This window comes from Podarcis cretensis, assembly GCF_951804945.1.
Source record: "Podarcis cretensis genome assembly, chromosome: 14".
Classification (NCBI taxonomy): domain Eukaryota; kingdom Metazoa; phylum Chordata; class Lepidosauria; order Squamata; family Lacertidae; genus Podarcis; species Podarcis cretensis.
In genome coordinates, this window is record NC_137183.1 from 16,801,802 (window position 1) to 16,873,890 (window position 72,089).

General features: G+C 46.4%; 1 protein-coding gene across 1 annotated transcript; it reads right to left on the reverse strand.

Moving 5' to 3' along the window:
- Positions 1–1,347: 1,347 nt before the first annotated feature.
- HDGFL3 (HDGF like 3) lies at positions 1,348–59,197 on the reverse strand. The gene is made up of 6 exons (XM_079954414.1): positions 58,351–59,197; positions 14,345–14,421; positions 9,643–9,781; positions 7,835–7,993; positions 6,349–6,495; positions 1,348–3,178 (listed from the first exon to the last, which is right to left on the reverse strand). Exons 1-6 carry the CDS (start codon positions 58,432–58,434, stop codon positions 3,173–3,175), a joined length of 612 nt encoding a protein of 203 aa, XP_079810540.1. The 5' UTR covers positions 58,435–59,197; the 3' UTR covers positions 1,348–3,172.
- Positions 59,198–72,089: the final 12,892 nt, after the last annotated feature.

Below are 72,089 nucleotides of genomic sequence, written 5' to 3' on the forward strand. Positions count from 1 at the left end.
GCTGCTGTGGGGTCTCTGCTCTCCTCTAGAAGGGCTTTGCTAATGCTCTTTCCCCTCCACCATTATCTGAGGGATTGCAAAAAGTTGTTCTTTTATTTCTGAAGTTGCAAAGTATGACATTTCCTGATGTCAGGTTCCTACGCGGCCATAGTGTGCAGGTTTTCCACACGTGGTAGAACGTGAATCCTCTGGCACCAGGCATCTAACTTTAAAATGAACTCTGTGCGAGTACCTGTACCTGGACTAGCCCCCATTCCCTGGACAACGGATGGCACTGTGGTCTAAACCACTGAGCCTCTTGGTCTTGCCGATCAGAAGGTTGGCGGTTCAAATCCCCACGATGGGGTGAACTCCCGTTGCTCTGTCCCGGCTCCTGCCAACCTAGCAGTTCGAAAGCACACTAGTGCAAGTAGATAAATAGGTACCGCTTTGGCGGGAAGGTAAACGGCCTTTCCGTGCGCTCTGGCTTCCATCACGGTGTTCCGTTGTGCCAGAAGCGGTTTAGTCCTGCTGGCCACATGACCTGGAAAGCTTTCTGTGGACAAATGCTGGCTCCCTCTGCCTGAAAGCGAGATGAGCGCCGCAACCCCATAGTCACCTTTGACTGGACTTAACTGTCCAGGGGTACTTCACATTTACTTTTTACTAGCCCCCATTCCCTGGACCGCTCATTTACCACACTTAGCATATTGAGGCATGCAAGTGATTATGACAGGGGTCAGCAAACTTTTTCAGCAGGGGGCTGGTCCACTGTCCCTCAGACCTTGTGGTGGGGGCGGACTATATTTTTTTGGGGGAAATGAACAAATTCCTCTGCCCCATGAATAATCCAGAGATGCATTTTTAAATAAAAGCACACATTCTACTCATGTAAAAACACGCTGATTCCCGGAGCGTCTGCGGGCCGGATTTAGAAGGTGATTGGGCCGGATCCGGTCCCTAGTTTGCCTACCCATGGATTACTGGGTGCATCCAATACAGCGCAAAGTCGAGGTCACGTGGTGGTTTATCTGTTCTGTTGCAGAAATGTTCTGTGCTACTGGGGTCTGCTTATGCAAAGGAATATAGGAGGAGGTTGCTGGCAACTTCGCTGCACAACAAAGGGCGCAATCTGTTGCACAACTTTGGATTCCTCAGGTGTGCAATGTCAAAACTCTCCCTTTGCGCTAGCGGACAGAGAACGTTGGACTACCGCCATTATGTGAGAGGTGAGACTTCTTTTATATGTATAGCATGTGATTCTCTGAGCTTTTGATGCACACGGAGTCTCTTAGGTAAGAAAAGCAAAGGGACAGAAACAAGAAAGCTTTCCCTGTATTGGTGCTCTTATTAGAACGAACTCAACGATAACAGAATGCTTTGCTTTAATACTCGAGTTACATGAATACCTCACATTATTACACGTATGAAGCCAAATACGATGCTAACTTAGCTGCTTACAACCTCAAACCTTACTCCTGATACACATTCCAATAAATTTATTCTGTAAAAACAATAGTTTTTTGTGGTTTTTTCTTGTGTCCCCCCCCTCCCCATGATTTATTATTTTTTTTGTACAGTAAACTTTTCAACTACAAACCTTGAGTACGCGAAAGATGTTCAAAGGACAAGCATAACAAGGATTGATAAAAACTGGACTAAACCCATATGTTTTCACAATAAAAGCTGGCATTGAAAAATAAATAAAATTCTCTATTCTCACAATAGCAACAATAATGTACACAGAATAATGGATTTTGGAATGCTTACTTACTAGTCTAGATCTAGTTTTGAAAGTAGGGAAAAAAAACAGAAAAATGATGGCAGGATCTTTTCTTTCTTTCTTTTCCTTTTTAAGCCTTTCAGGTTGGGTTCTGCTTTTCAATTTGATGTTTTGGTTTATTTTCCCATAGGGTAATTATTATTTTTGTTAAAAAACACACACTATCAGGCGCTTAAAAATGGAAGGCATCCGAAAAAGTTCAAATTTGCTTTGGGGTTTTGAAAAAAAGCTCCTTGTATTCATCTAAAGAAACACAAAAGACTTTCACTAACTCCACATATAAGAACTAAGTCAGAGAAATTTACATTACATCATGACCTTGAGAAGTATTAAGAGTATAGCTAGCTAGGTATGTCTAATAAGGAAAGGTATTTTCATACAATATGGACTTTTTGAGCAGGAACGCAACTCAAGTACATTTTGCCAGGTTTTAAAACAGAGATGGCCCAAACAGTTTACTCTCCAAACTGTGGCTATATAGCATGTGATTTTGGGCGTGGGTATTTTTCTGCACGTAAATTTGATTTGTTTCATGAATGAATGGGCATGGATCCTTAATCAAGATGGCGCCATCTTGACTCGAGGGCTTTACGGAGATCAGGCATACCGTTACATACAAATATGTACATTTACATGTCGCATACAAAAAATCCAAAAAAGAGAGATGGGGAAATATCTCCTATTTCATAGAACTTGAAAATAGTTTTTCTTCTTCTTTTAAATTTCCTTACAAACGAAATTGTGAGCAAATATTTTGCCCTATATTGACTGCAATTTGGCGGGGAGGGGAGCACGTGAAACTGCCTAAGGAACGAAATCTAGCTTCTGCGCCATCTGCTGGCCACCCCTGTTTTCAAACCAATTGTAAAAAAAAAAAAGTAATAATACACCAAGAATGGATAAAGAGAATTTTTTTTTTAAAAAAAGTCATGGTTTGTAAGGAGAATAAAGATTCTTGCGGTTCTTTACCAGAGGGCACTTTATTTCCAAACATTTTAAATGTTACTGCTTTTTTTAAAAAAGAAAAGGAAATTTCAGAAAACGGTTTAAAGTTTGGAGTTTTGGCCCTTTGTTTTTTTTGGGGGGGGAGGAGGTGTCAATGATGGGCGCGTTGGCAATGTTCTCGCATGTCACATTTGCTGGAAAAGAGCGTATATTTTTTATTGTTTCGCGTGCGATTAAATAAAATGACGTTCAGAAAAGGGAACCCCTGGGGGGCGGGGAGATAACAATGAAGTTGAAAGTCGTTTCTGAGAACAGGGTGGGTAGGAATGTGATCTAAATGTGCATACGAACAGATATGCTGCTGATGAACAGATGTGCTGACTTCTATCAAATCCAAGAATTTTAGACAACCAAACATGTAACCTTCTTGTGTCTTCCCTTAATATGCAGCAGTCAATATGTTGGTTAAGTCTGGGGGAGAAACAGGAAGAATATATGAATGCCTTTACAAATACGCATGCAAACAATTCAATCAGCATTATGTTATCAATTGGATATAACATTTCCAAAGCGAGGCCTTTGGCATGATCCTCCAGGTGTTGAGTTTCATCCCTGACTACCGGCCAGAACATCTGGGAGGCCATAGAAAAAGATGTGCATTTCCATCTGCAGTTTATGTCTAACTAAACCCTCTTCCGGATCCTGAAGGAGCGTCTCCATCCCCATCGTTCACTGAGGTCCAGCTCCGAGGGCCTTCTAGCGGTTCCCTCACTGCAGGAAATGAGGTTACAGGGAACCAGGCAGAGGGCCTTCTCGGTGGTGGCACCTGCCCATCAGATGTCAAGGAAATAAACAACTATCTGACTTTTAGAAAACATCTGAAGGCAGCCCTGTTTAGGGAAGTTTTTAATGTTTGTTGTTTTATCATCATGTTTTTAATATTCTGTTGGGAGTCGCCCAGTGGTGGGGTATAAATAATATATAATATAATATAATATAATATAATATAATATAATATAATATAATATAATATAATATAATATAATAATATATTATTATTATCCTTGAAAGTTTATAAGGGCAGGGTGAAGGACTCTTAAACTAGCCCTTTCTTCAATATACTAAATTTCTACAGTTGGGGGTATTTGAAATATATTCATGGCCATTCAGGCCATTCCATGCACCCTCATTACATATCTTTAGGCGACAGGCAGAAATATTTCTCTTTTCCCTGGCTTTGGGCTAATTAAACCATCTATGGCCTTTTAAACTGGGGTGGGGTGGGGCAGGTACTGCTTTTGTTCATTACTACGGTGTAGTGGTTCTAAGGGGGTTGCTCGTGCGTAAGTTGCCGCCACTCCTGGCTAGCTTGCCTGGCTGAACCCTTTCCCCTGGACAGCCTTGCACTCGTGGCTGTCTCAGTCGCTGGCAGAGTCCGTCAGTGGGCGTTTCTTGAACTTCTTCCAGCAAAGAAGTTCTTTGACGCCCAGTCTTCTGCGCAGGGAGGGTGTGGGCAGCGGAGGACCCGTGCTCTCCCCGCTGGTCTCCGGCAAGGAGTCCTGGAGCCTTCTCTCCGATTCCCCCATCTGCCCCCCTTCACCCCTGGTGTTACGCTGATTTCCTTCCCCCGCAGATGGGCTGCCTCTCTCCCTACTGGGACCCTCTCCGGCATCCCTCTGGAGCCCTCTCTCCTCCTTTGGCTCCGATGACAGTTCCCTGACATACGGTATGCATTTTTGTGTTCTTATACTGCAAACCACCCTGTGATCCTCGGATGAAAGGCAGTACAGTATGGAAATTTAATAGATAATCATCACCATCATCCAATTTTTCCTTCTTCCACTGCACAATTCATTGTACTAGCAGAATGACCAGGGGGATATTTCCGACTCCCAAGTCATCGGGCCAAGCTAGACGAGATGCCATTTACACAATTAGCAACAGTGTGAATAGCTTTTAAAACATAAATTACAGGTGCCCCTGTGTCATTGGGTGGGGGGGAGGGAGATATGGGCCCTTGCCTTCCACTGTGGGCCGAATTTGGACCATTCCCCTTTTGCCCATTATTTTCACTGGGGATAAACATTCCAATTCACTCAAAAGGGAGCCTTTTACTCCACTGACAACAGCAGGTGCAGCTCTTTTCCCCGTGCCAGGGATCAATCAGGACTGCAGTGGCAGCAGGGTTTGAAAGGTTGAAGCTCCTAACCCCTCACGCGAGGGTCTACCTTCCATTCCCTCTGGGGATAGAAGTTCCCATGCACTCAAATGGCAGCTTTTACAGTCAAACCTCGGCTTCCAAATGCCTCCGTTTTGAAAAGTTTCAGCTTCCAAACGCCGAAAACCTGGAAGTAAATGTTCCGGTTTTCGAAGGTTTTTTGGAAGCCGAATGTTCGACGCTGCTCAGAAGCCAGTCACGTCTCAGTTGTCAAACATTTCGGAAGCCAAATGGGCTTCCGGAATGGATTACATTTGACAACTGAGGTTTGACTGTATTCCAGTGGCAATAGCAGCTGCAGTAGAAGGGCAGGGAAGGTGAAAGCTCCCGACCCCACATGCTACAATCCAGATTAAGGGCATTCACACCTGCAATTTACTTTAAAAAGACACCCATGCAATTGATAATTACGAATCATGATGCATCTTCTCTGTGCCATGGGGGTGACACATGGGTAGTTCTGGAATGACCATGCTACTACCACTGCTAGCTGGTTTATTTATTCTTTTAATACAGAACCATCCCTTTGCATCTAGTCCCACCAGATTATGGCCACACAATACATTTAAAGCACTTTTATACCACTTTAAAGAGCCGTGGCTTCCCCCAAAGAATCCTGGGAAATGTAGCTTGCTAATCATACTGAGAATTGCTGTAAGACCCCAGTTCCCCTCACAGAGCTACACTTTCACGAGTTCCCTGGAAAGAGGAAGTGATTGTTAAACAGGGTTGTCATATTTCAAAAAGTGAAAATCCAGACACAAAAGTTGTTGAGCTATTTTTTAGTTTTGCCCAAAGGAAATTCGCCAAAAACTATACTTACGACATGGGTTGCTGTACATTTGTATTTCCCCGGACATTTCACGGCCTAGGACGCTCGTACCTACGGGACCGCCTCTCCCCGTATGCCGCACGGAGAGCCTCAAGGCACATAAATAGCAACACCCTAGTGGTCCCGGGCCCTAAGGAAGTTAGATTAGCTTCAACCAGAGCCAGGGCCTTTTCAACACTGGCTCCGGCTTGGTGGAACGCTCTGTCTCATGAGACCAGGGCCCTGCAGGATCTGATTTCTTTCCGCAGGGCCTGTATGACAGAGTTGTTCCGCCTTTGGCTTGGAGCCAATTTGATTCTCTCTCCCTCTTTCTTTTTTTTTTTTTCCTTTCTCCTCCTGCGATGAGGTTTCAATATTTTAATGTTGTATTTTAATTTTGTTTTTAAGTTGTATTCATTCAATTTGTTTTTATTGTTCAATTTGTTTTTATTGTTAAGCCACTTTGGGAATTACAGCTCTGCGAGGGCGAATCACAATTCTCAGCACCCTTAACAAACCACACTTCCCAGCATTCTTTGGGAGAAGTCGTGGCTGCGGAAAGCAACCTTAGAATGCTTCAGATGTCATGGCCTGCATTAAAGTAACACTTACCCCTTCACTAGTTTTCTGCGAGTCTGAAGAGGTGTTTCTTGTGTCGTTGCCTGCTTCCCCAGCATCGGAGCTGCTCTTATTTTCTTCCTCTTTGCAGTCCTTGTCATCTTCATCTGCAGGAGATTTCCGTGACTGCTTGGAAGATTTCTAAGTATATCCATCAAGGGGGGAAGAAAAGAAGACAGCCTGTATTTAAGCATCGTTTACTTGGATGTTCTATATTCTATACAGCAGATTCTGACGGGGCAGTTTCTGGGTTCAATTTCATTTCCATTTTTGTCCCCTGTAATATTATTAATTACATTTATATCCCAACTCTGCTCCAAGGTGCTGAAGGTGACAGATATTATTCTCCCCATTTCCCCACCACTCTCACTATGGCCCTTTGTGGTAACTTAGGCTGAGAGGTAGCAACAGGCCCAAGGTCATCCATTGAGACTGATGGAGAGCTTAAATGCTCTTTTTTTGTTGAGTAAGAAGAAGATCAAACCTATCCATTCTTAAGGAAATCAGCTCTGAGTGCTCACTGGAAGGACAGATCCTGAAGCTGAGGCTCCAATACTTTGGCCACCTCATGAGAAGAGAAGACTCCCTGGAAAAGACCCTGATGTGGGGAAAGATGGAGGGCACAAGGAGAAGGGGACAACAGAGGACGAGATGGTTGAACAGTGTTCTTGAAGCTACCAACATGAGTTTGACCAAATTGTGGGAGGCAGTGGAAGACAGGAGGGCCTGGCGTGCTCTGGTCCATGGGGTCACGAAGAGTCGGACACGACTAAGTGACTAAACAACAACAAGAAGCCCGAACAGACCCATCTTGAGAAGAGCTTTAAAGTTCTTCACTTTGTCTGCAAGGCCTACTTGGCACACCAGCTCTGGGAGTGTTAAGGATGCCCTCTCTCCTCAGATCACCCACTAGCCATAGAGCAGCTCCAAGGGGTGGGTATAGGCACATTTTGCATATGTAAGTTGAACCCTTGGAACCGAACCCACATAAGATGAGGGGTTATTGTAGTAAGCCCCTGGAAGTCCTCCTGCTAAGATGGGAATTGAAGTGGGTTCCCATGAGGTAAGACAGAGTGATAACAGCAAGAATGTTTATTGTACTAACAGAGCTGGACAACAGGGGCAAAGCAACTGCTTATATACATTTATGAAGGCCTGGGACACTCCCAACGTGATTGGCTGTCTAAACTTCCAAGCTGTGAATCATGACTCAGAGTTTAAGGGCCAATGGCAGAGGCTCAAATCCTGAAATGTTCAGTGATTGGATGTCATGTATTGAATTAGAACACAGGGGCTCAGAATCCTTAGTCCAGACTCAAGCTCAGGCAAACACAGACCACTGAATACATAACAGGAATGTGACATTGCATCATCTTCATCATCATCATTATTAAAAGAAGTGTCATTATTCCATACTGCTGAAGGGAAAAAAAAGCACTGTATATGGGAAACAGCAATAAGAGGAAACCTTATGGATTACCTTCGAAGTGTAGGATTTTTTCCGTTTTGAACCCGCTTTTTCGTTCTTTCTTTTGCCTTTCCCGTCCTCTTCTACCCGGTCACCTTCCTCCTCGCTGCTGGCGTCTGCCGTATTCCCTCCTTCCCCCTCAGTTTCTGATGAACTTTGTTGCTGAATTGCCTTTGGAATGAGACAAATCGTTGCAGCTTGTTTTGTAACATCCCATATGAGGGAGAAACTGATCTAGAGATACTGGGCACTTTCTACCATTCTACCCAGATGTGAAACAGCCCTACTGTACAGATTGCCTACTTCTAAACAGAGCGGCACGTACTCAGTGCTAACACATGCGGGTCCTGCTATCCGAACGCTCGTTCTATGAAAATTCACTCATCTGAACGTGATGAATTAGTACCCAAATTTTGCTATACACACCACAGATTCAGATAACCAAACAGCTGGACCTGCGTGTAGTACAAATAAGCAGCCTTATTATTTGTTTGTGTTTTGCTGGTCCACAGCAGCCATTTTGCCAGAAACTCTGGTGGGAGAGATCAGATGAATAAGGGAGCATTTCTTCCTTCCTTCCTTGTCTTTTGCCAAGTTGTAGTGGATTTCCCTGGGTTTTTTTCTTCTTCATTTGGGAGTCAAAATTCCATGGTTGGGAACGCATTAGAAATGTTTCCAAAGGAATCAATGGAAATTGGCAACTCACTATGCAAACGCTCTCCTAACAAATGATTTCCTGAGAACGTATGTGTTCAGATAGCAAAACCTCCATGTAATGTACTTAAAACAGATAAAAAGGTGGTGCTATTTTGGGGAAAGGGAAGGTTAAAGTGATAGAGTTGGTTCCTAGAGAGAAGAGAGAGATTACAGAGGAGACAGTGGCTAGACCACAATCTAGGAAATGGCTGACCCATCTATGTAGGCCATAATCTGACCCTAATAGCAATGGGATGTTTATCTGCACCAGGGGAATTTTTAAAAAGTACCATTGGAAAGGGGAAAGGGGGAAAAGGAAAAGGAAATATTTTCTGAGTTACGAACAGGGAAAATGTGAAGAACTGGCTATTTTACTAATGGCATTGTACAGGTGTCATGTAACAAGTCACTAAACCAAGCAGTGTGGAAGCTGCCACTGATATTATTTTGTTGCTGCTCCAAAATTTAACCTCTTTTTACTAGACCTGACAGGCGGAGGGATGGAAGACAATGAGAAGGACCCAGAAGGGTCCTCAACCATTTGCAATTTGATTTACACACTTCTATGGCATCTGAGATTTCAGCAGGAATTGCCCCCACACTTCCTGGCATAGCTTCGCAACCACAGGGGCCAGACACTTGTTCTTCCTTTTAAAGAAATTCAGAAATGAAAGCTCCGCTTCTCCAGAACTTGAGATCTCTGCTCACTATCACATCCTGTGGTTTGCTCCCTCTCTCATGGGTTTGAGGCATTTTTAATATTTATTGTATTTCTAACTTGTCTTTCCTCAGACTGGGCCCAGAGAGAGGGAGAAAGGAAAGTACAGCCTTTACAAACAAACAAACAAACAAACAAACAAACAAACAAACAAACAAACAATTGGAGCCAACACTGCTAGTTCTAAACCCCAAACAGAAAACATGATGATTCTCAATAAGACCTGGTCTTATTATCATGATGGATTTGGCATATTATAACTCAACACCCAGAGGCATTGTTGCTGTAAGATGCTTCCTGCTAACTCTAGACACCTCTGAGGCCCAAAATTGTCTGTACTTTGGTAAGTGTGCCCTGGGAGAGGCTTAGCTGAGAAAAGCTAAAAGAGAAAAGAAACCATTCCTACCTGGTATCCAGTAAACTTGACACCGGGGTTGTTTTCGATTTCCCACAGGCCTTCGTTAAATCCTTTTCGTTTGTTCGATTTCCCAAACTTGTCTTTATATTCTTTGTATGGGAAGAGATCTTTAGGCCCCAGAAATGCGCTGTGGTTTAATGAAAATGACAGTCAAATGGTAGTTTCATTTGCTATATTAAGTACAGTAATATGACAGTCATTGTTCGGAGAAATTGGTCCCATGAAAAATGGAACTAGTTAGTCCTGATTGTGGCTTTGTTCAGACATCACAATACCAAACCATGGCTTGTGGTCAGACAAAACATAGTTTGGAGCTGCATGCCTGCTTTCCGTTTTCTGTCTGCTCAGCAATGTAGTCTTCAGATGCTGCAGCCTCTGGAGGAGGAACAGCAACTGTTGCTATGGTTTGCCAATTCAGGCATCACAACAAACCATAGTTAGCACAGACTAACTATGTATGGAAGTGAGAGCTGGACCATAAAGAAGGCTGATCGCCAAAGAATTGATGCTTTTGAATTATGGTGCTGGAGGAGACTCTTGAGAGTCCCATGGACTGCAAGAAGATCAAACCTCTCCATTCTGAAGGAAATCAGCCCTGAGTGCTCACTGGAAGGACAGATCCTGAAGCTGAGGCTCCAAGAATTTGGCCACCTCATGAGAAGAGAAGACTCCCTGGAAAAGATCCTGAGGCTGGGAAAGATGGAGGGCACAAAGAGAAGGGGACGACAGAGGACAAGATGGTGGGACAGTGTTCTCGAAGCTACCAGCATGAGTTTGACCAAACTGCGGGAGGCAGTGGAAGACAGAAGTGCCTGGCGTGCTCTGGTCCATGGGGTAACGAAGAGTCGGACACGACTAAACGACTAAACAACAACAACATGGTTTGCGAGCCTCATGTTAAAGTGCTGATTCTGGTTTTGTAACCAAGGAGAAAATATGGGTTTGTCAATTCATACAACATACCATGCAGTTTCCTTAACCATGGCTTGACCTGATGTCTCAATAGAGCCTAACCACAGCCTCATTAATATCAATAGCATTTAAGCATGGCTAATCTAAATAAGGGCACTTTACAATGTTGGTTCATTCTTCCTACTTTTTATTTTGCTTTATAATCTTGCTTCCTGGTTTCAGTCCCAGTGGTTACATTTGGACTGAATGCTGGCCATCAGCCAAGATTAAGTAAATTATCTAGCCACTTATTTCAGACTTCAGTTTTATCCCTCTCAACATCTGAAGATCTCAGAGCTGATTATAGTATTTATGCATTGTGTATGTATTGGTAAGCCAAGAAGAAACCTTGGCTTCAGATCGTGGTCTGGAGAGAAACAACCCTGTTATGCTCAGGCATAACACTATGGCTGTGTACAACATTCTTATTTACTCTGGCTCCAGTGTGTTCCCACTGGTGGTACTTCAAACATGGTGCTAGCCACAATCCTTATATCCTGTAGTTTCTTGAGAAATCTTGCTGTTTGATGCACTGTCCCTCAAACCATCTTTCATCCAATTTGAAAACGTAAGCCACATTCACTTCGCAGGTTAGCTGAGGTGTGTACATTTGAGACAGCATGTGAATGGAAGCTTTTCCTCCAATGACCTCCCCACCCCCTTGCCGGGGTCCTGATCCAGCTTGTACTCCCCATCCATGCTACTTACTTAAAAAAGGACCCATTCATGTCACTGCTAAGAATGTCAATTGTGCCTTGTCCAGTTTGGCCCTGTAGCTGAGGGGACGGCTTGCGCCAACTTCCCATGTGGTCAACCTCTCATGTAGTCCAGCACAGAAGGACCCCAAATAACAGGGGTACTGTGAGACAGAACATTAATAATAATAATAATAATAATAATAATAATAATAATAATAATAATAATTTATTGTTTCTACCCTGCCCATCTGGCTGGGTTTCCCCATGAGCTTAGCGCAATATTAATTCAAGGCTAGTTCTTGCTGCTATAGGTGTTCTGCTGATGTTCAAGATAATTCCCGTGGTGCTTATGCATCAGTGGTTCACAAATCATGTACAGTGATGTGGGCTGAGTTGAGGTCTTAGGCTATTGCAACAGTTTGAATGTTCACTTGTTTCGCTGTCCACTCATCACTGTATTGCAACAAGACTGCTCATGTGTCTAAGGTTACTTGTCCCTCAAAGTAGATGTGTCATAAACATACGTTTAGAGCTGATTGGAAAATGTTTATTGAATATATAGGGGGAAATTGTGTACAGTTGAAAACGTAGTAGTAGTATTAGTAGTAGTAGTAGTAGTAGTAGTAGTAATAATAATACTTATACCCCGCCCATCTGACTGGGTCTCCCCAGCCACTCTGGGCGGCTTCCAGCAGGATATTAAAAACACAATAAAAGATCAAACATTAAGAACTTTCCTAAACAGTTGGCAACATTAAGATATATTCAACAGTGTAAATAAGTTTTGATGGATACAATAATGGAACACTGAATGGTTGAGTTTATGTAAAATATGCAGGGATTTATGATATGCAAAATGAACCATGGAAAGAGAAGAAGGGAAATCATTTATATTTTAAGGATGTTTAAATGAGTATTCTAAATGGTAAAACAGAAAATTTAATTTTTTACACACACACACACACACACACACTGCTTCCTAACTCTATGATTAGGACACTCTGCAGTGCTATTGCAGTTAAATGTTAGGTGAACCTGCCCTCCTGTGGTGAAACTGCAAATTGCCACTTCCAGCTGCCTGCAATTTGCTGCCTGTCCATATTGGGGTAGCATTGATAAAATCTTTTAGCCACATAAACGTTGCCAATTTCCTTGGCATTCTGAAAGACCTTTGAGCTCGTCCTGTGGTTGTTTAGTGGGGAGCAAAATACGTACAATCCGTTGCAGAAATTTCCCTCCCTGGTACGCAGGATGGTGGCCCCACAAACAAATGAGATCAGGACGTGTATTTTTAGCTTGTTTCTAAAATACGATTCGGGATAACAAATGTAAGGGAATAACCTACAGTCACAAATTGGTAGCAAATCTCAACGCCTGCAGGGGCAAAACACAGCACTCATAATAACGCTAACATTATATATATAGCACTAATAATCATCAATACAAACCGAGATTAACAATAGCATCATAATACTATTGCGGATAGTCCTCTTTGCAGGCCACAGCAGACATCTTTAGAGCATTACGGCCATCTTTTTGAGCTGCAAAGGTGGCAACCTGTTTTTGTAATGATTTTATTGTGGTCTGCCAACAGATAGCAAATGATATCAGTCAGGGTCTGGCCAGCTCTTGCTCCCAAAGGTTTTTCCTCACAAAGCAAGCTCTGAGATCTCTATACAAGCAAGGAGGCAAAGGTAAAGGTAAAGGTACCCCTGCCCGTACGGGCCAGTCTTGACAGACTCTGGGGTTGTGCGCCCATCTCACTTAAGAGGCCAGGGGCCAGCGCTGTCCGGAGACACTTCCAGGTCACGTGGCCAGCGTGACATCGCTGCTCTGGCGAGCCAGAGCCGCACACGGAAACGCCGTTTACCTTCCCGCTGGTAAGCGGTCCCTATTTATCTACTTGCACCCGGAGGTGCTTTCGAACTGCTAGGTTGGCAGGCGCTGGGACCGAGCAGCGGGAGCGCATCCCGCCGCAGGGATTCAAACCGCCGACCTTTCGATCGGCAAGTCCTAGGCGCTGAGGCTTTAACCCACAGCGCCAAAGCATTCCACAAATGTGGAGTCACCACAGAAAAGGCCTGTTCTTGTGTTGCCACTCTCCAGACCTTTTGTGGAGGAGGCACACAAGGTGATGAAGGTGATGATCACAGGGTGCCTATGGGCAGAGGCAGTCCATAACAACAACAACAACAACAACAACAACAACAACAACAACAACAACAACAACTTTTATTTATATCCCGCCCTCCCCGGCTGAAGTCGGGCTCAGGGCGGCTAACATCAGATATATAACATTAGTATAAAATCAAACAAAATTAAATTACCTCGTAAAAACAGGTCAAAATCAAATTAAAGTCTAATTAGATGGCTTTCCGCAGGGTTAGGTTTGGAAACAGTAAGTGCTCATACCTTGCAGTATTGCGGTCCTTAGATATATCTGTTCCATTTCTATCGTGCCCTCCCTCCCAAGAAACATAAGGTGGCAAACAGCCAAGCAGTAAAAAAAATACAATTAAAATATCGTTTATATAAAGTGATGAATTGCCACTTAATTGTTCATTGCATATGTATTTTAAAAATAAAAAATAAAATTACAGTACATTAAGTGGATTAGTCTAGCCAGGCTTCCTCAACCTCGGCCCTCCAGATGTTTTTGGCCTACAACTCCCATGATCCCTAGCTAGCAGGACCAGTGGTCAGGGATGATGGGAATTGTAGTCTCAAAACATCTGAAGGGCCGACGTTGAGAAAGCCTGGTCTAGGCCACAGTGAGGGGAAAGTCTTAGGCAGAGTTTACCCTAAAAATGCACATTCTTTCCCTTAAAGAATTCTGGACACTGTGGTTTATCTCACACAGTTACAGTTCCCAGAATTCTTTGAGGGACAGAGCATGCTGTGAATGTGCTTTGCAGCCTTAATGAATGCAGAAAACTTCAGTCTCCTACCAATTTCAAAGCAAGCTCATTCCTTGAAGAGAAGCACTGGGCTCAAATGGTTTAAAAGCATATTTTTAAAAGGGTGTACATTTGTTCACTTACGTTTCATGAGTCCCGAAAAAGAAGATGGGGTACTTATTTGCGGGAGGCTTCACGGCTCCCTCAGGGAGTTCGTCAATCTGTTGGGAAGAAACAGATGTGGGCTCATTACCAAATGTCCAATGAGTCTGACAGTAAGGGAGGACTGGCTGCAAATTTCAAAGAACACAGCATAATGGACAATGCAGCTGGCCAACTCAGGGATTCCTAAACATGCATATGGCTGGTACATGAGCCAGTTCAGACTCTCCAGGTCTCCCTATTTTCCAGGGACAGTCCCAGATTTCCAGAAGCTATCCTGGTTTCTGATGTGATCCCTGAATGTCCCGCTTTTCCTGAAGAAGTCCCTATTTTCATCAGAATATGGAGTTATGTCAGGGGTGAGCAAACTTTTTCAGCAAGGGGCCAGTCCACTCTCCCTCAGACCTTGTGGGGGGCCAGACTATATTATGGGGGGGGGGGGGAATGAACGAATTCCTATGCCCCACAAATAACCCAGAGATGCATTTTAAATAAAAGCACACATTCTACTCAAGTAAAAACACATGGCAGGCCCCACAAATAACCTAGAGATGCATTCTAAATAAAAGGACACATTCTACTCATGTAAAAACACGCTGATTCCCGGACCATCCACGGGCTGGATTGAGAAGGCGATTGGGCCAGATCCGGCCCCTGTGCCTTAGTTTGCCTACCCATGAGTTATGTGATCCCATGAGCCAAGGAGATAAGTACCATATTTTTCCGTGTATAACACACCCCCGTGTATAAGACGACCCCTATTTTTGGAGACCCCCCAAATTAAGGAAATGGGGGGAGATTGCCCAGAGTTGTTGAGCTTTTTTAGGGGGGGATTGCCGCCAATCGCTCACCCGCAAGACCGCCACTGCCAATCGCACGCCTCTCAGAAGAAAGAAATCGTCAAAAGCAGCCGCCAATCACACGTCCGATTGACGGAGCAGCAGCCAATCGTCAGCAGGCCTTGCTGCGGCCACCAATTAACTGCCCAATCACCGCTGACAATCTCCCGCTCGCAGCTGCCACCAATCGGCCGTCCCCCCCTCTGCACTAACTGTGTATAAGACGACCCCAAATTTTTAGCATTGCTTTTTTATATAAAAAAACTGTCTAATACACGGAAAAATTCAGTAACTAGGCAACCTTTAAAAGGCATCTGAAGAGCAAAAGGGGAGAGTCCTGTGGAGCTCATGCCCTGCTTGTGGACTTCCTATAGGCATCTGGGTGGCCACTGTGAGAACCGGAAATTGTACTAGATGTGCCATTGGTCTGATCCAGAAGGTTCTTCTCATGTTCTTAAAATGGGGTAGCTGTGTACAAACACACCTCGATGTGAATGGCACTTGGTAGAACCCCTGCTTTCATTTCAGGGGAAAATGTGAACATCTGCAAATATTTGCTCGCATGAGAAACTGACTGGAAACGTACTAGGACAGGGGTGGCCAGCTTCCAAAAGACTGCGATCTACTCGGGGAATTAAAAATTGACAGGGATCTACCCCTGTAGAGGGAGGCATAAGTTGCTTACCGTGTTTTTCGCTCTATAAAGGTAAAGGTAAAGGTAAAGGTACCCCTGCCCGTACGGGCCAGTCTTGACAGACTCTGGGGTTGTGCGCCCATCTCACTTAAGAGGCCAGGGGCCAGCGCTGTCCGGAGACATTTCCGGGTCACGTGGCCAGTGTGACATCGCTGCTCTGGCCAGAGCCAGAGCCAGAGCCGCACACGGAAACGCCGTTTACCTTCCCGCTGGTAAGCGGTCCCTATTTATCTACTTGCACCCGGAGGTGCTTTCGAACTGCTAGGTTGGCAGGCGCTGGGACCAAGCAGCGGGAGCGCACCCCACCGCAGGGATTCGAACCGCCGACCTTTCGATCGGCAAGTCCTAGGCGCTGAGGCTTTAACCCACATCGCCACCTGCGTCCCGTTTTCGCTCTATAGGACGCACTTTTCCCCCTCCAAACATGAAGGCGAAATGTTTGTGCGTCCAATGGAGCAAATGCAGGCTCCTTGGCTTCAGCGAAAGCAACGTGAAGCCTCCAAAGCGCAGAGGGAGCGCTCCCTCCGCGCTCCGGAGGCTACGCGTTGCTTTCGCTGAAGGCTGGAGAGTGAGAGGGGTCGGTCTTTACTTGTTTTCTTCCTCTAAAAACTAAGCGCGTCCTTTGCTTGGGTGCGTCCTATAGAGTGAAAAATATGGTAGCTGCTGGGGGAGGGCGCAACATTTGTACATTCTTTTGGGGTCAAAGAGAAACAGCAACTCACCAAAGGGTCGCTGGGGGGAAAATAGCCTCGGTTTGTAAACTCTGGCTTCCGTTCTCCAACAATGGAGGCCGGGGTGGGGCGAGGGGCCGGGGCCGGGGCCGGAATGGGGCCAGCGGTCCAACACAATTGACCAAAACCTCGCAGGGATCGACCGGTAGATCACGACCGACCTGTTGGACATCCCTGTACTAGGACAAAACCCTGTCCAGCATAAATTGAGTATGAATGGTCAGTTTTATTTAAGATAAGACAGCATTACCAGAGTCAGAAAATTGATCAAGTGGCCATCTATAAATATCTAGGGGTGTATCTTTTTGCTTCAAGGCTCAAATGCTGTCACTGCATGTGGAATGAGCTCTCCCCTGGGATCACACGTTCTTCCATCCTCTCCTGCACAAAGTTCGGAGACTTTCACTTCTGCTATTACAGATAGGTAGCCGTGTTGGTCTGCCATAGTCAAAACAAAAAATTCCTTCCAGTAGCACCTTAAAGACCAACTAAGTTAGTTCTAGGTATGAGCTTTCGTGTGCATGCACACTTCTTCAGATACACTGAAACAGAAGTCACCAGACCCTTCTATATAGTGAGAAGGTGGGGAGGGGTATTACTCACTATATAGAAGGGTCTGGTGACTTCTGTTTCAGTGTATCTGAAGAAGTGTGCATGCACACGAAAGCTCATACCTAGAACTAACTTAGTTGGTCTTTAAGGTGCTACTGGAAGGAATTTTTTGTTTTGACTTCTGCTATTAGTTACCTACGGCTTCCTATGTTGTGGAAATTGGGAATAAGCAAAATCTATCAAGGTTGATATTGTTCCAAGATTCCTTCATTCTGCAAGGAGGTGGACGATATGCCTTGAAAGGCCCCCCAGAACTCCAAAATTCTATGAGAGGGGGGAAAAGGGATGAGCAGGAAGGTGGAGACCACAATTTGGGGCATGGCAAGCAAAGGTCACCCACAAATTCTACATCCCTGTCCTTAAAATCCCCTTCTTTACGATTTTTTTTCTTTTGCACGTTAGTTTTAGCCAATTGAGAGGGACGCAGGTGGCGCTAAAGGTTAAAGCCTCAGCGCCTAGGACTTGCCGATCGAAAGGTCGGTGGTTCGAATCCCTGCGGCGGGGTGCGCTCCCGCTGCTCGGTCCCAGCGCCTGCCAACCTAGCAGTTCGAAAGCACCTCCGGGTGCAAGTAGATAAATAGGGACCGCTTACCGGCGGGAAGGTAAACGGCGTTTCCGTGTGCGGCTCTGGCTCGCCAGAGCAGCAATGTCATGCTGGCCACGTGACCCGGAAGTGTCTCCGGACAGCGCTGGCCCCTGGCCTCTTAAGTGAGATGGGCGCACAACCCCAGAGTCTGTCAAGACTGGCCCGTACGGGCAGGGGTACCTTTACCTTTACCTTTAGCCAATTGATGGCCTTCAAGGGGGAAAAAAAGGCACTCATCTCTTCCAAGTTAAAAACAACAATTCCCTGTCTGGTCACCTTAGTGGAAATGAGGTGGGCAATTATGTACAAGCCAAAAAATATGTGCTTAAAAATATTGCTCACATTTGTATTTGTCCCTTTCTCCAGGGAACTCAAGACACAGCAACCCTGTGAGGTGGGCTTGATCAGGCACGGGGTGGGGGGGGAGCCTAAATGCCAAGAGCTGGATCCCCTCTATGGCTGTGCCCCCCAATATAAGAATTGGGGTGTGGGGAGCTGAGCCATCAGAGACACAGCCGCAGGACCAGTGAGACACGATCATTAATTTTGTGAGGGAATGTCTGAAAAGGCTCTACATGCCGCCTTTCAGTGGCGTAGCGTGGGGGGTGCAGGGGGGCCGGCTGCACCGGGCGCAACATCTGGGGGTTAGGGTTAGGGATAGGGTTGGGGGCGCAAATCCAGGGTTAGGGGGCGCAAATTACTTGCCTTGCCCCGGGTGCTGACAACCCACGCTACGCCACTGAAGCCTTTGAATGCTTACGGTCTGTTTTCTCCCTGAGAGAGCCATACGGCTGAAAATTGGGGGGAGGGACAAACCCCCCAAAACACCCACACACAAGAATGTGCTGTAACACATGCACAGTCCCCATCGGCCACGACAACTCCCTGCCTTTTTGCTAGCTGGATCACCTCAGCGCCAGAGGAAAGCTGCTGCTATTTTCCCACTCAGAGAACAGTGAGGAGGACAGCAGCCATGATTGCAGAAACCTCCCTCCTTCCACCCCTCCGACTAGCCCTGTTCACTCCCCAAATCTTTTGTTATGGCGAACTCCTTCCCCGAGCCGGATTGGCTGCTTCTCGCAGTGTTGGCGGAGACCCTATAGCGAGGGGGGGGGTGTGTAGAAAGAAAGAAACCCCCTCAATGCTTGGAGCTATGGAACAAAAGGCAGATGAGAGCAGCAGCCTCTGTTAGTCAAATCGACAGGAGAGGCGGCCCCCATTCCACCGAGGGAAATAATGCAGATTCTGAAGTGCCGGCTATAATAATCACCACCCACAACCAGAGTGCAGGTTTGGTCTGAAGCAGCAAAATCGACTCCTTTCGCTCCCCCTGCCCACTGTGCATGAATACAAGATCCATGCTAGCAGCAGAGCGTGTGGCCATTTCCATCAGTTCTGCCTAACCAGATACAGAAAGCTTTTCAGAAACAGAACACAGCTGGAGAAGAAAGGAACCCGAGTGGGGATTTTTAGGGAGGGGGGCAGGGAGATGCTCCATCCCCCTTGAATCCTCAGTAGGGTCAGAATTCAGCTTCTTTCTGCTGCTGTTTGAAAGCCCAAAGTACAGTGGTACCTTGGTACTCAAACGGCTTGGCTCCCAAGCAAATTGGCTCCCGAACGCCGCAAACCTGGAAGTGAGTGCTCTGGTTTGTGAACGTTTTTCGGAAGCCGAACGTCTGACGTGGCTTCCGATTGAGTGCAGGAAGCTCCTGCAGCCAATCGGAAGCCGAGCCTTGGTTTTCGAACTGTTTCGGGAGTCAAACAGACTCCCAGAACGGATTAAGTTGAAGAACCAAGGTACCACTGTATACAAATACAAACAATGTCTTCCCCCACATTAATATATACAGGGAGTGGCATCCTACTTTGGCTATACTTAGAGTAGACCTCGTGAAATTATTCCTAAGTTAGCCATGTCCAGGGCTCCTCCCACCAGCCGGAACTTGATGGAACTCAATTCCAGCACCTCTCAGGTGGGCGAAATTGCCATTATAAGAGAACAAGGGTTCATGGTGGGTTCCGGGAACCTCTTTTTCTAGAAAAATAGCACTGTTGTAATTGTAAATAATTTAATTTGCATACCGCCCTTCATCCAAAGATCCAAGGCTGTTCTACCTGAAGTGGTCCACCTCACTTTGCCTGGCTGGCTTCTGTTTCCTCTTTTTAAAGGTAAAGGGACCCCTGACCATTAGGTCCAGTCGTGACCGACTCTGGGGTTGCGGCGCTCATCTCGCTTTATTGGCCGAGGGAGCAGGCGTACAGCTTCTGGGTCATGTGGCCAGCATGGCTAAGCCGCTTCTGGTGAACCAGAGCAGCGCACGGAAACACCGTTTACCTTCCCGCCGGAGCGGTACCTATTTATCTACTTGCACTGTGACGTGCTTTCGAACTGCTAGGTTGGCAGGAGCAGGGACCAAGCAACGGGAGCTCACCCCATTGCAGGGATTCAAACCGCCGACCTTCTGACCGGCAAGTCCTAGGCTCTGTGGTTTAACCCACAGCGCCACCCGTGACTCTTTTCCTCTTTTTAGGAGGGGCAAAACCCAACCAAGATGAGAGATTAGATCCCCCCTCCTTCACTTCTCCTTAGCTGCACAGAAAACACCATAGCAGCAAGGCAAAACTACTACACTGGAAGGGCTACAGCTCAGGAGCAAATGGCCAAGATTCAATCCCTGGGGTCTCCAGGCAGGGCTCAGAAAGATGCTAGAGAGCAGCTGCCAGCCAGTGTGGACACTACTGAGATAGATGAATCAAGGGTTGGACTTGGTATAAGGTGGTTTCCTATGAGCAACTCTGGGAATGCGGGAACAGCAGCCAGGAAACTTTAAGAGGGCAAAAGCTGATCAAAGGTCCATCAAAACCAGATAAACTAAAAAGATAGGCGAAAACGTATTATTCACAAATCAACAACATTCATGACCCAAGGTGTTCCAGATCTCGGAAATAATCTTGAACAAAAAATACTTTGAGAACTATGTTAACATGGGCTGATATCCAACTGATGCTTCCCCATGTACCTAATGATAATGGGATACATATCTCAATTTCATATTTTGTGCATAACAATAAAAACTTGACAGTGAGGCTCCCCTCTTGCTTCTGGCATTAAATCATTCATTCATTCAATCAATCAATCAATCAATCAATCAATCAATTCTTTATTGAAGTCCAAAGACCCACAAGTAAATTATAGTACATAAAAATACAGAAAACATACATACTACTTGGACATTGGATTAAACTAAGTTAGTTTCAGACCTTTAGCTAATACAAAGTGTTCTCTGATCCTGGCTGCCTCAGAAAGAAACCTGCCAGCTGCCAAAGATATGCTGGGAATCCTATCCTCCAACCTAACATAAAACTGTGTAGGTCTTCCTGGAAGGTTTGCAATTAAATGACTATTTTTTGTTGTTGTCGGATCTGCTTGTATAATCTGCAGGCCACCAATTCTGACATTAAATGACCACACTACCTAAAATGTCCAAGAGTCAGATTATGAAGACATTAGAACAATATACTCAAATTGCCTTCATGCAGTAGACATGCCCTCCCCCACCTTCATGAGTAGACTTAATGGATGGAGGCGACCGCGTTTATAGTCTTTTCGGAATGAACCAAGGTCACTAGATGTAGACCACTGGTGCTTTGCCCTGATTGGCTGGTTTAAATCCCAAGAATCCATCTTGGATGCAAATCCTAGTGGAAGTTACGTGAAGCCTGGTGAGATGGGATGAGTGGCAGTCAGACCCACCTGAGATAAGTGGCCACCACAGGGCTTTCTAGAAGCCTTTGGACAGAAATGCAGGCATGCCCGACCTCATAGGTAAGTTTCAAATTATTATTATTATTATTATTATTATTATTATTATTATTAAAGGGATGACAATAGCAAGAGGTGAGTCTTATACAATCTGGTGCAGTTAATGGGTCAGCAGAAGTGAATCAAAGGTCCCAGGAACCCATCCGGAATGTAGTGTAAGGCCCCATCTGCATTTTATATTTAAAGGAGCATCATGCCACTTTAAACAGCGATGGTTTCTGTTATGTACTAAAATTCTCACCCTGGACCAGCAGGGGGATACTGTAGATAGTTTTCACTCAGGTCCACATATGCAAATAAGGAATTGAAAGTGACGTTCAGTGATTGGATAGTTACAGAAAGTTGTTACTGTTGCCTTATAGTTGAGCTCTATATAAGCAGGCTGGCTGAACCCTTCAGTTCTGTTCTGGCCTGTGAATAAACAAGAGCTGTCTGAAGAATCGCTGTGTCGTCTGATATGTTCACCCACAACTTAACAGTCCCCCCCCCAAAGACTCCTGGGAAGTATAGTTTAAGGGTGCGGAGAGTTATTACATCCCTATTGTCCCCAGAGAGCTACAATTCCCAGAGTTCCCAGGACGAGGGATTGATTATCAAACCTCCCCAGGAATTGTAGCTCTGGGAAGGTGGGTCTCCTAACATCTCTCAGTACTCTTAACAAACTACAGACTCCAACCCCCCATGAGCTGTTGCCACCAGAGCCAACGGCCAGGGATGATGGGAGTTGTACTTCGACAACTTCTGGAGGAACACTGGTTCCCCCAACTCCTGAGTGGCAGAAAAATAAAATCAAAGAAAAGAAGGAGGAAGGGAATTGCATCAGAGAGTCTATGCAGGCTGCCAAAAGGTTACATAAGATTATCCTAAGGGTTTCCTTAGCACAGGGCTGACCATGGAGCGTGAGACTCTTAATCTCAGGATCGGTTCAAGACCCATATTGGGCAAAATATTCCTGCACTGCAGGGGGTTGGACTAGATGACTCTTGTGGTCTCTTCCAACTTTACATTTCTTTGATTCCATCAATTTGCCCCTCTCCTCAATATCTCTATGAAGGGGCAGCCTGGAATTCTTAGCACCCAAACAAAGCTACTTTAAACCAGAGTTCCTTTGCGCAATCATAAACTGCCAGACCATCTTCATACAAAGGGAGGGAATGCTAAATGTTAGGCTGACCACACCTCTTGAATTTTCCCTGCACTGGAAAAGGATTCTTCTTTTTAGAGCAAAATGTACTCATTCCTTCAGCCATTTCCCATTTCTTCTGTCTTAATTGTTGTGTTTCCTTTGCTGGCCAAATGGTACTTTTATTTTTTTGCAACGTGGCACAGCAAACTGCACCTGATATCCCACATTAGGCCTAAACCCATATGAATGGCACTGTTATTTTCTGCATCTGAAACAGGTGTGTTCCTGTCCGTTAAGAACGCTGATGTGAACATTTTCTCTTTCGCTCCTTCACTTTAGAAGGACAGGGAAGATATAACACTTTTTAAGAAGATGGGATTATTCTGCCTTCAAAGATGAATATATATATATATATGAGCATCTCTCTATAAGAAAGAGGAATCAGCAAGAAAAGAAAAGAAAACAAGGCCGATTTGAACAGGCGAAAAAGTGGTGCATTTGAAAATCAACAGAAAAATAGCCAAAGGCGGCAAGTAATAGCAAAGAAAAGCCTCCCTCTTCCTGCCACTGTATCTCTTAGGGCTAAAACCTTTATTTACCCATTTGCCATCACCTAAGACATAGCTGCTGCAACTAGTTCAGGCTTCCTCAACCTCAGCCCTCCAGATGTTTTTGGCCTACAACTCCCATGATCCCTAGCTAGCAGGACCAGTGGTCAGGGATGATGGGAATTGTAGTCTCAAAACATCTGGAGGGCCAAGGTTGAGGAAGCCTGAACTAGTTCATTGCTGCAGTCTTTTCAAGGGGGATGAGAGTAAGGGCTGCACTTTGGGCAGTGGACCACCCAATAATAATTGGATTTATGAACGGCCCTTCCTCCAAAACTTCAGATGGGTGTACATTCTTTGCATCATTGTCAGAGCCACCCTGGGTCCCAGCTCACAAGAGACCAAAGTCCACTCCAAGTTATATACAAAAGGTTTTATTGAAGATCATTGTCGTCGTTACATCCAAACTCCGTGGCTCCACATCTGTTACCCTTAGATGTTAGAAGTCCCCTCTGAGTCCGTCCCTCCCCTGCACCAATTTAAGAGGCTTGTGCTGCTCCACCTTTTCCTCTCCTTCCTTTTCCGCAGGGTCTTCCTGCCCCCCTGTGTTCCCTCTTTCCGGGACTCCCCAGAGGCTGAGTCTTCTCCTGCCTGCTGCCCCCTCCTTCGTGCTTTAGCACCAGGCTCCTCCCCAGAGCTCTCCCCACTTCCGCGCGCCTCCACATTTGAACTTGGCGCGCGTACGTTGCTCCTCACCTTCCTTTCAACAGCCACACTGCTCCCGGTACTGCTTTCCGTCCCTTCCGGCAGGACGTCTTGCCCCGATCTCCTTCCCCCCTCTGCTCCTTGTTCTGTTCCTCCCGACACACTGGTAACTCCACCCTCTTCACTCCGTTCCGGTGGAGAAGCAGGTCTCGATCTCCAACTCCCACTGGCGGTTCCCCCTACGTTCCCCTGCTCCTGACTGCTTCCCCCTTGGGCTCCCCTTGGCTTGACCAGGGGGGCTCCCTTTTGGGAATCCTCCGATTCACTGGACGGACTCATGGACCATCTCGGGTCATTGTCGTCCTCTTCCTCGTCAGGCTGGAATCCTTCTCCCTCACTCTCGGTCTCCTCCCTCCTCTGCGCCTCTCTCCCTGAACCCCTGACATCCATCCCCCCCTCGAAGCCCCCCCTTCCCCCCTCCCCCTCATCGGGTGCGGGTTGTGGGAACTGCAGCTCCTCGGAGGTAGATGCAGGATACAGTTCGGCTACGTCCATGACCTCTGCTGGCAGCTCGGTGTACGTGTGTTCGAATTCGGGTTCTTCACCCAAAATGTTCGCAGTTCCCTCTTCCATTGCTACTTCGTCTGGTGCTGCCGGCCAAGGCCCCTTCAGCCATTTCTTGCGCCAGGCTTCCTCTGGTTGCTCATCCCACCAATAAGAGGGCTCTGTGTCCACCCCCGAACACGATCCCCTGGGCGAGTCTGAGTTCGGCGTTCTTTCCTCGGCTGAAGAAAAGCCGTGGAAAGTGCTGCCTGAACATGTGGGGGTAAAGAGCCAGTCATCGAAGTACTCGGCTGGCATGGGTCTATGTGGGAAAAGGGCATGGAACTCGTCCTTTAAAAGAGGTTCGTCTAAAGCGTAGTCCGGCACCCACCCACTGGCACTGACTGGTGCACCCTCTCTGACTAGAAAGTATTCTATTCCCTCTTCCCCCCATCTCGAGTCCAGGATCTCTGTGACCTCGTTGAGTGGTTCGACCCTAGGCGATCCCTCCCTCCTAGGTGACTCTGTGCGTGGCTGCGGTACTGTTTCAGACTCCTGAAACCTGTGCGGGGCCTTGTAGGGAGTGAGCACCGACCTATGAAAAACCGGGTGGACTCTGGAACCTTCGGGGAGGGCCAGTCGAAAAGCCACGGGGTTGATCTTAGCCTCCACCTGGTATGGTCCTAGCTGCCTGTGCCCTAGCTTCTTCTTGGCCAACGACTTGGTTGGCATCGCCTGGGCCGCTAACCACACCCAGTCCCCCACCTGGATGTCCTCTCCCACTCTTCTGCCTTTGTCTGCCTGCACCTTATATGCTTGTTTGGCTAGCTCCAAATGTCTCCGCAGCTCCTCGTGCACCTCTTGTAGTTCTGCAGCGAACTGGTCGGCCTCTTGCGGCTCCCCCTCTCTTGGTGCTACGAACCCCGGGAAGGTCCTGGGATGACGTCCATTGTTCGCGAAGAACGGCGTCACCCCCGTCGACGCATGCTTCGTGTTGTTGTAGGCAAACTCCGCCATCGGTAGGTAGTCCACCCAAGCTGTGGGTCGCTGATTTGCATAACATCTCAGGTACTGCTGCATGATCGCGTTGACCCTCTCGGCCTGGCCGTTGGTTTGTGGATGTCTTGCCGACGCTAGGTTGATCTTGACGCGCAGGATACCTAGGAGCTTCTGCCAAAAATTGGAAATAAACTGGCGCCCCCTGTCGGACAGGATGGCCCGCGGCAGCCCATGCGCCCGGAACACGTGGTCGATGAAGAGCTTGGCGGTCTGTTCCGCCGTCGCCACCTTCGCGCAGGGAATGAAGTGCGCCATCTTGGTGAACAAGTCCACCACCACCAGTACCGCCGTCTTGCCTCTGGAACTGGGCAGGTCAGCGACGAAATCCAGCGCCACCCTCTCCCACGGTTGCTGTGGTGTTTCCAGTGGTTCCTCTGCTTGCATCATTTCTGCTGCAACAGTTGCTAAAGCTGCAGTGTGTTTCTGCAGCCTCTGGGGACACTCTTTCGCCATGTGCTGTGCACTGTCGCAAATGTAACACTTCCTGGTCCCTCTAGGAGGCTGTGCCTTTACTGCACCGGAAACTGGGGCTCTGGCTGTTGCTTGAGCCTTAGCACCACCAAGTTCCATGGGCTCCTCCCCCTGCCTTCCCAGTGGCGAAGGATGTGACTGACTGAACTCCCTGGGGATGAAAGAAGACGTCCTCGCTGGTGGACGCACCTGACGTTCTTCCTCAGTGTGCCAAGGACGTCCCTCGTGCCTTATCCCAATCGCCAAAGCCCTCTGCACAAGCTCCTCCAGGGTCTGGGGTCTGTCTCCCCTGGCAAGTTCATCCTTAATGGGACCGCTGAGCCCCTCCCAGAACAAATCCCTCACAGGTGCACAATCCTTCTCCCAGCTTAGCGCAGTCAGTAAAGCAAAAAATCTGGAATGGTACTGACGCACAGTGGCTTTGCCTTGCCGCAATCCAAAAATTTCCCTGCGTGCAAGATCCACATCTACAGTTGACTGGAAGCAGGCATCCATTGCTTTAATGAATTCATCTGCATCGCGGCGGGCAGGGCCATCTTCACGCCACAAATTGCGCAACCAGTCTCTGGCCGGCCCATGCAAGTGAGAAACAATAAACCCCACTTTCTCCTCCTCATCTTTAAAGTCATGACGAAGCAAGTGCAATGCATACAAAACGTCTGCTCTGAAACTGGGGTAGTGCTTCAGGTTCCCATCGAAGTGGGTGACTAGGCTGCCCCCCCTCCGTCCAAGTCCAATCCCTTCTGATCTGGACCCTGGGAACCCTTCCCTGCTTGCACGTTCCCACCTGGTTTGCAGGTCCTGGCAGCGCTTCTCCATTTCGTCATGCTTCTTCTGAGACGCAAGGACCGCAGCAGTGAGTTCGGAAACTGTAGTTCGCAGAGCTGTCAACTGCTCCTCCGCACTCATGGCTGTCACCGTTCGTGAGCTTTGCAAAAAAAAATTTTTGCGTTCTAGTGAGGGGACTTACTGTCAGAGCCACCCTGGGTCCCAGCTCACAAGAGACCAAAGTCCACTCCAAGTTATATACAAAAGGTTTTATTGAAGATCATTGTCGTCGTTACATCCAAACTCCGTGGCTCCACATCTGTTACCCTTAGATGTTAGAAGTCCCCTCTGAGTCCGTCCCTCCCCTGCACCAATTTAAGAGGCTTGTGCTGCTCCACCTTTTCCTCTCCTTCCTTTTCCGCAGGGTCTTCCTGCCCCCCTGTGTTCCCTCTTTCCGGGACTCCCCAGAGGCTGAGTCTTCTCCTGCCTGCTGCCCCCTCCTTCGTGCTTTAGCACCAGGCTCCTCCCCAGAGCTCTCCCCACTTCCGCGCGCCTCCACATTTGAACTTGGCGCGCGTACGTTGCTCCTCACCTTCCTTTCAACAGCCACACTGCTCCCGGTACTGCTTTCCGTCCCTTCCGGCAGGACGTCTTGCCCCGATCTCCTTCCCCCCTCTGCTCCTTGTTCTGTTCCTCCCGACACACTGGTAACTCCACCCTCTTCACTCCGTTCCGGTGGAGAAGCAGGTCTCGATCTCCAACTCCCACTGGCGGTTCCCCCTACGTTCCCCTGCTCCTGACTGCTTCCCCCTTGGGCTCCCCTTGGCTTGACCAGGGGGGCTCCCTTTTGGGAATCCTCCGATTCACTGGACGGACTCATGGACCATCTCGGGTCATTGTCGTCCTCTTCCTCGTCAGGCTGGAATCCTTCTCCCTCACTCTCGGTCTCCTCCCTCCTCTGCGCCTCTCTCCCTGAACCCCTGACAATCATCTTCCCAGTTTCTTCATCACAACTGATCCTGTGAGGTGGGTCAGGCTCAGAGATGCTGCTGACTGCTCCAAAGTTATCCAATCAGCTTTACTGTTGGGGGCAGGATTTGAACCCATTCTTTTACATAGTGTTTTTGTGTCAGTGTCACGTGGGTAGGTTCTCTTTCTGTTCATGTATTCATTTTCATTGGCATTGAGAGGTTGGTTGCCTTCAGATGACTGTGGTGAGTTGTTTGCGTGTCTGCGTGGAGCAGGCATAGTCAAACTCGGCCCTCCAGATGTTTTGGGACTACAACTCCCATCATCCCTAGCTAACAGGACTAGTGGTCAGGGATGATGGGAGTTGTAGTACCAAAACATCTGGATGGCCGAGTTTGCCCATGCCTGGTGTGGAGGGTTGCTGGGTCATGTTAGCCATATTGACGATCCTGTTCTACTCTCTGCATATAGCAACCTGTGCCAGGCTGAGTAGCTGCATGTAAGTGGCTCTCTAAATCTCAACAGATCATTATTTACCTCTCCAAGCCCCATTCCAAACTGAATATATTTACGACAAAGTTTATTATATCATTTGAATGGTGATAGGATCCATGGAGATAGTGCTGCTCAATAAAACAAATTATTCTCCATGAAGAACGCAAGCACTCCGGTGTAACCACCAGCATGTTAAGAGTTGCAGCTGGTAGCCCCAGGTTCGAATCCTGGCACCTGAGCTAGCCTCACGCCCAGGGGAATCACTATGCCTATCTTTCAAGGCATCCTCAAGAGTAGGCCTGTGGAATAAATTGCCATATCCTTGAATGCTATCTAGGACTTGCCGATCGAAAGGTCGGCGGTTCGAATCCCTGCGGCGGGGTGCGCTCCCGCTGCTCGGTCCCAGCGCCTGCCAACCTAGCAGTTCGAAAGCACCTCCGGGTGCAAGTAGATAAATAGGGACCGCTTACCAGCGGGAAGGTAAACGGCGTTTCCGTGTGCGGCTCTGGCTCGCCAGAGCAGCGATGTCATGCTGGCCACGTGACCCGGAAGTGTCTCCGGACAGCGCTGGCCCCTGGCCTCTTAAGTGAGATGGGCGCACAACCCCAGAGTCTGTCAAGACTGGCCCGTACGGGCAGGGGTACCTTTACCTTTTTTTTTAAGTGTTTCAACAAGACAATATACCAGTGAGCAAAAGGTGGAGACTAAACAGCTTCTCAGGGGGTAGCTCAGCTGAACAGATATGGCAAAGTAAACAAAGAATATAAACAAAGAACTGAAAAGCTCTTCTTTCTTCCCTCACAATCACCCCTACCAGTGGAAAAAAGAGGGGGAGAATTTTTAGTTTCTGGTGGTGTTTATGTTGTTGGTTTCCCCTAATTAGCTTTCCTCCATATTAAAAATGAAGGGATGATAGTAATAATAATAATAATAATAATAATAATAATAATAATAATAATAATAAAAGGAGACTATCTTTTTGCTTGATTGCCCGCCCTCCCTCCCTCCCTTTGATAAAAAGGGAGAAATTGGTGGAATGATTGACTGGCTTTTGGGGGGCCCTTCTGTGGGGGGGGGGGGTGGAATGGAGGGGAGAAGATTTAGCTGGCTGCCATATGCTGAAATGGGAGGTTGGGTATCATGTGAGAATGATGGGGAGCGTGTTTTTCAGTAAGCAGTGCAAGCAAATGCGTGGCTACTCACAAGCAAGTCCTACTGAATTCAATGAAGCTTACTCCCAGGAAAATAGAAGTAAGTTTAGTTGAAGTCAGCAGGGCTTATGCATGCACAGATTCTCCACTTAGAGTGGGGAAGCAGATGCAACTTGACTAGTAAATCGCTTAAACTACTCGTAAATTAGTTGAAAATATATTAAATATATTATGTAGAAGCTGTTTAAAAAAATAAAAATAATTCAATCTACTACTTCCTTACATTTTAGATCACTTAAACTACTCATAAATAAGTTGAAAATATATTAAATATATTACATAGAAGCTGTTTAAAAAAAATAAAAATAATTAAAAATAAAAATAAAAATACTTCATTACATTTTAAATCGCTTAAACTACTCATGAATAAGTTGAAATATATTAAATATATTATATAGAAGCTGTTTTAAAATAATAATAATAATAATTCAATCTACTACTTCCTTACATTTTAGATCACTTAAACTACTCATAAATAAGTTGAAAATATATTAAATATATTACATAGAAGCTGTTTAAAAAAAATAAAAATAATTAAAAATAAAAATAAAAATACTTCATTACATTTTAAATCGCTTAAACTACTCATGAATAAGTTGAAATATATTAAATATATTATATAGAAGCTGTTTTAAAATAATAATAATAATAATTCAATCTACTACTTCCTTACATTTTAAGGCCCTCCACTGCTGCAGATATATACCATGATATACCGAGACATATTTAGCTGGTGATATACAGGTATCGCGATGTTGAAAACCAGATATGTCCCAGCCCTACTCAAGAGCACTTAACAGGGAACTGAAATAATAAGAACCACAGTAAGATGGGGTTGTTGTTTTTGTTGCAAGTCTAAGAATCCAGGCCACAAAGCACAGTAGCTGGGCAGAGGGTGGACTGCTTCAGACCTGGCAAACATCCAGGTCTTTAAGCATCATGGCAACCTTCACTAGATTCCTTCAGAACCCTCCTAGCTGGCACCCTGGAGACTGAACAGAACCGTCTCCAAAAATAGCACCAAGATGCAAACTCCTAACAAACTCTCTCTCTCTAAAAAAATACGGCCAACCTATTCCTAACTGTTCTGTGCCTGATTCTACTAGCTTTCCCTCCCTGTCTACTCGCCAGCAAAATTACACCAGGAAGGTTGATCTTTCCTGCCTTCCGAGGCATGGACCCCTTTCATAAACCAATTCTGCCATATACAAGTAAATGTGGATGTTTAGAAAGCTGTGGGGGGTGCGTGGGTGTTTTGCGGGTTTCCCATGGGCATCTGGTTGGCCACTGCGAGAAAAGGATGCTGAACTAGATGGGACATGATCCTGATCCAGCAGGCTCTTCTTATGTTCTCTAGGTGTGTGCTTATCGTGCTGCTGTAATTCCTTGTGTTCAAGCCCATTATAAGCAGGATACAGCAACTTGCAGTGTTTTCCTACATGTTTTCTCCCTTGTCTTCTTCTTCTTGTGGTCTATATTGCAACTGCTTTTCTTTTAAAACTTTGGATTGGTATTTAGATGACTGTCCTTCTTGGGGTGGTAAACCTTTGGATGTTGAGATGAAAAAGTGGGGTACACATTTTCACAATATAAATACATAGATAAAAATGCAGCCATACAGCACTTTCATACCCTAACAACTGAAATGACCAGTCAAATCTTTGGGCAGAGGCATAGGAACATAGGAAACTGCCTTATGCTGAGTCAGAGCATTGGTCCATCTAGTTCAGTCTTGTCTACAGTGCGGCAGACTCTCCAAGAAATCGGACTGGGAATGTCTCTCAGCCCTGCTTGGAGATGCTACAGATTGAACTTTCTTTCTTTTCTACTGTCCACTGTGCAACCAGCTACGTAAATGCATGTTATCCCCCTTTCTGGGTAGTTTAACATCACGGCACAATGAAAGTATCAGATTCTGGCTGTCTGATATTAACCCGGAGGTAACTGTTAGAATTCATGCTCCATGATTGCAGTCATGGGATTGTTGTCTATCACATGACGGTGTATGTTTTGACTCCACAGAGTGGGAAGTGATGGAGACAGGTTGTTTGTGTTACTGTGTTCCGTGAAGTGGGACTATTGTCCTTTGTTCTTTTTCTCTTTGCTATCTGATGCTAGAGAGAGAAGGAGCCATGTTGCAGTGCTCCTTGTGTGTTTATATGGAAATAAAGTAGATTAGCCAAAATGCTAAGGTCTGTTACGCAACCTGCGAAGACTCTGCAGATCCCTAAGTGTGCTGGTGTCTGTTGGCATTGGTCGCTATGATGTTCGGGCTGAAGAAAGCTTTTGAAGCTCCCGAATGATCAACCAGAAGGGAGAGAACATGCCAGTAGGGCATGTGTGTCTGCCAGGGTCCTACTCGAGAGTAGGACAAGCTCCTGACAGTAACTGCATGGGTGGCTGAGTTTCTGTCAATGGGATCTCTTAGAGTGGTGAATGGCGGGAAGACACGCCAATGAAATTTTCTGTTGCTATATATCTTATATGGCTGTTTCTTTGTATGTATTTTATTTTATTTATGCCTTTCAGGTTTATACATTTCACTGATTTTACCGTCATTTTAACATTTCGAAATTTGACTTCCTTCCCTCTCTTTCTGCGGTTCCTTAAATTTATTTTTAATATCTTCTGCATATCCAAATTAACTTAATTTGCTCAATTATTCATCTACTTTAAATATATACTCTTATAAAACTGCAGGTAATTACAGTAATCCTGCCAATGTTCTTTTCTGTTTACAATTTATCAGTAAATATTCAATAAACTATTTCCATTTTTATACAAAAAGTTTGTATTCTCGATTTCTTATTCTCCAGTAAGTTTTGCCATTTCTGCATATTCCATAAGTTTTTATTTCCATTCTTCCTTTGCTGGGACTTCTCTTTGTGTATATTTTAAAATTTTGTATATGGATGTTTTAAGATGGCCTATATCTGCAATGCCTAATAAAGGTTTGGAAAAAGAAAGAAGGCATTTTCTTTTAAACACAGTATCATCTTTTGTTTATTAAATTGCAAGTTACTCTCCTCTCAGTATACCTTCTGCACTGAGCAGTGTGGATTCTTATTGAAATTTAACTGTTTTAAAAACCAGATCTTTAGCCAATTACAAATTCCATAGCTGATTGATATCCCTAGGAAAAGAATACATACTTCTTATCTTAATGATCCATAGCAATGGTAGATGCTGAACACCCACAAATTAGTTCAAATGTTTCCTGACCAATGTGATGCAATTGCTAAACTATCCAGGGCCATTGTGAAAGACTGGCAACAACCCTATGGAAAAACAGAACCTAGAACAAATCCTGTCTTTAATTTAAAAGGCAGCAGGGAGCACTTCACACAAGATAATAATTCAGATGTCCAACATAACACACAATGGGTAACATCCAATATAATCCAACATAAAACCCATTGGTTAACTGGAATGGGCTCTCATGTATGTCAGCCCATTTTTTACTAACTACTGTAAAAGGTAAAAGGTAAAGGACCCCTCAACGGTTAAAGTCACCAGTCAAAGGTGACTATGAGGTTGTGGCACTCATCTTGCTTTTCAGGCCAAGGGAGCCAACGTTTGTCCACAGACAGCTTTCTGGGTCATGTGGCCACCAGGACTAAACCGCTTCTGGCACCATGGAACACCGTGACGGAAACCAGAGCGCATGGAAACACTGTTTACCTTCCCGCCGCAGCAGTACCTATTTATCTACTTGCACTGGTGTGCTTTCAAATTGCTAGGCTGGCAGGAGCTGGGAAAGAGCAACGGGAGCTCACCCCGTTGCGGGGATTCGAACCGCCGACCTTCCGATCGGCAAGCCCAAGAGGCTCAGTGGTTTAGACCACAGTGCCACCCGTGGCCCTCGTAACTACTGTAAGCGTTTCCAGAGCTAAGTGATGCTCTATTTTTTTTTAAAAAAAAACACAGCGTGTTTTTGCAGACAGAAACAGCAGTAACTGATAATGGTAACTTCTGGGTTGATTCTCAAGCTGGAGATCTTTGGAATGGAATAAACAGAAACAGCAGGAACACTGCTGATTGTAAGCTTTCCCATTTATAGCACGGTGATCACAATCTTGTCTACTCAGAACAGGAGCTGAAGCGGTTGCCTCAAGGTGGCAGGCTCCTGGGGGTGATTCTACGGCACCTGGCACCCTCCAATCACTAGTGTTGGTTGCCCACCGCTGCCGGGTGCATACCGCCACCTCCAGCTTCTCCACCACTGCCACTGTGTCTCCTGCGGCCATGCCTTTCCTGCCGCCGCAGCTCGCTAGCCGCTGCGCCTCCTGCCCCGCCTGGAGGCAGCCCAGGGAAGCTCCAGCACACTAGCTTGGCGGCAAGAGGGCTGCAGCAGTGGCAGGGCTTGGGCACAGGGAAGAGGTGTGGTCGCAGTAGCGGAGGAACATGTGGAGGTGGATGCAGAGGAGGGGTGGGAGGCCCCAGCTGGGGAACCCCCAAGGGAACCCCCAGCAGAAGAAGGTTCAGAGCCAGGAGATTGGTGGAGGGATGACGATGAGTGGTCAGAGGGAGAAGAAGGAACGGATTGGGAGGAGGAGGTGTCAGATGCTGAAGAGGTAACAGGGTTTAGTGAGCAGGAAGAGGGTGTGGCAGAGAGCAGTCCAGGCTCGGAGGAAGAAGCAGAGGGGTGTGTGTGCAGCTAGAGGCAAAGTGGAGGCCGGTTGTTGAAGAAGCCAGGGAAGCTCCCCCTCCTGGTGTGACCAGCTCCTCTCCACCACCACCCCCAGTCTCCCAGAACTTGCAGAGGAATGAAGAGGTCGGAGCAATGAGAGGAAAGACGAAGGAGCCTTAGGCTGCTGGGGGAGGAGACTTAGAGAGCAGTGGGAAGGCAGGAACCTTCAGTCTTCAGAACTGCCTCATTGGGGTGAGAGCTACCGGGAGGAGTTGCTGTGACAACTAGGACTGCGTTGTTTTGGTTTCCATGAACAAAGTGTTTTAAAAATAGCTGACCAGCTCCTGATAGAGGCAGGCACTGGGCAGTGGGTGCCTGGCAGAAGCCAGTGCCCAGTAGCGGGTTGTATGCCAGGAGTTTTGCCTCAAGTGGCAAAAAGTTCCAGGCTGGCCCTGACTCACAAGTAAGTTCTGCTGAAGGCAATGGGGCTTAAACAGGTGAAGACCTGGGGTGGGGAATAGAAAAGAATGTTTTCAGCTTTTGTAAGGAAATGGAGGGAATGAAATTTTCCATTCCCCTCCCCCCCCCCCCCGGCCCTCACCTGTCTTCCTCCACATAATCAGCATTACAATTGCACCCTGTGCTATTTTTTCCTTTTCTTTTTTTGTTGGGAAATGGTGGGATGAGGACTTCAGGCTTGTAGCTAGGGGTTGGCTAAGTCAGTCCAGCCAAGGACCCAGGCCCAGCGGGTGGGGTGCAACAATGACAAATCTCCACTCCAGCTCAGAGTGGCTGGGAGCCGGCCCAACGGCCTGCCTGCTCCTTCTCTGCTTTGAGCAGCCAGGCAAGGTGCACAGACTCCTCTGGGCACTCCTGGCCAAGGGTGCAAGGAACGGGGGTGGAGGTTGCTGATATATCTCACTGCGAAGGTCACAAGGGAGCCTAGGCATGCCTTGCAAACCTGACAGCGTCTTTTATAACATGGATGGAAAATTTCTTAAACCTGGAAGGGTGACAGACATCCACTTGGATTGGCGGAAGCCAGGGTTGGGGGGTGTTCATTAAAATTGCTCTCCCTCGCTTACTTTATCTTGTCTCTTTCCTTTGATCTGGGTGGCTCTTATTACTCTGCTCACTGTCTGGGCAATCATGCCTTAAATCATATTGCCAGGTGGAAACTACTCATGAGCAGCTTCCATTTAGCTATGCCCATTTTAGCACACAAGAGGTGAGCCTAACTTACTCTAGAGAACAACGTTCATTCACTTTTTCTTTGCCAGATTCTATTTGATTTTAAAATAAATAATAATAATAATAATAATAATAATAATAATAATAATAATGCATTTCTATTTATACCCTGCTCTCCCCAGCCAGAGCCGGGTTCAGGACGGCTAACACCAATAAAATTACAATAAAACATAAGGGGGTGGGTACAAACAAACAAACAAAAACAAAACCAATTTATTAAAATACGGGTTAAAATACAATTCAAAATGCAGCCTCATTTTAATAGTAGCCCATAAATCAAAACCATAAGTGGAGTTAACATAAGGGTCAGACTGAGTCCAAACCAAAGGCCAGGCAGAACAGCTCTGTCTTGCAGGCCCTGCAGAAAGATGTCAAGTCCTGCAGGGCCCTAGTCTCTTGCGACAGAGCTTTCCACCAAGTCGGGGCCAGTACTGAAAAGGCCCTGGCCCTAGTTGAGACCAATCTAACCACCTTGCGGCTTGGGACCTCCAAAGTGTTGTTATTTGTGGACCTTAAGGTCCTCTGCGGGCCATACCAGAAGAGGCGGTCCCATAGGTACGTGGGTCCTTGGCCGCATAAGGCTTTAAAGGTCAAAACCAGCACCTTAAACCTGACCTTGTACTCCACCAGGAGCCAGTGCAGCTGGTAAAGCACTGGGTGAATATGCTCCCATGGCAGAGACCCCGTGAGGAGCCTCACCGCAGCATTCTGCACCTGCTGGAGTTTCTGGGTCAGCTTCAAGGGCAGCCCCGCGTAGAGCAAGTTACAATAATCAAGCCTGGAGGTGACCGTCGCATGGATCACTGTGGCCAGATCAGGGCAAGAAAGGTAAGGGACCAACTGATTTTGGCACTCATGCAAGCAATAATATTAACCTTTCTTTAAAAAAATGAAAGCTACAATTCTCAGCCTTAGGTCACTAGGCTAGCTATCTCTGACCACATATAGAGTGCTGAAGTTTGTGCAGATCCACATTGTACATTCAAAGCTCACACTTAAAGCACACATCTTCCCACAAAGAATCCCAGGAACTGCAGTTTCCCCAAAGAACTGCAATTCCCAGAACCCTGAACAGAGTAAAGTTCCCAGGATTCATTGAGGGAAGTAATGTGCTTTAAATGTATGGCGTAGTACTGACAGTGCTGCAAAACTGGAAACCAGTATTTTCTAGATCTCCCGCTTCTCTTTGATCTGACTCATTCAAAATTTAACATATCCAGGAGCACAGAAAGCAGACCTTGCAAGCAAACTAAGTTTGCAACTACACTCCCCTCTTTATGTAATCGACCTCTTGCTACTACTGCTCCAAGAGCTTGACAGCCATGTTTATCCTAGCTGCTCCCAAGATGTATTAGCTCAGCTCCTGGAGTCTTCTGAGCAGATGTAGACACTTTCTGGAGCGCATTGCTAAATGCCTTATTTCCTTCGTTATGTGTGCTGCCAACATCTTGCACTTCGGAGGCAAGGAGAGACTTGCTGCTCTTGACTTGGGAGGAGAAAAGGATGGAATGAGCTCAAAACGATTTGTCCCTATCCCGCCTGAGCAACGAAATTAACGAGAGTGGATCACAAACAGCTTTTGGCGTAGTAAACGTGACTCAGGGAAAGCAAAGGTTTGCACGGATGACTGGCCAGGATCACACTTTCTCCCCGTGCAAAATTAAAGTGTGACCTAGAAAACACACACACACACACACACACACACACACACACACACTGTTGTCCTTGCTCAACTCTGTTGAACTCTGTAGATAGGTACACAACATGAATGAGTTGGCTCTGCCTGTCCTTGGCTCTGGTGCCCCCTACTGTTCGCCTCCCAGCCTGCCACCCTACCATCTCCAATGGGCACCAGCCACCGCTGCTGGGTGTGCTGTCCCAGAATGAAGCATGTTTGAATGGAAGGAGGAGAACATGTAGAGCTCCTTCTGGCATCCCTTTCTCTGGGAAAGATGAGATCATCCTGGAGGCCTCTGTGGGTGCATAGCAGCCTCTGGGGAGGTTTCCTGGTGAGAAGGATGGTCATGAGAGTATAGCAAGGGAAAGATACTTTCTGCTCTCACCAGGGTTCCATCCACTTGGAAGTTATCTACAGGTGATTCTGGGGTGACCTCCTGTTCCACAAGGCAGAATGCACTGGTGGTGACCTGTTGCTTTCCAGATGTTGCTGGACTACAGACAAAGCAGTCGAGGTCCAGGGTTGGGGCATTGGGGTCATAGCTGTCAACTTACAAATTTGAAAATAAGGGACCAGCAGCCTCGGAAATAAGGTATCAGCAGCCAAAATAAGGGATTGCCAGAGCACAGGTATGTTCGACTTCTGAGCCCCTCCAAGCCAAAGGCAGAAAACCCAGCCAACAGCCAAACGAAGCCTCAAGCGGTGGCTCCCACAGCACAGCAACCCGGCAAAGGGGATGCAGCAAGGAAAACCACTGACACCTCTCCGCTGGGAAGCGCTGAGCAAAGGCAAGTCCCCAGGCAACACGGCCGATTTGATCGGCACAAGGCATGCAAGCTCCACCCCCCAGTCGTTCTTAGACTCCTTATTGGGTGAGCAATGCAGCCAAGCAACACAGTTGGAGCCTCCCTCCTCCCTGGCTAGCAGGGAGGGAGGGAGGGAGAGGAGCTGCTTCCTTTGAAACCCGTGAAATTTAAGGGACATCATCAATAAGGGACAGTAGCGGGACATAGCGCTTGGATAAGGGACTTTCCCACCAAATAAGGGATGGTTGACAGCTATGGTTGGGGTTAAGACCCATGACTATTTCTGCAGCTCAATCCCTGTCTCCAGCATCCTAGAGTCACCCAATCAGTGGGAAAGGTCTTCTCACCCTTTATGCTCATTGGAGCCAATCAAGAGTGAAAGGAGTCAAGTCAGCCACTGTCAAGGCTCCAGGGAATCCTATCCCTCCCACGGTGGAATGCCAAGAAGCAAATAAACGAGAAGAATTCTTACCAAGTAGTTTATTCAATATTCACACAGAGAGACGAACGAATGTGGTCTCTATTAGACAATGGCATTGCTCCAAGTCAAGTCCTACTCCCTCAGTCCCTCCAATTCTACATCACCCCTGCGCCGGCTAATCTGAGATTTCTGCCTCTGAGTTTTCTGTTCTACTACTCTCAATGCATGCCTGGTTATGGGAGGGGGGAGTCAGGAATGCTTTCTGGACACACTGAGTCTGTCAGCTGTCTCTCCCCTGGTGCTGCTTCTTCCTGCTGCTCTCTCAAGAGTCTCCTCCAAGACTATAATTCAAAAGCATCAATTCTTCAGTAATCAGCCTTCTTTATGGTCCAGCTCTCACTTCCATACCTCACTACTGGGAAAACCATAGCTTTAGCTATACGGACCTTTGTTGGCAAGGTGATGTCTCTGCTTTTTAAGATGCTGTCTAGGTTTGTCATTGCATTTTTCCCAAGAAAAATAACCGCATAACCTTAGAAGGTTGTATAATCTTAGAAGGGGATTTGGCTGTGAGGGGGTGTAGTTGGGACTATCACAAAGGGACCAGGCACTTCTGAATTTGCTGCTACACTACTGATTACAACTCCCACCATCCCTGATCACTGGCCGTAATGGTTTGGACTGCTGGGATATGGAGTCCAACAACATCTGGAGGGCCACAAGTCCCCTACTTAAAGACACTGGCAGTCTCCTTCCCCCACCTTCTGTTTTGCTTTGATTCATTATTTCAAAGGTAGCCAACATGGCGTCTTTCAGATATTGTTGGACTCCAGCTCCCATCAGCCTCAGTCAGCATGGCCAGTGGTCAGGGATGATGGGAGATGTAGTTCAACAACATCTGGAGGGCATCGTGCCACCTACTTGTGCGTTATCTGCACGCCTGGCTTTTCTGGTGTATCCAAGTCTTCAGAAAAACCATCTTCTCTCTCTCTCTCTCTCTCTCTCTCTCTCTCTCTCTCTCTCCCCCCCCCCATTGTGTTAGGCACAAACCAAACCAAAAAACAAGTCCATGTGTGCAGACAGCTATCACAGCCATACCACAATGAGAGTAAAGCTCTCTTTTTGGAGTCTTCATGCCATTCCCATTCCAGAGAGAAGGAAATATTTAAAAACAAACAAAGCACACTATCAACATTTGTAGGACAGAATGAAACATAACCTCTATTCCTGGTCTGTGTCTGTTTTGCATCTGCTCATTCATGAGTCTGTTCTATCTGTTCTGCATTTTTTAAAAACCAATTGAAAACTCATTCAGTTTTTGTATGGTTTTTTCACCAAATACACATTTTTAAATGCAATCTACCCTGAAACATCCATATTGTATGCATTTTCAGTTAAACATGCATTTTAGTAGTCTTTTTAAAAATCCATTATTGCAAATTTTGGAGAGGTTTAAAAGCAAAACAGAACTGCATTCCAACCCATACGTTAGCCTGGGAATCAGAACAATTCTAACCAGGTCGGCATAAATCAGGTCGTTTTGCCTAAAATGTACAGACCAAATAAAATCCTAACTCCACAAGGATGTCAAGGATGCAAGAAGCTCTCCCTTCCTTATTGGATTAAGTCCAAGTCCCTTATGATCCACCACCCTCGTTCCAACAGCCTCTGAACCTAAAGGTCCTATTGAGCTATCATAGTGAGAGTTTGGATTTGATATCCCGCTTTATCACTACCCGAAGGAGTCTCAAAGCGGCTAACATTCTGCTTTCCCTTCCTCCCCCACAACAAGCACTCTGTGAGGTGAGTGGGGCTGAGAGACTTCAGAGAAGTGCGACTGGCCCAAGGTCACCCAGCAGCTGCATGTGGAGGAGCGGAGACGCGAACCCGGTTCCCCAGATTACGAGACTACCGCTCTTAACCACTACACCACACAAGCAACCCCCTGCTTCTTCGACAGTTACAGGCTATAGTGGCAGAAAGAGTAGAGCTACTAAAAATGCCTTTCCTCCACCCCCCTTAAAAAAACTGAGGTTCCTTTTAGAGTGAGGCAAAGTTCCAATAACTTCAGAAGGCAGAGATAAAACCTTGTGCTGTTCACGGTCAAAAATGTCTGCCTGGCATGCAAAATGTGCCTGGTTCAATCCCTGTCATCGCCATTTAGCCCTGGAAAATGTCCCCTGCCTGGAACTCTGCAAAGCTGTTTCCAGTCAGCGCAGTCAGCACTGAGCCACACGGACCAAAGGTGTGACTCTATAAGACAGCTTTCTATGTTTGCATACCAGCTTCAAAAGTGTGGGACTCCCTCCTTACAGATTTCCTCAGCCTCTTTGCTGCATAGCTCTCCCCATAATCTGAAGCCCCACTTCTTTAAGGTATCCTACTCTGCTTTGGGGTTGTCATTATTCTATATGTTTTGCATGTTTTTAATAATTGCAATTGATTTTATAACTTGGCCCAGTATACCTGAAGGAGCGTCTCCACCCCCATCGTTCTGCCCGGACGCTGAGGTCCAGTGCCGAGGGCCTTCTGGCAGTTCCCTCACTGAGAGAAGCAAAGCTACAGGGAACCAGGCAGAGGGCCTTCTCGGTAGTGGCGCCCGCCCTGTGAAATACCCTCCCATCAGATGTCAAAAAAATAAACAACTACCTGACATTTAGAAGACATCTGAAGGCAGCACTGTTCAGGGAAGCTTTTAATGTGTGACATTTTGATGTATTTTTAATCTTTGTTGGAAGCTGCCCAGAGTGGCTGAGGAAATCCAGCCAGATGGGCGGGGTACAAAATTATTATTATTATTATTATTAGCCTTATTATTACTGTAAGGTTTCTATTGCTGTAATCCGCTTTGAGGCTTTATGGTGAAGGGCAGGTTAGAAATCTTACAATGCAAAGCTGGGATACTACCAATTGGATAAAGAGTGAAGCTCGTCCGTTGTTGTTTTTTGCCCAATGCACATAATTTGTTACACACACACACACACACACACACACACACACACCCCAATATGAGAAAACGCTGCAACCATTTCTAATGCACCAGGAACACAAAGACAAGGAAGAGATGCCACAGAAAAGAATCCAACTTTCCTCTGGCCTATCACATAGACCTCGCGGCTTACCATCAACTTGATACTTTCCCAAATATCAATCATCTGAATGTGGGGCAAGGAAGAGAGAAAGTACAAAATCGTCCAGAAAGGGCACAATTTACTGATGGATTATGCTGACTATAGAAACTTCCATTCCATATCAAGAGGTGGAGGTGGCACTGCTTTTAATATCCTTAGAGGAACTCCTGGAGGGCGGCAGGAGCTTTCCCCAGATTTGTGTTGGCGGATTGACTGTTTGGCTGCTTATTACAAAGTGCACTGCCTTCCCGGGCCACAGTCCAGAAAGGCATTTCGAGATCACACGGTTCACTTTATGTGTTTAAGCAGTTGCACTGAATTCCTGAAGTAAACAAAAACAATAGCTTTTATTTAAGCAGCCCAGGCAGGTGCATACTATCACTAGACAAAAGTGCAGAACAGCCTGATATAATGCCATGCCTATTGGCCACATTCAGACGATATAGTTGAAGCACTATGATGCCACTTTAAACAGCCACAGCTTCCCCCAAACAATCCTGGGGGCTGTAGATTGTCAAGGGTGCTGAGTGTTGTTGGGACACCCCCGAGTTCCCTCCCAGAGCTACAATTCCTGGAGTGGTTTCATCAGTCAATTCCACTTCACAGGGAACTCTGGGAACTGTAGCTTTGGGAGCGGAATAGGGGTCTCCTGACAACTCTCATAACAAACCCAAAACAAACTACAGCTCCCAGAATTCCATGACTATTTGAAGTGGCGTCATAGTACAGTGGTACCTCAGGTTAAGTACTTAATTTGTTCTGGAGGTCTGTACTTAACCTGAAACTGTTCTTAACCTGAAGCACCACTTTAGCTAATGGGGCCTCCTGCTGCCACTGCGCCGCCGGAGGGTGATTTCTGTTCTCATCCTGAAGCAAAGTTCTTAACCTGAGGTAATATTTCTGGGTTAGCGGAGTATGTAACCTGAAGTGTATGTAACCTGAAGCGTATGTAACCTGAAGTACCACGGTACTTTAAATGTATGGTGTGGATGTGGCCAGTTATTCTGTAGCTAGCCACACACAGACAGGACCAGAATTGGACAAAGGGCTCTGTTTTATTCACAGGGCATCTCATTACATGGCTGCTTAGAAGCACACTATTATATCCCCCTGAATTCAACTAGACTCGCCCCCCCCCCGCTAGTTTAGCATGCATAGGATTACAGCCTTGGTGAAATACTTAGGGCAAAATTTTGCCATGATATCAAATGGGAGCAAGACAGATGATCAAAGCCTAGGTGCACAAGCATTTTTACAGGCTCTGATGCATGCATCTGACAAGTCAGGCCACGGCTTAGTGGCAGAGCACATGTTCTGCATGCATAACACCCCAGTTTCAATCTCTGGTATCTCTAGAAAAAAGAAGAGGTGCAGTGCTGGAAGAGTCCTTTTGCTGGAGAGCTGCTGTCATTTGGAGAAGGCAGCTATTGGCTGTTTGGCATCCTGGTCTGAAGTCTAAGGTGCACATCTGTGCCTCAAATGTACACCTAATCACAGTGCTAACCCCTCTAGACCTGCTGGTGGTCCCCAGCCTGTGAAGGGGGAAACAGGAGGTGTATGTGTAACAAACACTAGGAAAGCATTTGTTCTATTGGTTAAGTAAAAGGTAAAGGTAAAGGGGAAGGAAATCAGCCCTGAGTGCTCACTGGAAGGACAGATCCTGAAGCTGAGGCTCCAATACTTTGGCCACCTCATGAGAAGAGAAGACTCCCTGGAAAAGATCCTGATGTTGGGAAAGATGGAGGGCACAAGGAGAAGGGGACGACAGAGGACGAGATGGTTGGACAGTGTTCTCAAAGCTACCAGAATGAGTTTGACCAAACTGCGGGAGGCAGTGGAAGACAGGAGTGACTGGCATGCTCTGGTCCATGGGGTCACGAAGAGTCGGACACAACTAAACGACTAAACAACAACAACAGAATGTAAAGGGACCCCTGACCATTAGGTCCAGTCATGGCTGACTCTGGGGTTGTGGCGCTCATCTCGCTTTATTGGCCGAGGGAGCCGGCGTACAGCTTCCAGGTCATGTGGCCAGCATGACTGAGCCGCTTCTGGTGAACCAGAGCAGCACATGGAAACACCGTTTACCTTCCCGCCGGAGTGGTACCTATTGATCTACTTGCACTTTGATGTACTTTCGAACTGCTAGGTTGGCAGGAGCAGGGACCGAACAACAGGACCTCACCCCGTCGCGGGGATTCGAACCGCCAACCTTTTGATCGGCAAGTCCTACACTCTGTGGTTTAACCCACAGTGCCACCCGCGTCCCTTTCGAGAAGGCTTACTTCTGAGTAAGTATGTAGATGATTAGTGGCTGCAACTAGGGTAGAAAGCAGGGTCGGATTTAGGTTTGATGAGGTCCTAAGCTACTGAAGGTAATAGGGCCCTTTATATGTCCAGCTGTCCTTCATCAACAAACTGTCACATTTGTTTTTGTGTTGAATATATGCTATATGGTAATTTATGGACCTAATAGGTATCTAAACCTATTTGCATACAACAAATAGGAGCCTACACAACACAAAACACTGTTGCTGTATGTAGGTTTTATTTTATTTATTTTTCATCTCATATTTTGGAAATGTACATCCAGTTTCCCCCCCTTTAAATTTTTTTGGAGCCCTCAAGAGAGTGGGACCCTAAGCTATAGCTTGTTTAGCTTATACGTAAATCTGGCACTGGTAGAAAGCCTAAGTGATCTGGCAGAAAGCTTATCCCTTATAAAGACTGAATACAGTGACCCAGAGCTGCCTGAATGCAACCCAGAGACCCACTTTTAACAATCAGTTTAGCAGGAGATACAATGGCCACAGCTCATCCTGCCTGCCCCTTTGCGGGCCCTTTGGTCCCCCACAGCACACCACCCTGCTTGCTGTGCAGCACGCTGGAAGTCCAGTTCTGGGCCCCACAATTTAAGGATGCTATTGACAAGCTGGAGCTTGGAGGACAACCAAAATGATCAAGGGTCAGGAAACCAAGCCTTATGAGGAATGGCTGAGGGAGTTGGGTATGTTTAGCCTGGGAAAGAGGAGACTGAGAGGGCATATGAGAGCCATCTTCACATATCTCAAGGACCTTCACATGGAAGAGGGAGCAAGACTGTTTTCTTCTCCTCTGGAGAGAGGGGCTCAAACCAATGGATTCAAGTTACAAGAAAGGAGATTCTGGCGAAACATCAGAAATACAGTGGTACCTCAGGTTAAGTACTTAATTCGTTCCGGAGGTCCGTTCTTAACCTGAAACTGTTCTTAACCTGAAGCACCACTTTAGCTAATGGGGCTTCCAGCTGCTACTGCACCGCCAGAGCCCAATTTCTGTTCTTATCCTGAAGCAAAGTTCTTAAACTGAAGCACTATTTCTGTGTTAGCGGAGTGTGGAACCTAAAGCGTATGTAACCTGAAGCGTATGTAACCCGAGGTACCACTGTAATGTTCTGACAGCTGTTTGACAGTCGAACAGTCAAGAGGAGGTTGTGGACTCTCCTTTCCTGGAGGTTTTTCAGCAGAGGTTGGATGGCCATCTGCCATGGATGCTTTAGCTGAGATACCTGCATTGCAGGGGGTTGGACTAGATGAACCTCAGGAACCCTTCCAACTTTACAATTCTTTGATTCTATGACTCTATACGGCAGGTGGGAGAGGAGAGAAAACAGAAGCTTAAGAAGAGCCACAGTGTCTCTCTCGCTTAAGTAGTTTAAAGGGGCAGAGTAATTCCTTGTGTCAGGGACGCAGGTGGCGCTGTGGGTTAAAGCCTCAGCGCCTAGGGCTTGCCGATCAAAAGGTCGGCGGTTCGAATCCCTGCGGCGGGGTGCGCTCCCGCTGCTCGGTCCCAGCGCCTGCCAACCTAGCAGTTCGAAAGCACCTCCGGGTGCAAATAGATAAATAGGGACCGCTTACCAGCGGGAAGGTAAACGGCGTTTCCGTGTGCGGCTCTGGCTCGCCAGAGCAGCGATGTCACGCTGGCCACGTGACCCGGAAGTTTCTTCGGACAGCGCTAGCCCCTGGCCTCTTAAGTGAGATGGGCGCACAACCCCAGAGTCTGTCAAGACTGGCCCGTATGGGCAGGGGTACCTTTACCTTTACCTTTTAATTCCTTGTGTCACAGCGTGGAAGCCACAGCTCCACATTACCATCAGGTATATATCTAATCTACCAGCATGAAAAATGAGAAACTTCACTATGAAGACATAATGAATATATTTTCCTTATTCGCTTTTCTCCCTCCTCCCTCCCAACCTCGTTTCCTTTTGTGTCGTGGCTTTTAAATTGTAAGCCCAAGGGGAAGAGGACTGTTTTTATTCTGGATATTTGTAAACTGCTCTGAAATGCATTTTTGGGCTGAAGGGTAGAAACAAAGGGACAAACTTTAAATAAATAAATCCCAGCTTAGTTTGTAAGCTCCTTGGGAGCAGGGACTACCTATTTTGTCACAGCAACCATGTGCTTTAATGGCATGAAAAATGGCATGAAAAATGGCACCAAAGAAGAACAACAAATGGAACAGTTCTGGACACAAGAGGGTTAAGAGAAACATGCGACTGCAGAATCGTATCAGATCTGCTATGGAAAACAGAACAGAACCCTGTTCTGCATTATTGCAGGTTTATTGAATATGGATATGACAATGGCACCTTTATTGGTTTATTACACTCCCAGGATGCCTTTCAAAGTCATAGCTGGCTGACACCATTTTCAAAGGCATACTTGCCAATGCTCATAATTATAACTCAGGCCAGGCAATATCTAATGCTTTCTTTAAAAGCAGCTATTTCCTGATACATTCAAAAGAAACATAAAAATAAGCCTCAACTTTTAAAATCTAGTTGCACACAAGCATTTGAAAATATGGTCCATGCTTGCCCACACAAAAACCCACCACAATTTACCATAAAAAAAACACCATGGCTTCAAACGACATTTCAGTGAAATGTAATCTACCTCATGTAAAGTACCTAGTGATCAAAGTGGGGTACAGAATTATCATGACCAGTATAATGGAGCAAATCTCACTTTTAAAACCCAATGGATAGGAAACGTTTTGAATTTCAGAGAGCAATGGGGATGTTAAAAAGACTTGGACCACAGTCCTAACTAACACCCCCCCAAAAAAAAACCCCCGCACAATGCTGGGAACTATGGTTTGTTAAGGTGCTGAGAATCAAAGCCCTGTGAGGGGGGAAACTACAGTTCCCAATATTTTTGGGAGGAGTGATGTGCTTGCATGTATGGTTCTTTAAATGTTGGGCAGGGCAGATGTGTGCACAACCAAAACTCTTCTGAAAGCTTTTCCTGGAGTTGCTCACCTGACTTCACAGGTAAAGCTGCCTTCAAATGGAAAAGCAGTTTGCCTGTTCAGCTACAGTAAAGAACAACAAACAAACAAACAACAAACCCTACTTTCAAACCACTTCCATGCACAGAGATATTTTATCCCTATCTACGAGTAACCAGGACTGCAGTAGAAGACCCAGTTGCAGTGCATAATTATGTGGACTTAACAGACATTGATTTCAAGGGCCTTTAGTAACCGCCAGTAAATTGCAGCAAAAGTAGGAAGCTGCCTTATGCTGTGTCCATTTGCCTATCTAGTTCAGTACTGCTTACACTGACTGGCAGCTACTCTCTAGGATTTCAGGTGGGGATACTTTCCCAGCCCCAACTAGGGATGCCCCAGAATGAACCTGAGTCCTTCTGGATCAGTGTTTCCCAAACTTGGGTCTCCAGCCATTTTGGGGGGACTACAATTCCCATCATCCCTGATCACTAGTCCTGCTAGCTAGGGATGATGGGAGTTGTAGTCCCAAAAAACAGCTAAAGACCCAAGCTTGGGAAACACTGTTCTGGATGAAGAACAGGTGTTACACCACTGGGCTACGGCCATTCTTTCAGGTGTTGCGGTGCTATAAAGCATGGATAAAGAGTTCTTTTTGTGTCCTGTATTTTAGATTGGAAGCTCTCAGGAAGGGGGGAGCTGTGATTGATCTGATGTCAGCCACTTTGGGAACCTTTCCGGAGGAAGAGCAGGTCAGAACTGCTTTGAAAAAATAAGTAATATCTCAATATTGTGAAATGGGGGCGACGTTGAGAGGCAGTGGCTTCCCTAAGGTCTCCGAGTGATTTCCAGGCTGAGCTAAGATGTGAAGCTGGATTTAGTGGCTCATAACATATTAAGAGGGACGCGGGTGGTGCTGTGGGTTAAACCACAGAGCCTAGGACTTGTTGATCAGAAGGTCGGTGGTTCGAATCCCCGCGACGGGGTGAGCTCCCGTTGCTCAGTCCCTGCTCCTGCCAACCTAGCAGTTCGAAAGCACATCAAAGTGCAAGTAGATAAATAGGTACCGCTCTGGCGGGAAGGTAAACGGCGTTTCTGTGTGCTGCTCTGATTCACCAGAAGCGGCTTAGTCATGCTGGCCACATGACCTGTACGCCGGCTCCCTCGGCCAATAAAGCAAGATGAGCGCTGCAACCCCAGAGTTGGCCATGACTGGACCTAATGGTCAGGGGTCCCTTTACCTTTACAACATATTAAGAACATAGGAAGAGCCTGACTAGATTGCACCAAAGGTCCATAGCTGGGCATTCAGGGAAGCTCAAACACAGAATATGAACAATATGAACATTGGTGCCCTTAGGTAATTTTAGACTTTGGACTGCATGACCTTATACTCATACAGTCTCTCCCTCTCTCTCTCTCTCTCTCTCTCTGTGTGTGTGTGTGTGTGTGTGTGTCTACAGGTGCTAAAGTGCATTATTTCACACGGTAAGCCTGCTTTGCTAAATTCAGAGGGACTTTTCACTTTTAACTGTGGCAAGATACCTTTAGCCATGACACTATGTCTCAAACAGTGTTAGAAACTCAGAGATATATAAGCTAGGCACCAAAGGGCTCCTTAAACTAAGGTTACAGTAGCCAAAACAGAATAGCTAGTTGCCATTTGGGGGCAAGACAGCTCTAAAGCCTTATTTTTCAAATGATGGACTGACTGTGATTGATCATCAGTTAAACATCTGGCTAGTTCAGATGGCAACCTTGAGCTGGGTGAAGAACTTTGAGAACTGAAAGAAGAAGAGTCATTTGATCCAGGGAAGAGTCCTGGCCTATTCCGACCTCTTTTTCTGAATGGTGACACAGACCATTCATAACTAAGAATATTCTTCACAACTGTGAGCAAGGCAGCGGGGTGGGTTAAGTGAAGACAAGCGGCAACAGTTAACTATAATGTTGTTTACTGCTCCTGCTCAGGCAGTACAGAAAAAGCATTTTGGTTCCCAAGATTCATTCCAGTGGTGCAGATAAAATATAACTGATGCACCTCCAAATGAAGGAGATGTCGGGTGCTGCTGCCCTGGCACCCAGTTACCTTCACTTGGTCACAAGTGGGTGATAAAAAGGTAACGGTACCCCTGACCATTAGGTCCAGTCATGGACGACTCTGGGGTTGCAGCGCTCATCTTGCTCTATAGGCTGAGGGAGCCGGTGTTTGTCTGCAGACAGCTTCCAGGTCATGTGACCAGCATGACTAAGCCGCTTCTGGCGAACCAGAGCAGCGCACAGAAGCGTCATTTACCTTCCCGCCAGAATGGTACCTATTTATCTACTTGAATTGGTATGCTTTCGAACTGCTAGGTTGGCAGAAGCAGGGACTGAGCAACGGGGGCTCACCCCGTTGTGGGGATTCGAACCACAGACTTTCTGATTGGTGGGCACCTGGTTGATTTTGAACACTGGTCTCAAGGGCTTAGGAAGCTGCCTGATGCTGTCAGCTCACTGGTCCATCTAGCTATTGCCTACACTGACTGGCAGCAGCTCTCCAGGATTTCAGGCAGAGGATTGAAACCAGGAACTTCTGCATGCAATGCCTTCACTGCCCCTCAGCTATAGCCTTTCCCTAATGCTTGCATGGACGTGGGTGGCGCTGTGGGTTAAACCACAGAGCCTAGGACTTGCCGATCAGAAGGTTGGCGGTTCAAATCCCCACGACGGGGTGAGCTCCCGTTGCTCGGTCCTTGCTCCCGCCTGCTCCCGCTAACCTAGCAGTTCAAAAGCACATCAAAGTGCAAGCAGATAAATAGGTACCGCTCCGACGGGAAGGTAAACGGTGTTTCTGTGCGCTGCTTTGGTTCGCCAGAAGTGGCTTAGTCATGCTGGCCACATCACCTGGAAGCTGTACACCGGCTCCCTCAGCCAATAAAGTGAGATGAGCGCCGCAACCCCAGAGTCGGTCACGACTGGACCTAATGGTCAGGGGTCCCTTTACCTTTAATGCATGCACAGATAATGTCTTTAGTGACACCGATTCTTGTCCTTCTTTGGCAACCTAGCCCTAAGAACAACAACAGTCTGTTAGCATCTTTCGTGAAATCTAGTAGGTCTGCATTATTAAAAGTAAGGGTTCCCAGTCCATCTTATCTTATGTGCTAACAGCTGTACCTTTCAGAGCTGTGACCTAATCTATTTCGAATCTCCTGTTCCTCTTGAAGTCTGAAAAGCCAGCGCAACATTTTCACCATATATCGTGGAAGGCTGCACTCACAAGTCACGTTTAAATTGATTTTATTTATTTTATTTTACGCATCTCATACCCCTGCCTTCTGCACAGGTCTGCAATGGAAAAGTGAAACCCATTTTGCCTAGGGTGAAAATTTAATGGAAGAATCGCCTCCAATCTGCCATTCATTAACAGCATTCACATTCCAGGCTTAAAGGCATTCATCCCAGGGAAGATGTGCCAAATTCCAGGCATGATTCCCTTTCCTCCAGGTTGTAAGTATGCCAAAAACAGCAAACACAGGTGTATTTGGGAAGGTAGGCCGGCAAAACTTGGGTGCGCTTAGTGATCTACATGAAATTATTTGCAAAGTTGAGCTAAAGGTAGTGTGTGAGGCCATTTTAAATTACATTTTCTGACATTTATATACTCCTGTTTCCTCCAAGGTAGTGCACACCTAGTTCTCTCCTTATTTTATTCTCACAACAGCCTTGTGAGGTAGCCCAAGGTCACCCTGTGAGCTTCACAGCTGAGAGGGGATTCAAGCTCCTGGCCTCCCAGTTCCTAGTCTGACATTCTAACCACTACACCATGCTGGCTAGTGGTTCAGTGATGGATTAGGACTCGAATCCCCACTCAGCTATGAAATTCATTGCGTGACCTTGAGCTAATCACATCTTGGCCTAGCCCACCTCACAGGATTGTTGAGAGGATAAAATGGGTAAGAATGCCAACACGGAGCTTCTTCCCAAATTGGAGGCTCCAAGAACTACCCAGTCATTACTCTTCCACTGTAAACTACAAGTGGGATTGCAATTGCCTTTCCTCCCTATTAGGAGTATTCTGCTTTTTCTACATGTACATCCAGCTATGTTCTGTACATATAAGGAGGCGTGGCATAATTGTTGTGGGCGGGGCCAGTTGAAGTTTAGTGCACATTCCCTATAACCAGGGCTTTCCCCCCCAGAACTCGATTCCGGCACCTCTCAGGTGGGCACCATTGCCATTATAAGAGAACAAGGGTGGCGTTCATGGCGAGTTAGACGCCCACTTGCATAGAATCAGAGCTGGAAGGAACCACGAGGATCATCTAGTCCAACCCCCTGCAATGCAAGAATCCTTCACCCAATGTGGGGCTTGAACCCATGGCCCTGAGACTAAGAGTCTCATGCTCCACCAATTGAGCTATCCCTAAGGGATAGTTCTGGCACCTCTTTTCCTAGAAAAACAGCACTGTTCATAATCCTTGTGGTGGATACCATTTTATGACTGCTTTCACTTAAAAACTCCCCACAATCTTTCAATAATCAATAAGACATATTTCAGACCCTCCAAGTGTCCCTATTTTCCAGGGACAGTCCTGGATTCACAGAAGCTGTCCCGGTTTCTGATTTGATCCCGGAATGTCGGGCTTTTCCTTAGGACGTCCCTATTTTCATCGGAGAAATGCTAGAGGGTATGATATTTCTGTCAGTTTTATAAATGAAAGAGAGATATTGAACTACGACATCATACTGTTATAATGTTAATTTGTGCTACTAGACTATAATATGACTATCATAGAATCATAGAGTTGAAAGGAACCCCAAATCCTAACCCCAAATCCTATAGTATTATAGTTTTCTAGCACTATACCTTTCTCTCTTATTATTATTATTTTAAAATATGCAGCAGAAAACTGCCATCTTGCCCAAAAATGGCAACTAGACTTTGTGTTTTGGCGACTGTAACTTTGCTTCAAGGAGCTATTTGGTGCCTAGATTATATATCCAAGTTTCTAACAATGGGTGCTGGAGTTGGACTTTCTGTGATCTGAGAAAAGGATGAAAGATCTCCAGAGAAAATGGTGGTTCCCTCATTGCGAGAAGCGAAGTTACAGGGAACCAGGCAGAGGGCCTTCTCGGAAGTGGTGCCCGCCCTGTGGAACACCCTCCCACCAGATGTCAAAGAAATAAACAACTATCTGACATTTAGAAGACATCTGAAGGCAGACCTGTTTAGGGAAGTTTTTAATGACTGATGTTTTAATGTATTTTTAATCTTTTGTTGGAAGGTGCCCAGAGTGGCTGGGGAAACCCAGCCAGATGGGCAGGGTAGAAATAATAATAATTAATAATAATAATAATAATAATAATAATAATAATAATAATAATAATAAATAAAAATACAGGATGCCAATGACTGGATGATGTTGTTATGTGGCTGTCCCATAAAAAGGGTGTGAGGAAAGCAAATTAACCCAGCACTAAATGTGGCCTGCTTAAATAGCTGCCTTTCCCCAGGAATGGCCTCAAGGCAGTAGCTGTTTTTCAGGTTAAAGGCCATTTTGCCTCAAAATACAAGATAAAATTGGCTCATGCATGGGTCTTCAAACTCTTGAATGTTCTCCCTGAAAACATTGGGCTATATCCAACTAAGGCCACCATCAGACCATACATTAAAAACACTACAATTCTACTTCAAACAGTCATGGCTCCCCTCCCAAAGAATGATGGGAGCTGTCGTTTGTTAAGGCTGCTGCTATGACTCCCCTATTCCCCTTGCATTCCCAGAGGGATTGATCGTTATATCACTCTGGAAATTGTAGCTCTGGGAGCGGAATAGGGATCTCTTAACTCACAAACTACAGCGCCCAGAATTCTTTGGTGGAAGCCACAACTATTCAAGTTCTATCATAGTGCTTTAAATGAATGATGTGAAGTTATACACAAAATAGGCCCGTTTAATGGACCTAAGGTAAAGGTAAAGGGACCCCTGACTATTAGGTCCAGTCGTGGTTGACTCTGGGGTTGCGGCGCTCATCTCGCTTTATTGGCCAAGGAAGCCGGCGTACAGCTTCCGGGTCATATGGCCAGCATGACTAAGCCGCTTCTGGCGAACCAGAGCAGTGCACAGAAACACTGTTTACCTTCCCACTGGAGTGGTACCTATTTATCTACTTGCACTTCGACCTGCTTTCGAACTGCTAGGTTGGCAGGAGCAGGGTCCGAGCAACGGGAGCTCACCTCGTCGCAGGGATTCGAACCGCCGACCTTCTGATCGGCAAGTCCTAGGCTCTGTGGTTTAACCCACAGCGCCACCCGCGTCCCTAGTCATGTTCTATAATTTCAGTGGAACTGGATCCAGGGCTGCACATTGACCAACATGGCTTCTTCCGCTTTCAGTTGATTTATTTTTACTCCACACCGCTTGTAATTTATCTCCTCAGAGTCAACTCTGGTGTAACTGTACAGCTTGAAGATCTGAAGCTTGTTTGACAAGCCAAGAATAAAAGAATAGCCCTGCTGGATCAAGCCAATGGCCCATAAAGTCCAGGATTCTGTTCTCACATTGGCTAACCAGATGCCTATGAGAACATCGCCATCATGGCTCTCATTTCCATATTCAGCAGCCGTGTAAGAAAGGGATCTTAGAATCACTTCCTGTTTTAGACAATGACCCTTTGCTCGTTGTATTAGGAGAGAACGGCTATATTCATTTGATTTGTATTTTTTAATGCAACACATATGTTCCTCACGGGCTAAACAAAGCCTTGTTTTGTGATGGCCTTTGGTCACAAACAAATACATTTGACTCACTGGCTGATAGTATTATAAATTTTGGAAGAGCCCACGAGAAACCAGACTGTATGTAGATCGAAAGGTTGTCAGCATGGAATGCAGAGCTGGAGATGATCTCAGAATGATTTGCAGTAGAGCTGCCAAGCCGAGTAACCCCACAACACTGGCTTCTGAACTTTCCTTTTAACTAAGGATATGCAGCAAGAAAATGATTTTCTATGCTCAGGGCTAACCTGGTGACCCCTTAATCTGGAAATAAAACCCTGCTGTATCTGCTGGTTTCTGTTGCTGAGTGCTGACAGACTGGCAATCCAACCATTAAACTTCTGGGAGGTGCTTGCAAAATTTCACCTCCGTGTTTGGGAAAGATTGCTTTCAGAATTGTACTTAACAGCTTTAGTAAAGCCCAGAGTTTATATATACTTCATTATATACACTGGACATGCCCTCCAGATGTTTTGGACCATCATCCCTGATCATCGGCTTGTGCTGGCTGGGGAGGATGGGTATTGTAGTCCACAACATCTGGAAGACTCTATATTGGCTATGCCATCATATTCCCATGTATCTCTGTGGGCATAGGTGTGTCTGTCCTGGCTTGTGAGCATTCCCTGTAAGCCAACTGGGGGACTAAAGGCACATTCCAGGCAAAGTTGAGCTCTTCGTTGACTGTACATCCTTGCCTCTGCCCTTGAAATGAATGACCCCAGTGTGAACTGGATTTTACCTTAGTACAGCCTTTCTCAACCTTGGGTCCCCATATGTTTTTGGCCTACAACTCCCCATCATCCCTGACAACTGGTCCTGTGAGCTAGGGATCATGGGAGTTGTAGGCCAAAAACATCTGGGGACCCAAGGTTGAGAACCACTGCCTTAGGTCTGAAGAGAAATGTTGCTAAATCCCTGTGAAGTTAGGCTGAAAGACTGGGTCAAAGTCACCCAGTAAGCACCCTGGCCAAGTGGGGAATTTGAACCCAGGTTCCCCCAGGTCTTAGTCTGGCACTCTAACCCAGTGTTTCCCAACCTTGTGCCTCCAGCTGTTTTTGAACTACAACTCCCATCATCCCTGACTAGCAAGACCAGTGGCAAGGGATGATGGGAATTGTAGTACAAAACAGCTGGAGGCACAAGGTTGGGAAACACTGCTCTAACCACTACACCACACTGTATGTTGATGAGAAATTTTGAATTCTATGAGTGTATGTTGAGTTTAAACCACAATGGTCTGCTGGGATCGGAATAAGCCCATCCTCCCAAGTCAATATGTGTTCACCCTGCTTCTTCCTCCCTGGCAGGGGTGCTAAACCTCCAGAAATTCTTGGACCCCAACTCCTGTCACTCTTAACAAGAGGGCCACAGGTCCCCCACTATATGGCATAAAAGTTGATGGCTCAGCTGAGTGCTTGAACTAAATTAAAAAAATAAATTCCTTCCAGTAGCACCTTAGAAACCAACTAAGTTTGTTATTGGTATGAGCTTTCGTGTGTATGCACACGAAAGCTCATACCAATAACAAACTTAGTTGATTTCTAAGGTGCTACTGGAAGGAAATTTTTTTTTTATTTTGTTTCGACTATGGCAGACCAACACAGCTACCTACCTGTGCTTGAACTAAGATACTAGACATTGAATGGATAGCAATGGGCTAATGAAAGCATCTCCCAGTAGGCTTGATGGATGGATACTGGCTACAGATTCAGGCTCCCAAGAGTCATTTCCAACTCATCATCCCAAGCTGCATGAAACTGAAATTTGTGTGTATGCATGCAATAAAATCCAGCCCCTACTTAGGATGCCATTTCCTGCAAGGTCAAAGTATTTGTCCATGCAGTCTGATACTGTCTACTCTAACCGGCAGAAACTCTCCATGAATTCGGGCAGAAATAGGTCTTTCTCATCCCTTGAAAGCTGATTTTTTAAGCTGGAGATAACAGGGACTGAACCTGGGATATTTGGGCATGTGATCTACAATTGAGCTAAGATGCCATGAATGAGATTTCCTGGTAATATTGCTGGAGATAACAGGAAGATGGTCTCAAGAAGAAAGATCTGGGCATCTTCCAAGAAGGGGATGCCCCTCTCTCTTTAAATGGTCGTTTCTCTAAAAATTTTGTAACACTCATGCACTATTTATAAAAAAGTGTTTATAAATAGACAGATGATGCTCCTATTTTAAGGAGGATAGTGTACCATCAGTTTTGATTCTTCATTTAATGCTGGGTGGTGGTGAATCTGCAGCACAGATCAGGCCCACAAAGCCCTCTCCTCATCTTAGCACTGGGCTGGATTTATCAAAGAACCACATAATTGGAAGGGATCCTAAGGGTCTTTGAGTCCAACCCCTCTGCAACACAGGAATCTCAACACATAGTCACCCATCCAATTTGAAACCAGACCAGACCCTGCTTAGTTTTGCAAACATGCTAGCAGTTTTATTGCAGCCCCACCAGGAAATGGGTTTCCTCCCCTCCCAGAGCAGCAGGAGGCAGTAACTGCCCTCTCCATCACAGTGCTGAACTGAGAGGTTTACCTATTTCTAGTGCTGTGATGGGAGGAACCAGCTCATTGCAACTCTGGGCTGAGAGGGAATCACCCTGTTGCAGCACTGGGCAGAGAAGAGAGGTTTAAAGCACTCCTCCACATCCAGCACTATGCGTGCACTGTGTGAGAGTGTGTGTCCTGTGAGTTTGTGTGTGCTTTCACATGTGGCATGTATATGTGTAGCAAGTCCATGTGAGGGCATGGGGCAATCATTTGCACCATGACCACAGAACAGCCTTTGGACAGTTTGAATGTGGCTCTGAGCAGTGGCATGTGGTCAGTGGACTTGGGGGACTAGGCCAGCCCCCTAAATGTTCCTGGTAAGTATTAAAGCCTTCTTCCTAAAACCTGGGAAGCTTCTGTCCAGCTTAGGGAGGGAGGCGTGATGCTCTTGCATGCAACATCACCCCCGTCCCACTTGCAAGCTGGCATCTCTGGTCCCAATTGTTCCCCTGCAAAAAATTTCACTGCATGCCACCAGCTCTGAGGTTCAGAACTGTTAGTCACCCCTTTCCACTGGTGGCTCCTGGGGGCATTAACCACCACTGGGATAGTGCCCCCTGCTGGATTCCACAGGCAGAGCCAAGCAGACTTCCTTATGCAAGGGAAACTACCCCGTAGGTTCCCAGACACTGAGAGCCGATATGTTGTGCCTGTGCCCAGAGGAACTTTGAGAGAAGGGAAGGTATGGGGGAAATAGAAAAGTATCCCAAATATATGGGCTCCCTGTAGTTGCAGGTTTTTGTATGCAGATAGAATACATGCTTGTCTTCATTGATAGCACCGTGACCCCATGAAGGTGAACTATGTATTCTGAATAGGCAGCCATGGTTTGTATTCTCTCACAAATAGGGACCAAACAGGTACATCTTTCAGCTGTCTCTGCTATGGTTGCCAGCTGACCAGGAAACAAACAACACACAAGGCTGGCCTGTTCTTGCCCTTGTAATCTCAGCACTATGAGCCCCGAAGCATGGATGGCTGGAGTGGCTGTAAATGGCACAGCTACAGGGGCCGGTGGAAAAGTTGGCAACCCCCCTTTGCCCACCCTCAGCTGCTTTCATGAGAGAAGCAAACGTAAAATGCCTAATGAAAAACCCAACTTGGAAGAAGAAAATGACTGCAAGTCAAAGACCTAGTGCCTACATTATGATGGGAAGGGAAGCAGGAGAAGCGGGAGGCTGAATGAACTGGCACAAAGACCCACTCCCTGATTCCCCCCCCCCAATTCAAACCATGCCCCTCTCTCCTCGCAGTCTTCTAAATGGGGAGGCCTTACAAAAGGCAAAGAGGGCAGCCAGGCCTGCTCTGCATCCCCTGGCAGTTGAAGCACTGCCAGGATCCTGCCCTCTGCCTGCACACCTGATCCTTTGCTCTGTACATGGGTGTAGCAGGTACATTTCGGAGCTTTAGGCCCCAGTGGCAAGCAATCATTTCCTGGGCAATTTGCACCACTTCGATCCTCAAGGTTCTGAGACTCAGGATGAGACCCCCCGCACTCCTTTCTGCCTTTTTACCAACAATATGATTTCCTTTCCAAAGGGGAAAGGAAAACCACCTCTTTCGCTGGCCCCCCCACCCCCTTTCTGGCGCCTGCAAAGGAGCAAGGGGGCGGGGTGATGGTGGCTGCTTTGAGTAGTGAGTTTGGGGTGGCGGGAAGAAGGGAAACCGAGCGGCAGCCGAATAAACCAGCATCATTGTCATGCGCAGGCTGCCTTGCCCCCCCTTGCCCCCCTCCCCTCAATAACAATACTTCAGGTACGGCCGCCTTCTCGCCCACCTCCCCCCGATTCCGTTTCTGCTGCCAAAGGGGGTGGGCAGGGTGTTGTTTTCTGATCAAAATGAAGCTGGGAGAATAATGAAAGGGGGCGAGGATCCGGAGATGGAGATGGAGAAATCTCGGGGTTGTCGCGCGCTCCCCGCCCCCGCCCCCCCCAATCGCATCCTCCCACCGATTATCCCATTGTGGAGCATGGAAGGATGGAGGTTCTGGGGGGAGGTGGGGCTCTGTGTGTGTGTGTGTGTTTCCCCCTCCCTCTCCGCAAATGCAATGGCTCCATCACGCCCCTGGAGAAGGAAGAGAAAGGAGAAGCAGCGGCAGTGGCGGCGGCGGCCAACCTTTGCGGCACCGGGTTGGGGGGGTGGGGGAAGAGAAAAGAAGGAGCTGCGCGGGGGAGGCTTGGCTCTGGGGCTGAGTGGGGGGCTAAGATTAGAGTCCTCGGCCACCTCTCCCTCCCCCGCACACACCCCTCGGTTAAACGCCCCCCCCCCTCCTCCACGCCCGCCATCCCTGCGTACTCACCCTGGCCGGCCAGTGCGGGTAGCCTTTCATTTTGGCGAAAACCAGATCTCCAGCTTTGTATTCGCGGGGCCTCGGACGAGCCATCGGGTCCTGCCCTGCCCTCCTGCCCGTCGCCAACTCCGAAGCAACCCCCAGCCCCGCTCCCAGGCCTTCCCGGCGCTGCGCGGCCCCCCCTTGACCCTCCACAAACTCGGGGAGAGGGGAGAGGCGAGGAGGGGGGGTGGGAAAGAGGCGCTCGGCTCCCCCTTCCTGACAACAACAACAAGACGATCGGTAATAATAATAAGAATAAGAAGAATAAGGAGGGGGGTGGGGATGGGGACACGACGGCTGCTGCGCGCCGATCGAGCGAAGGAGGCTTCCGGAGAGCGAAGGATCGGCCCCGGGCACAGGAGAAGCGGCGGCTGGAGGAGGCGGCGGAGGAGCAGGAGAAGGAGGAGAGGGGGGCTGGGGTGTGTGTGCGTGTGTGTGTGTGTGTGTGTGTGCAAAAGGGGGGAGGGGAGGCCCTGGACTCGGCACCCCCAGCCCCCAAGAATCGAGGGATCCAGCAGCTTTGCGGGGCTCCTCCGCTAGGAAAGGCTGGTGGGGGCTGGGCAGGAGTGTGGTTGGGGGGGGGGCGCCACAGGGGGGGAGGCGGAGATCCCCTCCCCCAAGCCCTGGCTTGGGAACAATGTGGCCAGGAAGGAAGGGCGAAATGTAGCCGCCGCCGAGCTGCCTACATTGCGCTTCCCATCCCGAACGCTCGCCGGTGCAGCAGAGAGAAAAAATATGGACTCTTCTGCAAAATTATTCCTCGGGCAGCGACCGAAAACACGATTTTTCTCCCCTCCTTCCTTTCTTTAATGGCTCGCTCGCCCGCTCGCCGCCTTCTCTCCCTTCCTGTTATTTTCTAGGTACACGGATCGTTTTCTATGAAAACAAGAAACGGCGCACGGAAGGAGGAGGTTTGTAGCTCGCACAGAGAAAAAGAGACACATAAACACACAGAGAGAGAGAAATGGGCGGGAGAGCCTTTTATTGCTTTGGACGTTGCAGAAAGAGATGAATAAACGGGATCTTGGTCGAATCCTTCCGTTTTATAGGAAGCATTCTTGCTGTTGTTTGCAGACCGGACTGAGGTGCCTCCGTTTCATGCCTAGGTACACAAAGAAACAAACCACTGCTCTGGAGGCGCAGAACAAACAGACTGAAGCCTGCCTGAATATTGGCAGGGAATTGGTCATTGTCTCCTTCCAAAATGGGAGAATTTGCACGCCTGATCAGTGGCAGGCCGCACAAGGAATTCGTGATTATTTCCTACAGCCATAAAAAAATTGCTGCTTCTGGAACTGAGGATGTAGGAGAAAAAGCCAGGGAAACACACAAACACACCAGACAGGGTTTTGTTTGGTTGTGTTTTGTTTTTAGGCCTGGGTAGAGTTTTGTCCCTCCTGCTCAGCTGCTGAACAAGAGGGATGCAAAAAAGGAAAAAAGAGAAAGTATTGGGCAGAGTTCTCCTAGATGGAGAAAGTTGATAAAAAGTCACACAAACACCCTACCAGCAGACAGATGTTGGTCACACTTTTCTCCACATCTGTGGATACTTGCGCAGCATACGCTGAAAGCATGCCTTCCACTCCCTCACTTTAACAGTCACGGCTTCCCCTGAAAAATCCTGGGAACTGTAGTTCAGGGTGCTGGGAATTGTAGCTCCGCAAAAGGTTAATTACTGTTCCCAGGATTCTGGAAGCAGCTGCTGGGACCACATAACACCTGTCCTAAAGGATCTGCATTGGCTCCCAGTACATTTCCAAGCACAATTCAAAGTGTTGGTGCTGACCTTTAAAGCCTTCAATGGCCTTGGCCAGTATACCTGAAGGAGCATCTCCACCCCCATCGTTCTGCCCGGACACCAAGGTCCAGCTCCGAGGGCCTTCTGACAGTTCCCTCGCGGCGAGAAGTGAAATTACAGTCCCATCAGATGTCAAGGAGATAAAGAACTTTTAGAAGACAACTGAAGGCAGCTCTGTATAGGGAAGTTTTTAATGTTTGATGTTTTATTATGCTATTATGTTGGAAACTCCCCAGAGTGGCTGGGGCAACCTAGTCACATGGGCAGGGTAATGATAATAATAATAATAATAATAATAATAATAATAATGGTTTTTTTCAGTTCCGGCACCTCTCAGGTGGGTTCTGATACTTCTCCAGTGCCATTCTAAGAGAACAAAGGAGGTGTTCATGGTGAGTTCCGGCACCTCTTTTTCTAGAAAAATAGCACTAATAAAAATAATAATACAAAAAGTCATGTGCTTTAAGGCTCCATCTGCACTATATGTTTAAAGCAGTATCATACCACTTTTAAGAGTCTTGGCTTCCAACAAATAATCCTGGGAAATGTAGTTTGTTTAAGGGCGCTGAAAGTTGTCAGGAGATCCGTATTCCTCTCCCAGAGCTACAGTTCCCAGAAAGGGGGGTAACAATCAACCCTTCTTTATAAGAAACTCTGATAACTGTAGCTCTTGGATGGAAAATAGTTCTCCTAACCACTCTCTGTACTCCTTAACAAACTACTGTTCCCATAATTCTCTGGGGGGAAGCCATGACTGTTAAAATGCTATGTGCAAGGATCAACATGCAGCCAATGAGGGCTCAGAGGTGCTTTTCTAAGCATGTTGCAATACTAGGCAAGAAAGTCTCTCTTCTTTCAACCCTCTGGCATGAAGTGGCCTTGTGATTATCCTTCATGCTCTCAGACTTGCAATCCTGGACGTTTTCCCTATTAAAACGTTTTATCAGACAATCAGTCATTTCTTAAAAGCATATGCAAAATATGAAGGATTTCAAGACTAATTAATCAATTAATTACATTTCTATCCCTCGTTCCCTTCAAGGCTCTCAAGGCAGAGCAGGCTTGAGAGCAGCAGAGGAAGTGAGAAAAGCGAGGAAATCAGGACAAGTGCAATTTCTTTCCCAAGTATTAATTTGCAAGGCCCTCAACAGCTTGGGGCTTCAGGATACTTTAAGGACAAATAAAATAAAATAAAGGCTATGCAAATCCCAACCTCCAAAATTGGACTTTAATACAGAAGAGGGCATCCTCCAGATCTCAGATTATTTACTATTCTTTAATTCTTTATTATATTTATTATTGTTATTATTTATTATATTTATAAATATATAATATATAATATAATTATAATTATAATATATATAATATAATAATTATAATATATAATATAATAATTATAATATTATAAATATTAATATATAAATATAATTTATTGCATAAATTATATTTATCACATTTATTGCATTTATATCCAAGGTGGTGCATGTAGTCCCCTCCCTCAATTAATCCCCACAACAACCCTCAGAGGCAGTGATTGGTCCAAGGTCACTCATTGGTCGAGTAGGGATTTGAACCCGGATGCCCCAGTCTGATACGCTAACCCAATGATGGCCAAACGTGGCCCTCCAGCTGTTTTTGGACTACAACTCCCATCATTCCTAGCTAACAGGACCAGTGGTCAGGGATGATGGGAATTGTAGTCCCAAAACAACTGGAGGGCCAAGTTTGGCCATCACTGCTCTAACCACTGCACCACACTGCCTCTCTGTAATTAATCTAAGAGTGATATTTACTTCATATGGACCCCTTGAAATTAATGGACCTAACCTGGTCATGTTCATTAATGCCAGTGGATCTGCTCTGAGTAAAACTTAGCTGAATGCCACTCAGATCTTGCCTGAACCTTTGACTGGATTTAACAATGTAATCAGCAAAAGTTATTACTCCTTGTTTGGAGCACAGGCCGTCTTTAATGGTTTCTTTTTCATCTCGTTCTAGTCGCATGCAAGAACAAAAATGGCACTAAAAACTAAACAGGTGTACACAGCCATAATTTAGAACCGGCATACCAAATTTTAGGACTTGGCAAATTTTAGGAGTTGGATCTAGACACATTAAAAAAAAATATTTCAGGAAAACATGCTGTAAACTTCATCATGGAATAGCGTGTTGGCGAAAGATGGAACTCGTCAGCACCATCTGGTGTCACAGTCTTATAACGCATTTAAAACGCTTTTTCTTTACTAATGTAGCTGAATGCTCAAGACGCCACCTTAAGGGACTAAGGCAACAGACTCCTTTTCAGCATCTTGGTGGCTGAACAATCACTCTCTCTTCCGAGGGAATTCTGGGAAATGGAGCTTTGTGATGGGAATGAGGGTCTCCTAACAACTCTCAGTGCCCTTAACAAACTACAGTACCCAGAATTCTTTGGGTGGGGGGATCAGCCAGGACTTCTTAAAGTGGTATGATACTGCTTTAAGTGTATAGTGCAGATGTGGCACAGGATGTGGCTAAGCTATCCCTGTCTGGGAATAGTCATCACTGTCATATCAGCCAATGCTAACAAAAGGCACACCTATCCACTGAAGCCATCTGGGGTGCCGCATAAGAGGCACCCTATAACTTGGATAAGGAAGAAGCTATCAGGTTTTTTATTTGGTCCTCTCTCGCGCTGGACCTTATTAAATGCTATTTCAAAAGGCATTTTGATGGATGCGCCACTGGGCATATGACAGAAATCTAGTATTTATGAAAGAAAATCGTGGCAGGGAAGAAGTCATTAATCTACCTCAGATTTTTCGGTCCCTTCCTGTCAGCTCTCCCAGCATTTCTCTGTGGCTTCTGGTGTGACATGTTATGAATATTTCGCCATGGGAGGAAAGACATAAGCATAGATTTGAAATATGTCGAAATGAGATTTATGGTTGCTTAATTATGCTACTTTTTTAAAGGGACGCGGGTGGCGCTGTGAGTTAAACCACAGAGCCTAGGACTTGCCGGTCAGAAGGTCGGCGGTTTGAATCCCCGCGATGGGGTGAGCTCCCGTTGCTCGGTCCCTGCTCCTGCCAACCTAGCAGTTTGAAAGCACATCAAAGTGCAAGTAGATAAATAGGTACCGCTCCGGCGGGAAGGTAAACGGCATTTCCGTGCGCTGCTCTGGTTTGCCAGAAGCGGCTTAGTCATGCTGGCCCCATGACCCGGAAGCTGTACGCTGGCTCCCTCGGCCAATAAAGCGAGATGAGCGTCGCAACCCCAGAGTCGGTCATGACTGGACCTAATGGTCAGGGGTCCCTTTACCTTTAATTATGCTACTTTAAGTGTGGGGATTGTCTATTACTTATTATTAGCAGTTGTAGTGATTGTGGTAATAATAATGATGATGATGATGATGATAATGATGATAATAATAATAATAATAATAATAATTTATTTGTACCCCGCCCATCTGGCTGGGCTTCCCCAGCCACTGTGGGCGGCTTCCAACAAAGATTAAAGATACATTGAAATATCACACATTAAAAACTTCCCTAAACAGGGCTGCCTTCAGATGTCTTCTAAATGTCAGGTAGTTGTTTATCTCTTTGACATCTGATGGGAGGGCATTCCACAGGGCGGGCGCCACTACCAAGAAGGCCCTCTGCCTGGTTTCCTGTAGTTTTGCTTCGCGCAGTGAGGGAACCGCCAGAAGGCCCTCGGTGCTGGACCTCAGTGTCCAGGCAGAACGATGGGGGTGGAGACGCTACTTCAAGTATACTGGGCAGTTTAGGGCTTTAAAGGTCAGCACCAACACTTTGAATTGTGCTCGGAAACGTACTGGGAGCCAATGCAGATCTTTCAGGACTGGTGTTATATGGTCTTGGCAGCCACTCCCAGTCACCAGTCTAGCTGCCGCATTCTGGATTAGTTGTAGTTTCCGGTTCACCTTCAAAGGTAGCCCCACGTAGAGCGCATTGCAGTAGTCCAAGCGGGAGATAACTAGACCATGCACCACTCTGCCGAGCCTTGTATTATTCGTATTGACTTTTTGCTTAGGTGTGTAAACTGCTTTAAGAGAGTTCTGTGGAAATTCAAAGCAGCGGACAAGTTAAAGAAATAAAATAAGTAAATAAACAAACAACGCGTCTAGAGATGCTGGTTTTCTGTGCAAAGAGATGGAGATAGTAGATGATATTAGCTTCCATTCACACTGCCATCCTGGCATGGGGGGCTGAAGGGGAAATCTTCTGAAAGGGGTCTCCATGCAGAATGTTCAGGTTCTAATGGTGACGACATTGACTGTCCAGACTGGCTCCAGGTTTGAGGAGCAAAGCATCCATTGTGGGAACATGGATATTGCTGTATTTTTAAATCAGTTGGGCCAATGATTAAGGGCAACTTGTAAGCCACACAAAAGGTTTCTAGCCAGTTAACCAATTTATCACCTGAATGTTGCAACCCAGTTGATGAGTATCTGAACAATATTTGGGGCTTTGGAAGACAGATCTATTACATTCTTTGCATGAAAAGAGGTTGTTGAGCTTGTAGAGGGGGGCAAACATCATTGTTCCTGTGTTTTGTCCTCACAGTATGATTGGAAAGGCGATATGTAATTATGCTTTCAGAAGCCCGCTCTGCAGTAACTCAGAGCAGGACTTTTAGTGTTGCTGCCTCTGTTCTGTGGAATAGTGTTTCTGTTGAGATAAAAGTAAAGTTAAAAGTAAAAGACCCCTGAATGGTTAAATCCAGTCAAAGGCGACTATGTGTTGTGGCGCTCCTCTCGCTTTCAGGCCGAGGGAGCCAGCATTTGTCCACAGACAGCTTTCCGGGTCATGTGGCCAGCAGGACTAAACCACTTTTGGTGCAACAGGACACTGTGACGGAAACCAGAGTGCACAGAAACGCTGTTTACTTTCCCACCACAGTGGTACCTATTTATCTACTTGCACTGATGTATTTTTGAACTGCTAGGTTGACATGAGCTGGGATAGAGCAACAGAGTGGGGATTCGAACTGCTAACCTTGAGCAAGACCAAGAGGCTCCGTGGTTTAGACCACAGCACCACCCACGTCCCCTTCTGTTGAGATGCAACAGGCATTCACTATTCGCAACTGGAAATATTTTTGTCCCAACCGGCCTTTTAAGCTGGATAAATGGGTCTTTACCATGAGTGTCAACTTATTAGGGTTTTAGTCTTGTTTGAAATATATTTGTTGCTTTTGTGTTTTTATCTGTTTTAAGTAATCTTATGCGTAAACCACCCAGGGACAGTGATTTAGAAGGTGATAACTCAGTGACCACCACCACCATTAATAAGCAGGAATCATGCCCAGAAGCAGCTTTTGTTTTTTGGATTTTTTAAGATACAAGTGCCAATACTCAACATGAAGTTGGTACAGCAAGTGCCAAACTTTTAACATTTTGAGGGTGGGGAGCAGAAAGGTGCTGGTACAGTGGTACCTCGGGTTAAGTACTTAATTCGTTCCGGAGGTCCGTTCTTAACCTGAAACTGTTCTTAACCTAAAGCACCACTTTAGCTAATGGGGCCTCCCGCTGCTGCTGCGCCACTGGAGCACGATTTCTGTTCTCATCCTGAAGCAAAGTTCTTAACCCGAGGTACTATTTCTGGGTTAGTGGAGTCTGTAACCTGAAACGTATGTAACCCGAGGTACCACTGTAATGTGTATCCTTGAGTACCTGCAGGGGGGGAAAAACAGAAGTCAATCAATTGGTGAAAAAGCACCTAATTTTTCCCAGATCTGTTTAGCATTTTATATAGTGCAACCTGGCTGTCTGCCCCATTTATTAATCTTAAAATGTGGGGCACTATTGCTTGGTATTCACAAAGCGCATCTTCACCTGTGACTCACTTGTTTATTTCTTTGCTTCTAATTTAATTAAGCAGATAAATCCCAACCTATCAAAAATGAATAGCGCCAACCTTGCATAACACAGTTTACAGGGCTATCACAACAAAAATAACTCATCTTCACCATTCACCACCGGCGGCACCCAAAGTATCTTGTGCACCTGAGCTGTATATACATATACATATACACACACACACACACACACACACACACACACATACATATGCTGACTAGTATTGGACATCTGAAAACAAAACAGATGCATATTCTAGATCCAGCATCCAAGCTGGATGGCAATGGGACATATAATCTAACGGTATCTTTTTTGTTGTTGTTCTTCTCTGCTCAAACTTATCTCAGAATGGGGATTTGCAGTCTCATGGGGATTTGCAGACAAAACAGGTAGGTGATTTGAAATTGCCTTTGCTGACTTGAAAATGCATTCATTTTCATGTTCTGGAGCAAGCTCTGTGAAGACTAATTATTTGAGTTTCTAGCCTGTTAAGGAAAAGCTGGCTCTAGTTGGTTGGGGTATATTGGCCAGTGCTGGTGCCATCACCAACATACCTCTGAGTTCCATTCTCTGAAGAGTGCACCTACTTGTTTCATTTTTGGAATAGCAGAAATAATGCTGAGGCATCTTCTCAAAAGACGAATGTGATTCGTCAGAAAATCAGGACTGTCCCCATTAAATAGGGATTGTACGTATGGAGCAGTTGATTGCTCAATTAATTTCCACCTTTAAAAAATGAAAAGGAAAGTGAAACAAAGGGAGGAAAATTGCATGAATCAAGCCTATAGAGATACATATCTGCATGAGGAGAGCCCAGGTCACATGCTACCATTCCCCCAAATACTAAAAGTTTACTTGGCCAGATAAATTTGTGGACCTGCCCAATGTTTAAACCCAGCTGGGTTCTGTTGGTGATAAGGAAGAAAAATAGGTAACAAAAAAAGGAAGCAGCTACCGGTAATTTCTTTTTCACACATGGAGCTTCTCTGGTAGACTGAAGGGGAATAGGCTTGATTACCTTCCTTCCAAGATGAGAGGGAGTGTTACATGCCACCCCAATTTCCAAGCGCTAAGAGATTATGGTGATGATAATGATGGTGATGATGATATTTTATTGAAGTTATATACTGCCCTATTCCTGGAGGTCTCAGGGCAGTTCACATAAAAAGATCACAGTACAGTGGTACCTTGGGTTAAGAACTTAATTCGTTCTGGAGGTCTGTTCTTAACCTGAAACTGTTCTTAACCTGAAGCACCACTTTAGCTAATGGGGCCTCCTGCTGCACTGCCGGAGCACGATTTCTTTTCTCATCCTGAAGCAAAGTTCTTAACCCGAGGTAATATTTCTGGGTTAGCAGAGTCTGTAACCTGAAGCGTATGTAACCCGAGATACCACTGTATACAAAATAAAAATAAAAGCAATAACCCAATAATGCCTCCCCAAAAGAGCCACATTTTAAAAGGGTATGGGATGTTGATCAGGTCAACCAAAGGCCTGGTTAAAAAGGAATGTTTTTGCCTGGTGCCTAAAGGTGTATAATGAAGGTGCCCGGCGAACTTCCCTGGGGAGAATATTCCACAGATGGGGAGCCACTGCATAGAAGGCCCCGTTCTCGTGTTGCCACCCTCCGGACCTCTCGAGGAGGAGGCACACGAAGGAGGGCCTCAGAAGATGATCTCAGGGTCTGGGGAGGTTCAAATGGGAAGAGGTGGTCCTTGAGGCATTGCAGTCCTGAGCTGTTTAAGGCTTTACTGGTCAAAACCAGCACTTTGAATTGGGCTCGGAAACTAACTGGTAGTCAGTGCAGTCGGACCAGGATTAGTGTAATATGTTCAAACTGTCTTGCTCTGGTGAGCAACCTGGCCACTGAATTCTGCACCAGCTGAAGTTTCCGAACCATCTTCAGAGGCAGCCCTACGAATTATCCATTGCAGTAATGAAGGGAAATTTGCACTTCCCAAGGTCCAGCTTCCTTGGAAGGAAGGTCAATGGAGACTGTGGTGTCTTTAGGATATATGGGTTAAATTTAAAGAGTTAAAAGTTGCCTGCTTCTTGGGAGAAAAGCGATGACAAACCTAGACAGCACCTTAAAAAGCAAAGACATAACCTTGCTGACAAAGGTCTGTATAGTTAAAGCTATGGTTCTCCCAGTAGTGATGTATGGAAGTGAGAGCTGGACCATAAAGAAGGCTGATCGCCGAAGAATTGATGCTTTTGAATTATGGTGCTGGAGGAGACTCTTGAGAGTCCCATGGACTGAAAGAAGATCAAACCTGTCCATTCTGAAGGAAATCAGCCCTGAGTGCTCACTGGAAGGACAGATCCTGAAGCTGAGGCTCTAATACTTTGGCCACTTCATGAGAAGAGAAGACTCCCTGGAAAATACCCTGATGTTGGGAAAGAATGAGGGCACAAGGAGAAGGGGACTACAGAGGACGAGATGCTTGGACAGTGTTCTCGAAGCTGCAGCATCCGCAACCCGCAGTGGCATGTCTGTGCACGCATGGGTTGCGATTTGGTGCTTCTGCACATGTGCGACCGCCGAAACCCGGAAGTAACCCATTCTGGTACTTCTGGGTTTCAGCAGTCCGTAACCTGAAAAAAGGCAACCTGAAGCGTCTTTAACCCGAGGTATGACTGTATCTTGTGGTTTCAGTTTTGTTATAAGAAAAACTGCTCCTTTTCCCTTATAGGGTACCCAAGAGCCCATACCCAAGAGTCCTTATGTAGGTTCTCTATTGGTAGGAGAAAATAACAGAGGCCAACCAGAGAATATTGAGAAGCAAAGCAGCTAATTTCTGAGTCCAGGTCACAGGCTCACACCCTATTCATATCTTAAATGTGCCCTTAAGCACAGAGACGATGGGGAGGCTTTTCCCATTTCCATCCAAACTGCAGAGGAATATTTGAGGTCACTGAATGAGTCAAAATGGCTTTAGGACTGTTCTCCTGTACTATTTCAGACACGTGGTTTATATACTTATGTATGTGTTTGCCTTGTATATTTACGGACATTTATTTTATATATAATCAGAATTCCTATAACAGCTTCATTTGTAGAGAAAAGAAGTCTGAGCTAGGCCTCAAGTCTTTCTACCATGTGGCTTCCATCCTCTGTAAGGATGAGCCATGACAAAGGTGAGCAAAAGGAGAAAAGGGGAATAGAGCAAAAAGGGGGAAATGGAAGATGGTTGCGTGACTAGACCCTTTATAGGGTCTGCCAGAGTCATGCTCATCTACTTGGTCACACGCAGGGGGAGGATGCGCCAGACCAGGTGTGACAGGAAGTCCACTCTAGGCAATAGGAAATGTTGTTGTCAGAGCTGCCCCTAGGTCCCAGCTCACAGAGGACCAACGCTAGGCTGTAGTTATGTACAAAAGTCTTTATTGAGGTTCAGTTTCCATTTCAAAGCCGTAGCGCGCAGCTCTACGTCTTAAAGCCTAGACCGGCGAAGTACCGTCTGAGTCTCCTCCCCTATGACACCAGTTTAAGATCCTAGCCCGGCTCCACCTTTTACGCTGCTCTCTCCTCCTCTGGGTCCTCCTGCCCGCTGGGGCATTCCCCTTTCTGGACTCCTCCGACGCTGAGTCGCTTAGCTCCTCCCCCTCCCTCCGGCGGGCTTTAGGACCCGGTTCCCAATCCTCATTCTCTGCTGTCCCGCGCTCCTGTACATTTGAACTTGCCTCTCGCGCCAACCCAGTGACCTTCCTCCTGACCGTTACACTACTTCTGTCACTGCTTCCCTCTTCCGGTACACTGGCTGGATCTGACCTCTCCTCCGTTGTCTGACTCTCCGATGGAGGTGTGGTCAGCCCTGCCTTATCTTCTAGGTATGTATGTATGTATGTATGTATGTATGTAATAAGGGTAGCGGATGTAGGCTTGCAACAAAGCTGTGAAAAATGGACCTTGATTTTACTCTGCACACCACATATCTGGGCATGAAGCTTCTCTCTTCTCTTAGGGATGCTGTAGTTGCTGAATTGCTTTCGGCCACAAAAGCGGGGGGGCGGGGGGGTGGCCACATGTTTTAGGTCATGGCAACTTGGGAAGAAAATAAGGATCCTTTTCAGACTGTTCGAGAAGGGAAAGTGAAGACTTTCTACCATGATTCTCAATTAGCTTTCTCTTAAGCCCACAAGAGGATTTTTTCAAGATCCACTTAAATTATTTAGCGGGTTGCAGAATTTATCCCCCCCATGTTATACTTAGGTGCTTCCAGCAGAGGACTCTGTCTACCAACAATTACATCCAATAATTCTAAGACCGTGGGCAGTTACTGTTCACCGGATTTGGAATATGTGGCTGTTAAATGCAGACCAGCCTATCTCCCTAGGGAGTTTACAGCTGTTATGCTAACTGGTGTGTACGTGCCACCAGATGCCAATGCCAACTTGGCTCTGGGATGCCTGCAGAGCCTTATCAGCAGCCAGCAAGACAAGCATCCTGAAGCTGTGCACATCATTGCGGGAGACTTCAATCATGTTGAACTTAAAACAGTGCTCCCAACGCTCTATCAGCATGTGAAATGTCCCACAAGGGGGGACAAGACACTGGATAAAGTTTATTCGAATGTAAATCACGGCTATAGGGCCTTACAGCTGCCACATTTGGGCCAGTCCGACCATATGTCTCTGTTCCTGGTACCAGCATATATCCCACTCAGGAAACGGGCTCCCACAATATCAAGGACTGTTAAAATCTGGCCTGAAGGCGCTATCCACCAGCTGCAGGACTGTTTTGAGAGAACCAATTGGGATATTTTCGATCGTTCAGACCTGGAGGAGCACACGGCGGCAGTTCTGTGCTATATCAATCACTGCACAGACACTGTCACAGTAAATAAATCCATCCGGTTTTATCCCAATCAGAAACCCTGGATGAATAGAGAGGTCCAGTGCCTGTTGCGGGAAAGAAATAGGGCTTTCAGGTCGGGCGAGGTGCAGCTTTACAGTGTGGCAAGAGCAAACTTGAAGAGGGGTATTCGACGGGCAAAACTGGTCTATAGGCAGAGGATTGAGGATAATTTAAGGAGTAACAACACAAGACAGATGTGGCAGGGGATTCAGCATATTACCAACTACAAACCTAACCTTGGTGCTGTCGATGGTGACCCTTTGCTGGCGGAGGAGCTTAACTTTTTCTTTGCTCGCTTCGAGAAGGAGCCACCTGAGACGCCGGTATTACAGCCACCAGCCCATAGGGGCCCCTCATTTACTGTAGAGGAGCATGAGGTGAGACAGGTATTGAGGATGGTGAATCCGAGGAAGGCTGCTGGACCTGATGGCATCACGGGAAAGGTGTTGAAGGGCTGTGCGGATCAGCTGGCGAAGGTCTTTACTAAGATCTTCAACAAGTCCTTACACCAGTCTATTGTCCCACCCTGCCTGAAGTCGTCAACTATTGTTCCTCTGCCTAAAAAATCTACAATCAGTAGTTTGAACGACTACAGACCAGTTGCACTGACTCCAATCATCATGAAGTGTTTTGAGAAACTGGTGCGCCGTCATATAATTTCCTGTCTTCCATCAACTTTTGACAACTACCAGTTTGCATACAGGGCAAATAGATCCACGGAAGACGCTATCACTATCACTCTCCATGCTGCTCTGTCCCATCTGGAGCAGCCGGGGAGTTATGTGAGGCTGCTGTTTGTGGATTTTAGCTCTGCTTTTAACACTATCCTCCCCCATAGACTGGTGTCCAAGCTAGAGGCGATTGGACTCTCCAACTCCACCTGTCTCTGGGTTTTGGATTTTTTGTCAGAACGTTCTCAGAGGGTTAGAGTGGGGTCACATATGTCCACAGCCCTTAGCCTTAACACCGGCTCACCACAGGGTTGTGTGTTGAGTCCCCTGCTCTATACTCTCTATACGTATGATTGTACAGCCATCTATCCCAGCAACAAAATCATCAAGTTTGCTGATGACACTACGGTGGTGGGGCTCATTTCAGGAGGGGATGAGTCCGCCTATCGGGACGAGGTGGAGCGGCTTTGTGTTTGGTGTGGAGAGAACAATCTGGCTCTTAATACGGCTAAGAC

Bases quoted from the DNA above. Each gene is read 5' to 3' on its own strand.
- HDGFL3 (XM_079954414.1), bottom strand. From the start codon at position 58,434: ATGGCTCGTCCGAGGCCCCGCGAATACAAAGCTGGAGATCTGGTTTTC. The intron at 14,422-58,350 runs GTGAGTACGCAG...TCTTCCCAACAG, and splicing joins ACCCGCACTGGCCGGCCAGG to ATTGACGAACTCCCTGAGGG. The intron at 7,994-9,642 runs GTAGGAATGGTT...CTCATTCCAAAG, and splicing joins TCAAGTTTACTGGATACCAG to GCAATTCAGCAACAAAGTTC.